We start from the raw sequence: 72,089 nt of genomic DNA, 5'->3' as shown, positions 1-72,089 counted from the left end.
CAGCCTCCAGAGTAGCTGGGACTACAGGCATGTGCCACCATGCCTGGCTAATTTTTTCTGCCTGTAATCCTAGCACTCTGGGAAGCCGAGGCGGGTGGATCATTTGACCTCAGGAGTTTGAGACCAACCTGAGCAAAAGTGAGACCCCGTCTCTACTAAAAAAATAAAAAAATAAAAATAGAAATTATCTGTGGCTCCCTTAAGTGTGTTTGTAGGGCGGCCTCTCAGCTCCGAGGCACATGTATGTAGCAGGTTGGTACAATTGGCTCGTCCCTAGTTATCATCTGCCCATGCTAGTATCTGCTAACCTCTATGTCTTTGAGCATCAGCATCTGTCTGTCTCCTCAGTCTCTCCATGGTTGCCTATGTTCCCACCAGGTGTTCAGTCAGAGGTCGACAACCCTCCTCCATCCACCCCACTTAGAATCTGAGGCTTCCTCAGGTTTCTAGCCTGCTCTGCGTCCCTCTGGAGGGAGCAGAGTTCTGTTATTAATCACATCAATAGCTGAATACAAATAACTACAATTTAAGTTAAATACACAAATGTGTATGTATTTTGTCAATGACAATTTGAATAAATATTCCCAGGATAGATTACAAGGAAAGAAACAATATTTTCTGTGCGTCGGTGATATTTTCAGTGTCTAAGCTATGCTACAGAAGAAAGCTGAAACTTTTCAAGATATTAACTCTTTTACCACCTCCACTGAGCATCCATAACAGTACTTGGGTGCCTTGTCTTGGCATTAATAAAAATGACAAGTAGAAGGAGAAAATAGAATTGGAATGTCCAGCTCTCTAGCATGAGGAATATTTCTTCACCAAAGACATAAAAGATAAAATTGATTTTAAAGAACTATAAATGCTGTTTTTCTCCACTTCATGAAGTACTGATTTTTCAGAATTTACCACATGTCTAAAAGATCATGATTTTAGGAACCTTTGTAGTTTCCTTTGGGGAAAAAAATTTGATTAGTGTAAAGTTTTTTTTTATTATTTCCTGAATATAAAAATGACAAATCAAATTGTTTGGAAATCCCATTCCTTTCAGTCTTTTCAGTTAAAAATATCATGAATTATTAAATATAAATGAAATAATCTGACTCCTTTAAAATAAGCTGCATCCTTGCTTTTGCCCGTAAAGACCAGATATTTATAAGCCTTATTTTAATAAATTTTTTATATCAAGTGATTGAGGGAAATGCTTCTTACTTATAGACTCTTTTATAAATGTGAAAAATAATATCTATAATTTTTACAACCTCTCACTAATAGACTTCAAAGACTTCACAAATATGCAAGTTTCATTTATTTTTCAGTTTTCTGTGCTTTTTTGTAAAATACCCTCTAGGCACAAGTATAATCAAATGCCAGTAGTTCAAAATAGACAATTTGTTTAAAAAAAGTACCAGCAGCAAAAATAAAACCCTAACAAACCAAATAATATAACACAAAATAACAATTATAATTTTGGCACCCCAGGAAGGCATGCTGTTAAATAACTATAACAAAATTTGCTTAGTTGGACAAATAGTACCTTAAGAGACCATGCGACATCTGAATAGCAACTATTAATATTTAAGGGCAGCCCCACATATGACCTTTAATACTTTCTCTGAGGGTCATCTCTGACTCTGTGGCCATTCTAAATAACTTCCGTATAAGACATGTAATTCCTGGTGTTCTGAATCCCCTAAGAGATTCACATACGTTTGTCTGTAATCAAAAGAACACATCAATCTCAAAACACCAAGCACTATGTGTATTTGGAATCCTGGTTTATCTGAGCCATCGTATTTTCCATTCTTTGTGCTGGATATGTTCTGGAGCAACGAGTATAACACCTTCCACTTGCACAGTACCATGAAATTTAATTTCTCTTTATAATCAAGACTACAGACATAATTCAAAGACCAATTGACAGGGCCCAGACCTACAATGAGTGTTTGGTTCTGTAATATATGAGAGATATTAGATAGGACCTTGTTTTCTCTTTGTTGATCTATAACACAAAGCCAGTATGTTTATAAAGACTTAGAGGTCTTAGTTTCATGTCTGCAGTTTTAAAACATAACTCATTAGCATCTTCAAAGTCTTTCTTCTTGCCAACCTGTATCAGAAATGTGAAATGTTGCTAGTCAGGAAAATTGGGAGACATGCAAAGACTAGACAAGGAAATGGATAGGAAGAAGGAATGCAGCATCAAAGCATCGTTACTGGGTAGCATTGTTACTGGGTAGCTCTGCTGTGCTGAGAGGTGGCCATGGCAACAAGGGAACTGAGATGATGAGAGAACAAACATGCTCTGAGAATGTGTGCTCCTTCACCTCTTATCAGAGCATTTGATTGCTTTCAGAGTTGAGACAGCCAAGTTCTGTATGGTGTTTTCTTACTCTAGCAAGCAAATGAAGGTTTTGGCAGGATCACAATAAAAAAAAAGTGCCCAGAAAGTAGGCAACAAAGCGCAGTGCTCTGTACGCCCAGAAAGTAGGCAACAAAGCGCAGTGCTCTGTACAATAGCCTGCTGGACTTTTCTTGGATATTTTATTCACCTGTTTAAAATTACTTTCAAAATGAACATAAATGAACATATCTGGGCAGCTAAGGGGTATCTCAGTGCATCTGAAGCAACGCCACTGGGAAGAGCAGGTGTCTCCATCTGCGTTAGCCTATATGCTGGAATGATTGGAAGCAGTCCTGCACAGCTGTTCTAGGGAATGGCAGACCCATTCCTTATTAATTACTTAGTCATCCTAACTGCCTCACTGGCTAGCCCCCTTCTCTGAAGCACTCTGGAGAGGCAGATGAAAAATCTGGCACACTTCCTACAGAGAGAAAATGCAGTTTGGGCAGCACTGACTTGGTTAAGGCCAATCTCTTTATAACAAAGGGAATGCTTTTACAGAGATAAACTTTTGATATGTCTTAGTGTTGATGATGTTTTAGAAGTAAATGAGAAATACATATACATGCACAAACATGTATATATCCCTTAAGAGTACTACAGAGACTGTATGGTCAAATAACATAATTACACATTTAAATTGTGCTGAGAATTTTGACATTACTTGTTTTCATACAGGTGATGAGAGAGCACATTCTTAACTCCCTGTCACCACTAGGATGTAATTTATTTTTGGTTAGAGGGGATGATAATTTTTCCCTATGTTGATGATTAATATAATTATGTTCCCAGTGCTGTGTTTATTATTTCAAAAATGTAATTTCTAGGTTGGCAAATATTATCATAAGTATATTGATACTACAAGGAACACTTGCAAAGTGGAAAAGCATTGAGATTACAACTAAGTTATCAAAAAGTTATTTTTTTGTTAGTTTATTTAGTAAACTTGCTAATTACTTTTGGTTTTCTGTTTCTAAAATTTCGTACTTCTTACCAAGTCACTGTGTATCCCACCTGCATTGTTTGTGAAAAGATACTCATCCCTGACCTTCAGATTTCAAAAACAGTGCAAAACATTACTTACATTCCTATTTGTTTATCTTCTTGTCTGTCCATATCACAATTTTTATTGTCTTTTTATATGATCTACTTTTTCATAACCCATAATTTTTCTGGAAATATAGTTTGTGACAGACACTAAATGAGACACAGGGAAAAAATGAGCTCTAGGAAGCCTGCATTCCTCAGAAGTTTCTGCCTCTGAGAGTGGATACCTGGTGTCAGTTATGCAGCCCGTAATCACCTTTTAGGGGAGACTTTTCATTCCTCCTCAAATATAAGAGCTATGACCTTCAGGTGCTAGCCACCTTTTCCATCCCGACTTTTTTTCTGTTCTGGTTTTAAACATGATTACACAATACTAGGTGTTTATGTAACATTGTTCTTCTGAAACTCAAAATATTTCCCCATCCTTCACATCTGTTACTGTCTATGAAGTAGTAACAGCTATGTACTCTTTCTGTGTCACAGATGGAGAAACTTGGAGACAAATAATAAAGCAATCTATCTGTCATTAAGTGACCTTTGAGCTTTAAGCCTTGTTCTGAATCCCATACTCTTCCTTCTATTAAGAAATTCCTTTTTTAAGAGAGCAAATAAAAGGGGCTGGAAAGAAAGCAGGGCCAGAGAAGTAGCTGTGATGGGATAGATTGGATGATGATCTGACAGGCCTTCCTGATGCCTCCGTAGACTTCTACCCAGATTTAATGGATGCTGTTAGTCTGAAAGGATAACATATCTGTACTCACTATGAAGTCAACGCACCATTACCATTGTGAACCCACATGCTGGAACATCAAAAAGCATGCCTGTGCATGTCTTTAAAAAATTGTTTGGAAACTGATAACCCTGATTTCCTCCGGGAAGGGAACTCAGTGAGAGGGAGAATTTCCACACCACGTTGTTTTGTACTTTTTGAATCTAGAACTCTGTGATTGTGTTTTCTATTTAAAGAAGTCATTAGAAGTTTTTTTAATTGTGTTTCAGCTAGGGCCCTTTTTAGCTTCCCATAAAATCAATATCTGTTCTGAATCACTGAAGAGAATCTCAAAATCTGGGATCGTGGTTCCCTAAGTTTGTCTTTTAGCGCCTATCTCCTAACCTTTATTTTACTGAGGGACAGAAAAAAGTTCTATGAATGTGGCAACTCAATTTATGGGACTTGTTGAAGTTGTCAATAAAACTCCGTCTCCACCAGTGAAACTCTCTGTGTTCTCTAGCTCCCTCGTTTCTCCTAGCCCTTTTGGCCTTCATGCCACAATGCAGGGAAGAGGTTTTTTAAAGTAATGTTCTGAGGGAGGTCACTACTGGTAGTGGAGACTTATGAGTGTTTTACCTGGAATAATGTGAAGATCTAGGCACAAGAGGACTTTCTAATGTGGATAAAAGAGTCACACAGGAGCAGAATAAAAATATCAAAGAAGAAGGGATGGATACCAAGGGAACAGGGAAATCTGAATGCCCATGCAAGACAAACTCAGCAGTGACTGAAAAGCAATCTGTGGGCAACAGTAAAGACATTTTAGCCAATTCTCTATACTCAGAGTACATTCTCCTTGCTAAAAGTTACACTGGCTCATGTCAGACCCTACTGCTGCTGTGGGATGAAATGTCAGGATTATGCATGTATTTTATTAACACTAGATTCTTTTTTAAATTAATTGGTGTATAGACAATAGGAATTTATGCCTCTGGTCTAATAGGTGAAATATTTGTCAGAAGCCATATAGAAGATTTTTATTTATGTGGGTTAATTTTTTAAGCTTAGATTGGATTTTTCAATGTTCATTTAATTTCAAGTTCTGTTTCTAACCAGAACCTCTCTTAATATTTATTGGCAAACCCACGACTCCATTAATAGGAGCCATAAAATTCTGCTCTTGTTATATTTTTGTTTTGCTTTGTTTTGTCTTGCAAATTCTTTTATAAATATATTTTCCCCATGTTTACTGCCTGAGAAACAATCTGCCAAGGTGTAAATAGATTCACATCCTATGTTGACAGAACTTAGTTTGTCAGCAGAAAATTAATAGGTGTTTTGTTTTTATTGCTAATACAATTGATCTGATGAAACTAGTTAATTGTTTTTTGTTTATCACAAAGTTTTGCCACATTATTAACACCTGGGACTTCTTTGCTTTTAATTACAAAACAGATGAAATCTATAATAACTATCTGTGTGGAATACTGTTTAATATTGTATGGATCGTACTGAGGTATTATTTGTGTCTCCCTCATGTCCACACCATAAAAATTTCTTTTATTACATTTTCATTTTTTGGTCACAGAATTCGATACATAAAGTGCATAAGGTGACACATGGGAAGGATTAGGTTTATGAAGAGACGATATCAATGAAATTTTAGCACATTCAAAATACTGTTCAAATTGTCCTTTACAACTTAGTGGACATTACTCTTTGAGAGAAGAAAGCGATTCTGTCCAGAGGACAAATTATGTAGTAAGCAAAGCTGGTAAAAATAATAGTTGAAAAAATTTTCAGTACTTTTTTTAGTGGACATTTTTAGCCTAGAGAGAATTTTAGTACTCACTTTCTACTGCCTCTCTTCTAATTTAAGGTTATTTCTTAGCTCTGCCATTCTAGAAAAATTTGACAGGGGCAGGACCACATGGTAATTGAAATGATCTCCTCTCAATCCTTAAAGAAATATTAGCAGTGTGGTCCTTTTTTTCCCAGTGGCTAACATTATTTGGTAGAGAGTTATCTAAAGATAATGATATTTTTCTCTGACTGTCCATATGACATTAAAAATTATTCAATTCTTTAACCTTCCAAAATAATGAGTTTTTCTAGAGCTCTCAAGCAACTTCTGATTAAAGATAATTAAGAACACTGTTAGTCTTCTATTTCCATGAAGTCTACAGGATGGTCTTAAACAAAAGCTAAAAAAAAAAGAAGATATATTACAAGAGGACTTACACAATGCAGTAGATTAAGAATTAAAAAATACAGTTCCTTGGACATAGAGTGTGGACTGATGGAAACTGGAGACTTGAAAGGGTGGAGGGTTTAGAAGGGGGTGGATGATGACAAATTACTTAATGGGCACAATATACATTATTTGTGTGACGAATACCCTAAAATCCCAGAATTCACCATTATGCACTATATCCATGTAACAAAATTGCACTTAAAATTTATGCAAAGAAATACTTTTTAAAAATATAATTCTATTTTAAAAGAATTAACAGTTGATATAATCTCTTATTAAAAAATGGTGAAATAGTTGATAAAAACATTTAAGGAAGAGATTATGAGAAGAAGCCTATGTCTCCACAGGAGTAAAAGTTTCCAATAATTTTTGCTTGTATAAAAGGCCAGATGAACACTGACCAACAGAAGGCATGTGGTAAAGGCAGAATATTCAACTAGAAAGTGGGCTATGCATCTGAACATTCAAATGCTGCTTGTGTTTATGTTTGTAATTAAAGCAATTAGATTGGAATAAATAAGTCCAGTGGATTGGTAAATGCATAGAGAATATCTGTTTTTGCAAAATGACAAAATACTTGAAGCCTTAAATTGAGCGGCTAAGATATCTTACAATATACAAAAATATGTAAATTTTCCACAGTCAAAACACGTTCTTAAATTTATGATTTATTTTCCATATGTATTAACTAAAGATTGTTTAGATTAATGTCATGACTTAACTCATAGTGCACTTTTCATAAAATAAACCTAGTTATTTTATATAACCTGTACATTTGTAACAATGTAGTTAATATATGTCTTCTCATTATATTCTCAAATGAAATGAGAGAAAATTGCTGTGTATATATGTATTTCTTTTCCCAAGACAGCATCAGTTAACTACAAACCTGACATTGTCAAAACAGAATTCACATTTTACAAGATTAAACTTTAGCAAGATTCTGCATATGGAATAATAAAGTATATCAAATTCTTTTCAATACAAATACTGTACTTTAGTCTTGCTAGTAAAGTATCTTATTTAAATTATAGAAGGTAAAGATATAAATGGTATTATTTTATTTAATTAATGAAAGACAGCCATCTAATTTTAGTATAAAAAATTGCATTCAAGTTTATTTAGAGACTTAACCTTATTTAATTATGAGGAAAGGAGGTGGGAAAAAGGAAGAGTATGTATTTCCCATAACAACAGCTCCAATATATTATATATTTGTTAACATTTTCTAAACTATTAGTTTAAATAAAACAATTACAAAGAAAACATCTGCATAAATGTGTGGTGATATTTGAATTAAAGAAAAAATATTCAAAGATAACTAAAATGTGGAAAATTTTACTGAGAACAAAGAGGAGATGCTTCAGGGACTCCTATGAGTCTGAGGTTTTACCCTACTTGAAATCTCCAAAGCCAGCCTTCCATAGTTTCATGGCAGAAAACATGAGACTCCTGGGTCAGAGACCAAGGGATTTATTACTACTCACAGCAATAGCAGAAGCCAAAGTATCAGCTTTTCCTGGAGTGACCTCTCAAAGCCCAGTTTCCACAGAGCGACACAAAGAGGGCCAGGTGACACCTGTACATACAGTGGATTGCATTAAAGGAAAGAAACTCTTACTTTAATGAACATAAATCTTTTCATAATGGGAAATAAGAAGCATATCTTGTGTCTTCTCCAGAGGGAGACACTATCTTTTCCAGGACTCTAAGCAAACCTGCCTTTTACTCTGGAGGTAAACACTGTCTCTATCTTTCTACTTGTTTGCTACCCACATACGTGAAAGAATAGTGTGGGGAAAAGGACAATCAGTGGCTTGCTCATAAGACATGGAAAAAAGCAAGACACACATAGAGAAAGGATCCCATCAATTACTTACCACTTGTTTCTACACCACTTGGCTTCTAGTGAAATTTACCCTGAGTATACCACTCTGTCAGATACTCTGATTATTCTAATAGATGTGGGCCAAATTTTTAATTTGTCATTTAGAATTTGTTGTAAGTGGGACCTGTATCAGTCAAGGGGCTCAGTTTGACAGTTTTTTCCTGTGTGGTTTCTTGGCTTACTGTTTAGCCTTCGGATTCCTAGCTCAGTTCAAATCATTGTATCTAGGCCTTGTTTTTTGAGGAACCATTTGAGGGTTTCCATGTCACCAGCCAGGTTGAGTTCATCTGTGCCATGGAATGACTGAGCAACTGTTAGAGGAATGGAGGATGGAAAAGATATCCAGGTACTTTCCATGGGAGGTGCAGAAACTGGGGATACCCCCTGCTGTTTGTGGGAGATTTCTTTGTAAGGTTAAGGGGATTGGCAATCAAATTTTGGCCATAGCTGTTTGGCAGCGAATGACGTACCCAACAGTCAGATAAATTTAACATGCTTGCAATAGTTTGAGAAAGCTATACTAGGCATTTCTTTTGTGGGAATAATTCTAGGGAGCAATTCTGAAAGATAAATTTCATTAATGTTCTTCCCTCCCTTCACATGTGCCAGGGTCTTGTTGCTTCTTCACTGCCACAAAATGGGTGTGTCCTATTCCCGTAGCTGTAACTTCACTTCTTTTGCAATTATCCCCTGCTTATATCTTTTGACTGGAAGGGTCAGATGTAAAAGAGACAAAGGAACTTTTATAAAAATTATAGATGTCCATTGTTTTCTTCACTCCAGCCTATATAGGCCACTGTGGAGAGGACTCCATGCTCAATGAGCAGTGAAAGAAGCTGAGTGGTCATTATCCTTATGCACAAGGACTGTGTCAATCTAACAAGACAATCCAGGTGGTTGAACCAGAATTAAGCTTGAATCCTCCAGGTGCCTTTTTGAAGACTATTAAAAGACTAACCTAAGGTTGCCATTAAGGGAAAGAAAAAACATTATGGCAGGAATCATCAGGGCTCTCATTTTAAAAATAAGCCTATATAATTCCCCCACCTCTATCATTCTAATCAAATCTCACTCAGGGAGTGGCTAGGAGATAATACCTTCCTAGGAACAGCCACATTTAGTGACCAAACTGCCTTACTAAGGTATGTAGACCAGAAAGAGTTTAGGAAGGCAGAGTGATCTTTTTGAGTCGATTTTTTAACCAGGCAGTTCCAACACTCAGCAATACCAACTGTCTGTGTATTGCAAGGAGGCACGAGAGGTTCATCTAATATCTCAACTATCAATATGGGATTGAGGAATATTTGCAGTAAAGGGGGCATCATTGTTAGAATCCAAATTGTCTGGAAAACTGAGGAGCTGAAGACGTGACACACGGTGGTTTCAAGGTGAGATATAAATGGGCCTGAGATGACTCCCATACATTGGCCCCTCTATTGTTAACTCCTTCAGAGAAGGCAGGACCAGTTAGTGCCAAACTCAAATTCTTAAACATCTAATTCCTTTAACTATAGCCCCAATAAGCATATTTTTAGTCATTTATTTGGGCTTCTTGCTTTGCTATCTCATGAAAATGCACCCAACATCTGCTAATCATAGATAAGACAAACCTTATAGCTATAAAAAAACCTATGATGGTTAATTTTATATGTTAACCTGACTGGGCCACTAAGTGGCCAGATATTTGGTCAAACTTTATTCTGGGTGTTTCTGCAAGAGTGTTTGGGCGAGATTATCATTTTAATCAGTAGAATAAAGCAATAACGCAGATTGCCCGCCCTAATGTGAATGGACCTCATCCAATCAGTTGAAGGAAGACCCGAACAGAACAAAAAGTCTGACCCTCCCCTAAATAAGAAAAAATTATCCAATGGGTTGTCTTTTGACTGAAACTGCACCATCTGCTTTTCTGGGTTTCAAGCTTGGCAGCTCACACTGCTGAGCTAGGAGTTGAATCTAGGTTTCCTAGCTCAGCTGAGTTTAACCAATAATTTGGTTACCCAATGAATTTTACAAATATTTCTCATATCACAGGCTTTGAGTCAGTCTCATCCAGTTGAGATATTCAATCCTAGAAGTCAGAGAAATAAACTAAATACACTTTTAAGCTGAATCTACTCTAAACATATGAAAGGAAAATTTACACTAAAGAAATTGAGTTATTTAAGCAAATTATTTGGCCTAAAACTTCCATAAATTTAACAATTTACTTGGATCATATAAGCAAAAACTTGATTAGCTGATATATTATTGCCTCCAAACAACTTGTCAGTCCTAACTTTTCAATAACAGTCTTTGTTCTGTAATTCCCAGTTCCAGAATATATTTGACTACAGTTCAGTTTGTCTCATTTGTGGCTAGGACATGCTTTGTGAGCAGAAACCTGACCCTAATGGAGCTTTCGGAAAACTTATAATGTACAATGATGACAAAAATTCATTTATTAAAAATTCTTTTAATAAGTGGAACTCAATATAATTCAATTATTTACAACAAATGTCTATTCTCCCATATATGGCATGATGAAATTTTATGTAAAAGAGGGAATGAAAATCAAACACACCATATATTCTCATTTTTATTCTATATCTATTTAACCATTCCATTTCTATTAAGTGTTCCCCTGCATTGTCATTTCAATTTAATTAAATTAGTTTAATTTAATTAAAACATAATTCTTAGACTCAGGCATTAGACTTAGAAACATAAAACACTATTGCAAAGACTTTTTGTTAATTTAACTTGAAATTATCTAAATTTTTACTCTGTTGCTATCTTTGGGGCAGCAGGAAAAGAGACTCACCTATTTGAGTCACAGACATTTTGAATATTTCATAAATGGAGCTTGGGTTATCACTGTGCATAGAGTTGAACCATTCTTTCAGCATGAACTTGAAGTAGGAATATGGGCTTGAGGTCAAAAAGGGCCTGAATTAAACTTAACTCCAGTGTTTTCAGTGTTTATTGTCGTTTGGCTATGTTAGTCTTTTAGGGATGCCATAACAAAATCCTAGTAGATTGGTCTAGATGGCCATCTACTCACCATGTCTTCAAATGGCCTTTCCTCTGTGTTTGCTGCACACCTCTGGCATCTCTTTCTCTCCTTATAAGGATGCCAGTCCTATCAGATTAGAGCCCTACCCTTATCACCTCATTTAATGTTACTTATTTTATTTTAAACCCTGTTTGCAGATGCAGTCACATTGGGGGTTAAAGCGTCAACATATAAATTTGAGGAGGACACAGTTCAGTCTACAACAGTGGCCTTATGCAAATAATTTACCTGTAAGCCTCTGTTTCCCTGTGTGCAAAATGAAGATGCTAAAATTACCTTGAAGAACTATTCTGATTATTAAATGAGATACTATGAATCAAGTTCCCAACACAGTATTAAGCATAATAAACTATACATATAAAATGAACAGTTATTCTAATTGTAAATTTGCCACCCCCACCCCCTTTTTATCTCCCATTGGTTGTTGCATCAGTATCAAAGAAGCAAGGGTAGGATGCATCAACCAAAAATTAATCACAGCGTTACATTTAAAGTCAATAAATCTCCATTAAGAATTAACCAAGCTGAGTTTGTTTGTGGGTTAGGTTCCTTTTTTGTGATTGTCTATATTTTGCCTAAGTGTTTGTGCTTTTGAAAGATGGAAATGTTATTCAGGGTATCCTTTGCAAATAAATGTAATGGGAATAGTCCCAGAAAGAAGAATAATAGTTTGATATAGTTTATTTTGGCTTAAATCACCATGTAGTGATGCTAGCCTCAACATATCGATAAGCCAAACAAGGTACATATAGGTTAACTGAGTTGTACAAAATTGCACAGCCAATTTGTAACAATGATGAGACTACCACTTAGGTTTCTTAACTCTTATCCAATATATTTTTTAGTTATTTTGTTTGTCTTACTTACTGGTTAAGTGACTTAGGGTCTCTAAGCCTACAGTTTGTTTTCTCATTTGTAAAATAGTGGTAATTATAGGATTTTATCCACAGAACTTTTATGAGGATTAAATGATTTTTTTTTCTTGTAAAGCACTGAGTGCCCAACACATTGTAATGATCAATAAATTAAATTTTTATGATAATTTCTAACAGTACAATTAAGCTACCATTATCTCCTGGTCAATTCCTTTTTCTAGAGGTGCAATTTTTCACATTTAATTCCTTGAGGTAATTAACTGCTGTTTTCCTCAGCCTTACTTTCAAAACTCTCCAAAACATGGCCTTATTTTACCCACTTGACATGAGTTCATACTATACACCAACTTGAACCCTGACTCCAGTCCTCCTCTGGTCACCAGTATTATCATTGATTTTGTGTAATTCTCACTCTTAGAAACAACCTTCTCTGGCAATGTTCCATCAAATACTGATCATTTGGAAAAGTGAAAATATAGTTTACTTTCTCATTGCTCCCTTTATCAACCATTGCTACACACATTATTTCTCTCTTTTTTTTGAACTACTTCTATTCTGCTTATATTTTAGTTCACTTTAATTGGACTTTAGACAAACCATTCATCCTATATTCTCAAAGAGAAACAAAGTCTCACTAAGACTTTAAACACATCTTTTTGAAAAAATATTGGCTGGGGGTAAGAGTCTGGGATTGAATGATGTTCCCGCTAATAGAAGTAACATTTACAACCAGATGTAATTTTTCTTTGTGCCAAGACATTTTGGCCATAGGGGACACAATTTATTAATAGGAGGAGTATAGGTTATATTATTGCAGGGAAGCTTCAGGGCTTAGAATTCCTCAGCTTAAATACTGTGTTAGTTGCTTAGAACTAGGAGGTACCAGATATGGTTTTGATCTTGAAAATATGTAACCAATGATGTGTGATTTAAGACACAGTGGGATTTATGATTCAAGGGAGATGAAATACAGTGAGTATACAGATGAGATTTACATTTATTAGAGTAATGATAGTTGAGGAGGCTATAGCATTTGAGCTAAAAATTAAAGAATGGATAGTATTTTTATATAGAGAGATATGGGAAAGGGGGGAGGTATTGGGACAGTGCAAGGGTATTCCAGAAATAGCTTTATCAAAGGAACAACTACATTAAAAAGGAAAACATACTGGGAATAAGACAGGTATTGTGGGCCTGAAGCACATAAATTATGGCCATTTAAGAATAAAAATTATATATAAAAGCAAATACTAATTTAGAATAAAAGATGAAATCCCAGCAAATTACTGGAAGATTGGAGATTCAAGACTCTTCCTTCTGAGATACCTTTAGGCAATTTCTCAAAAATGCTTGCATAGTAATGTTTCCTGATTGCAACCTGACTTTTCAGGACTTTACTCAGAACTCTTTAAACTCCTAGCAACTTCTAACATTCAAGGGCCTGTGCAAGTAAGTGTCCCTGGCATATCAAGTTCATCAGGCTCATGGTAAATCTGTGATTAGGAAAGGTAAGATTATAAGTGCAGAGGAAGAGGGGGAAGCAAAAGGAGGTGTTGGGAGAGTGGGGTTATGAAAGATCAAATTGAAATAGGGAAAAATGAGGTCAATCATGAGATACCTTAAAAGCCATTTAAGCTCCTTTGGCTTTATTCATTGAAAGAGTCTACAAGGAGTTTGGAGAAGTAATTTTTGTAATTCAGGACTTATTTTCTTAGAAAGCACATAGAAAATGATTTGCACAGATGCATCATTTTTCCTAGAGTAAAAGTGGAATATGCATTCATATAGGAATTGATTTGACCTTTATTCCAATCTAATGTGTGCTATATATAGTGAGATGACTTATGACAGGTTTTCAAAGGCTACCTCCAGTGCTCATAAAAATATATTTTCTATTTTCATGCCCTTAAAAATCCAAATTTACTCATCAAAAAGAAATTTCATAGCTTTTTTATTATGTCCCTATCTTTTTTATAAAGTATTTTTATTTTTATGACATATTTGCAAAAATAATGGGATAGACAAGGGAATTTCATGATATGCCACTTTGATGGGGACAATTGCTTTTGCAATAAGCTGCTAAGGCAGAGTAACAAAAGAAAGATGAAAAATTGATAATAATGGTTTCCTTAATTAGGAATAAGAGTACAATTGAGATTTGGGGCAAATAAAAATTAAAGGGAAAGCTCAGCAAGCCGCATTTTGTCTTTTCCTTCTCCTGTTGGATACCCCATTCCTGCTGTAGGGGGCATTGGTTATAAGCCACTATGGAATGACTCTAAAATACTTATATAGGTTGGAAATTATTCTTCCATGTGCCCACTTAGAGGGGAACTGTATCAGGGTAGAGTTGGCTTCTGCCAGGTGAGGATTAGACACGTGTGTTCTGTGTTCATATGCTCTACAAATCTAAGTACCCTTCTATACAAGGAGCATGGGATGTTCTGAAAAATATACTGAGATGGTTTCCTGCCTCCACAATAACTATCTGTTTGGAACAGATAGTTGGACGGCAAATAGGCACCCAACTTATTCCCTCTATCTCAGTTCCTCTTAGGTGCCATAGCTTGCCCTTGTATTCAGGTAGATCTCTGCTTCTCCTGTATGAGGCTTCCCTAGCACTTGATTTTATCTGCCCCGATTCTTAAAGTGTTGTCCTTACACTCTGTATCTGAGTGACCAAGAGAATTTATTAAAATGCAGATTGTCTGGGCTCTGAGTCCAGAATGGGATCTAAGAATCTGTACTTTTCATAAGCTTCTTAACTAGTTATTATGCACCTTGAGTTTGAAAGATTGTATTCATCACAAAAATACAAAACTGAGTCAGAAAATTCTCATAATAGCTCACCAATATTCAGAAATGGGGTACACCACTTTGAGTTTGTATGCCTTATTTTTCTTAACTGTAAGAAGAGATAGGCTTAGATGATGATTGCTATGAATCTAACATGAATACTCTATTATGTTGGGTTAGATTAGGCTGCAATATACCCTTTCCCTTTTACCACTTCTCTATTTCCCTAGCTCAGTAGTTCTCAAAATGTTGCCCTGGGACTGGCAACATCATCATCATCTGTGAACTTAGCTAGAAATGCAAATTCTTAGCCTCCCCACCACAAGTTCTATTGAGCCAGGAACTCTGGGAGTGTAGCACAGTCTTCCAGATGATCCAGATGCATGCTGAAGTTGGAGAATCACTTATCTCTTCAATTTCTTTCCTTTCCATCTTAGTTACCTACTCATAGGAAATAATGAAATCTGTTAAATTAAGTCACATTGAGTTTGTTAGGGACATTTGTATTTCAGTACAAAGTTTTGGTAAACAAGTAAATGCTAAACCATATAAATTAAGGAGTATTGGAAAATTTTATGTTATGATAGTTCCTTGAAAGAAAGTATTTTGATGAAAAGATTGGTCGAGCATGTTATTTTATACTTGATCTACACCTGAAGGTATCCCATTTTCAATATCTATTCCTATATAGTAGATCCATGAGAACATACCTGTCCTATATCATCCCCTCCTAGGTCTTTTCTCCATAGGGTAACAACTAATGGATAAACCAATCCATGATGATGTACAATTATTTTACCCAGCATAAGTACCATATGGTCTAACTAGGGACTTCTGGAGATGACTCCTTAATCCTACACGTTGGAAAAATTTAGGTAACATGGTAGATTGATGAGGTAGAAAGAGAGATTTCATGAAGCTTGCTCTACCTCCTCATGACTCTATAACCTATTTTTTTCCCTTCAAAAATAAGTTTAGATTTTTACCTGAAATATTTACTCAAAAAAAAAAAAGACTAAAAGGAAATCTGATTGCTGTTTTACCTTATTTAAAAGACAGGTAAAGAAATACTAAGTTTATTCTGAAATTTACAGGAATGTATACTTCAGCTCAATGCAAGAAAACTTTTCTAAGAACTAAAGCTGTCTCTCCACAAAGCTCAAGTAGCATAACATAGGTATTAAGAGCACACACTTTGGAAACAAATGGATCTGAGCTCATATTTTGTAATACCTCTTATTAGTTGTTTGACCTTGAAAAAAATAGTAAATGCTCTAAATCTCAGTTTTCTCAAAAAAATGACAATAATAATGTCTTCTTCATGAGATTATTGTGATGATTAAGTGGGATAATTGTGAGGTACTTAGCACAGTACCCAGCACAAATGAGCACTTAGTAAATAGTAGCTGTCATTTTCATAGTTTCTAGCAAAGGTTAAATCACTGCCTGGCAGGGATGCTATAGAAAGTGGGATGAAATAACTGCTAATGTCTATTTCAAATCTATGAATCTTAGACCCTGGAAAACCATATATCCTATTTTACACTTAGGTAGAAACTACTTATAGGAATTAACTACATAAATAAAAAATCTCACCCAAAGAAATTTTAAGATGTATTTTGGTTAGCTTATTTTTTTAGGAATCCATAAAACAACTAAATACTCTCTTCAGTGATAACTTGTTTTCCACTGTGAAAGTCTTCCACATTTATACTACAATTTCTTTGATGATATCTTCATCCCTCACACTAAAAATAAGCTACATGCATCCTCAGTCACACAAAATGTATCTGCATCACTTATGTTGAATCCCATGAAGTTTACAGAACACTGTCTGGGCTGGCCTCAAAGGCTACTTGGTCTCTGAAAAAGGGTGGCCTTTTTTTCCCCCAGTTTGTTTCAATATAGTTTTCAGGATATAGATTTCTACTTCCCCTGAGTTAGAAGATGGATAAAAGTTTTTATCAATCTGACAAGTTATTTCCTGCCTTTATTTAAGGCATTTGACATTTAGAGGGTTTTGCTGTGTACATTCTTTGACGAAGTTTGAAAACATCCAGTAAGAATCAGCAATGTTCTGAAAACTCTTAAAGAAGAGCTTTTCTCATCAAGTAGGTATACACCCATCTCTTCCCCCCGATGCGCACTGTCTAGGGAATGGACACGCTTGAAGCTCAGACTCGGGGGGAGGGGGGGGAATGGGCAATATATATAACCTGAACTTTTGCACCCCCATAATGAGCTGAAAAAAGAAACAAACAAACAAATAAACAAATAAATAAATAAATAAATAAAAAAGAAGAGCTTTTCTCTGCTGTCCTCAGCAAATGTGATTTTAAATGCAGAGTGAACGGGTAAAAGTCTTTTTAAAATGTGGGAAAAACATTTTCCTTTTATCTCATAAACAAAGTTTGTACTTTCCAAGTGAAACCAAATCTGAAACATTAATACAATTTTAAAATATTTGATTATAAACTTTGATTATAAATCTCATATCTTGATTAGCATTCCTGTGGACTTTTTGGCAAAACTGGTGTTGAAATAAAAGCAGAAATGCAATTCCAAAAAGTGAATCCTTTATATTTATCACTTGTTACAATCCTTCTTGATTTAATTCCTGGCCAAGTAGATGTATCATTAATAATTTATTTATGTTTATAAATGTAACCGCATTTGCTTTCACACTGGGTGAGCCCTCTTTGGGAACCTAGAATACCAATAAAGTGGATTTCAGCCAGAGATTTACGGAGTCAATGATCCTGGGTCCACAGCAACAGTCTAATAAATGAATCAGGCAGGGGTTAGTGGGCATTCAGTGTCAGTGACTTTGGAGGCAATACCTTTATGAGAATCAATAATCATAACTCAGGCTGGGACTCTGGTTTGAAATCTGCATAGTTTGTTTATTATCAACCCACTCTGGTAAGGAAAATAGAGCTACTGCATGTTCTGTTTCATGTAATTATGTATCAGTATTAGAAAATCCTTACTATATTTACATAAAATTCCAGGTATTATGGAGTCAGGGGGGAAAAATAACTTGAACTTAAAACCAAAAAGCTTGGGCAGAAATATTCTTCTTCCACTTATTAGCTGTATGATTTTAGACAACATTCTAAGATTAGTAGCTATCACTTATATTGGACTTACTTTGTAGCAGTGACTCCCACGAGGTTGTTATGTGCAATAGTTTTATGATGCTTTCATTGTACCAATTTTACAGAAAATGGGAGCAAAACACATAGAATTGAAGTAACTTATCCAAGGTCACATGGCTTGTGTGAGAGGCAGCTGAGATTCAAATCATGACAATCAGGTTCCAAAGTTCATGTTCTTAACAATCACATGTATTGTTTTAACTTTCTCATTTATATATTTCACAAAGAAGATAATAACACTTTTGATATCAACAGCCTATGATTATTGTTAGACCAAACATACTGGTGTGATGATTGTTAATATATAATAATATTAACTCATAGTAAATATAAAATAACATATATAATTATGTAAAAGATGGAGAATAAATGGCTATTTGTTATCATTAATATCAGGTGTTCCAAATGTAATTATTCTATCATCTCTGAAAGTTAGGATTTATACATAGCATCAATCCCATTTTACAGATGAGGGAAATAAAATTCAAAGAGGTAAATTCATTTGCCAAATATTCTGTAGTTAGGAAGTGGTAGAGCTGAGATTCAACTTTACATCTTCCTGAGTCTAAAATTCAAATTATTTTTATTCTATCATATTGATTTTCATAATCATAAATAACATTTTAGCCTTTAGAAGTTTAAATTCTAAAATTGCCCTTTACTCAATTATAAGAAATGACGGTGATCTAGCACCTCTTACAAATGTAAGAGCTTGAGCCCATCCTCTGAAGTGAGGTATCACAAGAATGGAAGAATAGGCTCCACATGTACTCGCCATCAAATTGGCACTAACTGATCAACATTATGGTGCTCACACAGTAGTAATATTCTCCAGAGATTAGGGGGTTGCGGGAGGTAAACTCACAACTAATGGACACAGTGAGCATTATAGAGGGGAAGGACATGCCTCTAATCCTCACTTGGGTGAAGCAAAGACATAAAATCTAACCAAAATATTTGTACCCTCATAATATCCTGAAATAAAAATTAAAAAAAAATAAAATTACCCTTTAGAACTTTTATTTGTTGAATGTGTATACATATGGCTTTGGAAAAAATATATGGTAAATACCTAAAATATATTGATATAATTAGGAGTAATGGAAACATCCATTTTCTCTCTCTGTAGTGTCTGAAACCTCTTCAGAAATAATAGAATGATTTTCAATTTTATAACATTATAAAATATATAGCTTAATTCAACTGAAAGCTCAAATTAGTTTTTTGGCAATTATTGAAAATAATATAATGTACACATGAAGTGTCCTCTCCATAAAGTAAATAATTGATTTCTGCAATTATGTATAAATAATGGTTGGATTACAAAACCTTTATCAGCTACATTAAGTCATTTTGGAAAAATCTTTACACTGTTGATGCTCCATGCACAAGACAGGACTCACTTGGTAACTGCAAATATGTGTGTAGGTAAAAACTCTAGTATATTATAGGCAGAGAGAAAAAAATCCAGATTTGCTATAGAATTAAAATCCAACATAAAATCTTAAATCAATTGAAATCTGGTTCTTCATGGGGCCATAGTTTCAAATGATATCGAGAGTTAGAGGTAATGGATATTTGATATGCGTATACTGCAACAATTATATTTTCATAAGGTCAATTGGAGTCATATGGCCAGTTTAACACAGGATGGCTCTTTTAATACCACTGAATATCCCATTTGACTTAAAAGTCCTCAAATCAAGTCTTAAGTCAGAGAACCATTTAAAAAACACAGATATCTAAGGCCACAGGGTCATGAGAATCTGCTCTATTTTACTTACCAGGTTAATGATAACAAACTGGGACTTTGATTGAAGTAGAAATAACAGGATAAGACCAGCCAAGGTAGACAAGACCAATAGTTACATATATTTTTATATATAACGTATAAAGGCATGGCAGTAACTGTCAATTAAATCTAGGAACATCAAGGTGGGGCATATTAAAGTAAGTTTAAAATGACATTAAAATCTACATGTAAAAATAGCCCAGGACTTACCAATTTTTTTCATTGGGTTTCTGAAGGAAAAACATGCCCAGAAAAAGGAAAATTAGCATTTTACTGTGAGTGAACTTTTGCCTTGAATCATCTGTAATTCTCTAATGAACTAGCCAGAGAGAATGAAGAAGATTACTAAGCAAAGTAAGTCCAAATAATCCAAAACAAAGGAGACTGAAAGATCCCAAAAGTGATTTCAAACTCCAGTTTGAAATAGTGCCAAATCATATGTATCTGCTTCAAGAACATGTACAAAAAGTAAGTTTGCTCCATGCCAAAGGCTGAGATGTACTGGATTCTAGGCCTTACACCTTTTTCAAGTGTCTCCTGAAGGGTTTCCCTTAGCTTTGTGGAAGAAGAGAGAATTTAAAGAAAGATGCCACCGTGAGCTCTAAACTTTTTGAAATACCTTCCTGTTGAACTTTAGCTCGTTACAATATCTTCAACTTGAAAAGATACGATTGAAACCCTTCTCCTTGGGGATGAAGTTGGAACTGAGTTGTATTATAGAAGCAGGGAGCAAAGAAAGCACCTTGACTTTCTCCTAAATAGCAACATACCCTTGACTTTTCCTTATACCTTTTATTTAAAAGCTGAGGATTATAGCAAACACCATAATCAACCAAGAGTGTGAAAATTTCCTTTGTGGAAGATGATCACAAATATTGGAGAATTTCTGCTCATAACTTCCCTTAGCCTTGCACTACATTTCTTTCTTAGATCAATAAATCAGGAACTTTATTTCTTCGATATCCCTTTGATTTTACTTCTAGAGTATTTGAAATAGTTCAGCAAAGTGCACTAGGTTTATTCAAAATTCATCTTAAACAGAAAACAAGAAAGCCATTCTGAATCTCACCTGGAAAGTTTCTGTTATCCAACTAAGCTGGAAAAACAAGGTTTTCTAGTGTACACCAGGTGACATCTAGCTTGAAAACACCATCATGCCGGTTATGTAAATACAGCAGCAGTATGCTAATGCCTTCTAACAGATAGCAACAGACAACCTTCTGCAGGTAATTTATTGTTTCCAAAGAAAATTTAAAGTCTCTGCTGTGGTTTGAATGTATCCCCCAAAAGCTCACGTGTTGAAAACTTGACCTCTAATGCAGCGGTGTAAGAAGACAGAGCCTGGGGAGGGGGTGTTTGGGTCGTGGGAGTGCCCTCATGAATAGACTAATGCAATTATCACAAGAGTAGGTTCCTCATAGAAACATGAGTTTGGCTCCCTCTTGCCCTTGCACCCTCTCTTTGCCCTTGCACCATGTTATGGCACAGCGAGAAGGCCTTTGGCAGATGTGGGCCCCTTGTTCTTAGACTTCTCATCCTACAGAACTAGGAGCCAATTCATTTCTGTTCACTATAAATTACCCAGACTGTGGCATTCTGTTATAGCAGCACAAAATAGACTAAGACAGTCCCAATTTGAAACTTCTCCCTTTTTTTTTTCCCAGAAAAGTTGAAGTTGGAAATGTGCCCTTCCTCCATTACTTCTTCTACCTAGTCCCAGCCAGGTGGTTTTTATCTGCAGCAGCAGCCGGAATCATCTGTCACTGAAACAGCTGGAACTCCTTCTGTGCTTCTGAAGCTGTGAGCCACCACCAAAATGGTAATGGATTTAGTATTTCTAAAGATTTACTTGGTCGATAAAGCCAATAAGATATCCAAACACCAACCCTACATCTACAAAATTTGGAAAACAAAAGCATCACCAGGTTATTATAGCAGTTTCAACTCAAGGTACCAATCTCACTCTGCAATATTATTTCTCAACCAAAAGTAATGTTCTCAGAACTGTAAGATATAGCTTTATATTGATTTTCTGGCCATAACCCATAGCAAAGAATTAACATTATGTATAAAAGGGATTAGAAAGAAAAGGAAAACAAAATTATAGAGAAGAAATATTTTTTTTTTGGTTTTGTTTTCTAGTTTGTGTTAATCAATGCCAGTGGTCCACAAACCATGACTAGTTATCTTAAGTTTCAATTGATTATGACAATATGATTCCCATATTTTGGAGGAAACAGCTTTCATTTAAAATGCCTTTCTCTATCAGAAATTGGAAACTAAAACATCTCTGGATATTTGGGTATTGAGATATTTGTACTGTCAGCACCTAGACTTTGCCTCTTAGTTTCACCCCAACCTTGGCAATTTGAGTAGGGCTTTCACTGTGAAGAAGCTGAGCAGAGCTCTGTTGTCAGAATATCTTAGATTCTCACAGTGTGTGAACTGAGACAAATTATGAAAACTTTCTTAACTCCTGTTCACTCATCTATTAAAAGGACATAATAATAATATTGTACCTCATATGGCAATGTTAAGGACTTAATGAGATAATGGCAGCAACGTGCTTAGTGCAGTGCCTGGCACACAACGGGTAAAGAGTATGTTTTCAATGGCTGCCCTCCAAACAAATTTCCTGACCTTGAGAGTCCCCTGCGGTTCTCTGTTGTGCTGCTTCATCTTCAGCAGAAGGTGATGGGGCCCTGGGGCAGGAGGGATAGTATAGATGACAAAAAGTGGAAGAAAGATAGGGTGAATTTAGGGTTTATGAAAATACCAAATGTGTGGCACCATAAAGGGGCATCAACAAAGCTATTTCATAGGTTCGTACATTATGCAATAGTTTCCTTTTATTGAAGGTTCACACAATTTCATGTGGCACACCAAGGTCTGCCGTTTCATTACACACTGTCCTGGTAATTTTTGCACTTCTCTCTGTTTTGTTTACCCTAATAAAGTTAGAAGCTATTTGAAATAAGGATCCTAGTATGTTTGACTTCTTTTATAATTTGTACTTTTGCTATGTACTATAGTATAGAACACTTAATGTTCATTTTCCTGTTGGTTAACTAATAAAGAAATCAGATATGATTGTGTTGTGACTCTGTGAACTATGAAGTGTTAGGTAAAATTTTGTGGGAAGAAGGCAGGCAGAAAAATATGACACGGAAACGGTAAATTAAATGAAAGATGTATAATTATAGATGTAGAATAACACTGACATTATAATCCTCTTTTTTCATCATTTCAACCTAGTATGGGGTTGTTCTTTCAATATTGTCATAGTGTCATTATTTTACCTAAATTAAAACATCAAGAAACAGTTGGACATAGAATGTTTATGAACATTCTATGAATGACATATTATATTTTCAATGTCTTGATCACAGGTAAGACAAACATTGAAATCTATTGTCATTTAAGGAAATATTTATGGTTTCTGTATCTATTCTATTACAGTTCACAGTGTAAACTACCTCTTGGTGATGCAAGTATGTTGTAATGTTTAAAAATTCTATGTTCTTTTGTTTGTGACTCTGTGATTCTCTCAATCATTTACAAATGATATTTACTCCTTATCATGTAAAATTCTTCCATTTTGATATTGTCTCTCATTAATCATAAAGAAGGGAAAAATCAGTGTTTATATGGTATAGCTGAAGTTCAAAATGTTAGTTTTGTTTCAGTTAAACAGTTTCTTTTATAAAGATTCTTTAGTTCACCTTTAATGACTTCTTCTCCCTTAGCAGAGTGCCAGTGTCACACTATTTCCACATGTCCTCAGGCAAAGAGGACACAGTTCAGCTCCCGTGCCAGTGGGTCACTGGTTTGGGAGAAAAGTCAACATATATTAGGTGAACTCTGCACACCCTCTCTGCCCTGGAGACCTGAGTGAACCACAGCATGGTCTCTTTCTGGGAAGCAGTCGAGGAGATGGAGGGGGAATCAGACTTGTAAATGTCTGACTGACCTAGTACTTACTTATTTTGATAATCATGCATAAAATATTTATTAATTAGAGAAAGGAGATCATTATAAAAAAGATTTAGACATAAGAAGCATTCCCCTTAAAATCTTACTGATTGTCAAAGTAATTTAATATGGGGTCTTAGGGTTAAATGCATTTTTCCTGTCACTGTTATCGAACTTATTTCATTAAAATACCACTTTACTTCATAGTTAATAAGTTATAGTTATTTCTTTAACTAATATAAAATATTTTATTAAACATTGTCATAAATTGATAATTAGAAAAATTATAATATCTGACCTTTACAAAGTACTTTCTATCATTGTGTTAAGAACTTTATAGTATTTTTTTACTTATTTACATATAAAATTATAACAACTGAATATGATGAAAAACAGGGCAGAAAATATTGTGAACAGAGTCAGCAGAGAAGTCTTTAGAGAATTTTACATGGAGAAAAGAAGCAACAGGAGAGAAAGTGATTTTGGGGGGACTATCCCTAAAGAAGAAAACCAATAGTAACCTCCAATGTAGTAAATGTATCCCCCCTCTCTCAAGGGTCTGAAGAAGTGGGGTACTGTGTGGCTTTACTGGACAGTGACTCCTTGCTCCCAGGAAGGTGAGGGTTAGGGTGGGCTGCTTTGATAATAGCTCATGTAATGTATGGAAGAATGAAGGCCCATCATAAAGGACAAATAATTGTTGGACCATAGGTAGAGCTGAGATGGTTTTTCCAGTTGTCTCTAAGACTTTGCATACCCAGAGAGTATGGATAAACCCAAGAAACTGAACAAAAACAAGTTCCTACCACGTCCCTCCTGCTATCCCAGAAAAGGGAATAAATGTCAATGGTTGCAAATGAGGTGAGTACACTTTTCAGGCTAAGGTCACTCAGGAATCTTCAGTATTTGTATACATTCTAACACATTTAATGTTTAATATGTACAACTAATCTATATTTTGTCAACTAAATTTCTTAATATTGTATCATTATAAGAGTACTTGCAACATATTTTAGATAGTCTTGTGAGTGCTAAGAAAAGAAAAGTATATCTCCAGAAAGATACCATAAAACAAATTATGAGGCAGATTCATGAAAAATTGCCCAGGTTAAGATGCTATTCATGTAATATAAACATATATTAGATGACACTTGCGTATAATCTACTTCTAGATAATTCAACTGATGACATAAGTTTACAAAGAAATTTCCATGGAATCTATGAAAAACTCCTAAAATAAGTGAGTATGGTAAGGTCACAGGACATAAGTTTAATATACAAAAAACAATTGTATTTCTATATAAGAGCAATGAACACATATACATTTAAATTAGAAATGTAGTATGATTCACAATCACTTAAAAATGAAATAGTTAGATATAAATCTAACAAAACATGTACAGGACCCATATGTTAACAACTGCAAAACACTGATGAAAGCCATAAAAAAAAGATTCTAAATAAATGAAGAAAAATGCCACGTCCATGGATTGGAAGACTTAATATAACCCAAGTGCCCATCAATACATGAATGGATTAACAAAATGTGGTATATGTATACCATGGAGTTCTACTCAGCCACAAAAAACAACGGTAATCTAGTACCTCTTGTATTATCCTGAATGGAGCTGGGACCCATTCTACTAAGTGAAGTATCACAAGAACGGAAAAACAAGCACTGCATGTACTCACCATCAAATTGGTATCAACTGATCAACACTTATGTGCATATATAGTAGTAACATTCATCAGGTGTTGGGCAGATGGGAGGAGGGAGGAGGGGTGCACACCATCTGTGGGATGAACATGCTTGAAGCTCTGACTCTGGTGGGGCAAAGGCAATATATGTAACCTAAACGTTTGTACCCCCATAATATTCCAAAATTTAAAAAAAAGGAAAAAATTCTGATTAGAAAATGGGCAGAATACATGAAGATTTCACCAAAGAGAATATGTGGCTAGCAAATAAGCACATGAAAATATGATCAATACCACTAGCCATTAGGAAAATGAAAATTAATACCATAAGATTATCTCATTATACACTTATTAAAACAGCTAAAATAAGAGTAACAATACCAAATGTTGGTAAGGATATGGAGAAACTGGATCTCTCACACATTCCTGTGGGAATGTAAAATGCTACAAACACTCTGGACAGTAGTTTGGCAGTTTTCAAAAGAGTAAACATACTCTTACCATAAGATTCAGCAATAGTACTCATAGGATTTTTTTCAAGAGAAATCAAATATTATCTCCACATAAAAATCTGTACACAAATGTTCCTTGAAGATTTATTTGTGTTAACCTCAAAATAGAAACAACTAAAATGTTCCTCTACAGGTAATTGGTTAAACAAACTGTGTTACGTGGAATACTACTCAGCAATAAAAAGTACAAACTATTCATAAATTCAATAGCTTGGATGAATCTCCAGAAAATTATGCTGAGTTTAAAATGTCAGTACCAAAATGTTACCCGTTGTATGATTTCATTTATGTAACATTCTTTAAATGACAAAATTTTAAAGATGGATAACTGATTAATTGCTTGGGATTAGGGACAGTAGGGGTGGGGAAGGTAGATGTGATCATAAAGGGAAATCTTTGTGGTGATGGAATAGCTCTACATCTTGATTGTGATGGTGGTTACACAAACCTACACGTGTAATAAAATGATGCAGAAGTAGATGCAAACATTGTATCATTGTCTGATTTTAATATTGTATTATAGTTATGTAAGATATAATCATTTGGAGGAATTGGGTGATGGATACTTTGACTGTATTGTTTGACTGTATTATAATTTTTCTAACTTCCTGATTAAGCTGTTAGAAATGGAACTGTAACTATTAACATAACAATTGCTTTCATCAAATTGCTTGTAAGATCAATGTCAATGGATGAAGGCAGTTTCTTTTATTTTTTTCTTAATATAGAGTTAAAGTTTGTTAAATTAAAATATTAATTACAGCAGCAGTCATTGAAAGTTTAAATTGTCACATGACAAGATTTCCTTATTTTTATGGCTGAATTCTATTTCATTTTATGTATATACCACATTTTCTTTGCCCCTTCTTCCATCAGTGGACTTTTCGGTTGTCACACAACACGGATGAACCCTGAAGACATTATGCTAAGTGAAATAAGCCAGTCACAGAAGCACAAATACTGCATGATTTCACTTATATGAGGAATCTAACCTAGTCAAACATAGAAGCAGAAAGTATAATGGTGGTTGCCAGGATGTGGGGAGAGGAGAAAATGGGGAGTTATTGTTTAATAAATACAGAGCTTCAGTTGTGAAAGATGAAAAAGGTTCTAGAGACCTTGGTACAACACTGCGCTTATGGATAACAATACTGTACTGTACACTTAAAAATTTGTGAAGAGGCTAGATTTTATAGTATGTTTTTTTTAATACAACAAATAAAGTTAAATTGTCACAGAAAGTATTTTTCCACATCAGCGCTACTCAAGTTGTGATCCACAAATTGTGCTAACTATAAACTCTCTGTTATTAGGTTTGTGTCAAGATAAAGAGATTGGCCACAATCAACCCTGGCACTAAGCATTCTGTTTCAGACACCTGACAGCTTCTTAGCAGCAAGACATTATTGATAAAGAAAGCAATGCATTGAATTATTAATACAATTTGGATCAAGCTTCTTACCTCTTAGTATATGGGTAACAAAGTTTGGGAACTGGCTACTTTGAGTAGGATGATTATTTTTATTCTTTGTGAGTCATTTCAAGAATAGATGATCAAATACAGAAATTCCAACCAGAAAGGCAGAATGACTTCCTCATCCTTGTGCACGTGCCCATGTGCACACCCACATGCACACACACGACCCTAGGAAGCTCTGCCTTCTAGTGGGTACTTTGATTGCTGAGATACGGACAGTGATGGCATCTTCAAAGGAGTTCAAAGAGAAATTTCAATATCAAGAGGTTAGTGTTGTTTTGTTTTGTTTTGTTTTGTTTGATACCCAGAAAAAAATATTGTCAAATTTGTTTGCTGACATCAAATAAACAGCCCATTATTATCCATTTCCAGTGTTCTGTTCTGTGAAAACTATGGCCAAGCCTGGTCTTACCATTCAATGGCCAAGTTAATGCACTAACTAATAACCCAATGTGGCTTAGAAATTGAGTATATATTTTTTGAAAAGTGTTTTGATTGACAGGTAATACAGCCATATACATTTAAGTCACTGGAAATGGAGTCACTTGCAGTAATTAACTCTTTCCAAATTTGTGAAATAATATCTTGTGACACCATCAAATACTCCAAGTTGAAAGCATAAGCCATGGCATTTTTACAACTCAGGTCTTCTCTTTATATGGCCTGAGGCAACTATAGGAATGCCTCATAGTATATGTTCAATATTGAACATACTGTTGAACTGAGATAGCTTGGTGTTAAGGAAACAGCATTGGCCTGGGAACATGAATATTGGGCTCTAGGCCTATATCTAATAGAACTTATGGTATGACCTGCGTAAATCATTAGTTGACTTTACACTTTGATTTCCTTTCACATAAAATTCAGGGTGGGAGAAAGACCATAACAAATTATCTTGAAAAGGCTTCTACTTATCTTGCTGTGTAACCCCATAAATACCGTTAATGTATTTTCAAACTCTTACAATAACTTTCTGACTGGTCTCTAGTCAGAAAATTTCAGATTTACAAATTTCACATCTACTAATTGCTCCAGGTAAATCTACTTAAAAGGTTTATTTGATCATTTCACGTACTATTATTAAAACCAAATAAGAAAATAAACAAATAAAAGCTTTCTACCACCCACTGAATAAAACTCAAAACTCAGACTTTCAGTTTGGCTTTACAAAGTCCCCATGAGCCATCAGCAGTTATTCTCAATTTTTTCCTCTATTCTGCTGTGAAATCAGTATTTATTCTAGCTCAGCAACACCTTGCCCTTCACCATGCATGGCTAAGCTCTGCCTCTGTGTTTTTGGCTTGTAACATTCCTACCATCTGGAAGGATTCTCCTTTTCTTTTTTTTCCCCTCATTTTCCTGCCAAGAATATCTCACATTTATTTAATGCTCACTAATACCAGCACATACACCAAAAGTTTTACAGCATTTTCTCATTTTGATTCTCAGAACAACCCTCTCAAACAGAGACCCTTATCAGGCTCATTTTACTAATAAGAAAACTGAGACACAAAGAGGTTAAATACATGTTCCCAGTTCAGACAGACAGTACAGTAGCAAAATGGGGAATAAGATAAAAATTCATTTTATAGGTGGAGTGAAGGCCTAGACTTCTCAACAAGAGATCCAGGAAAAATCCTTATGTAGGGTGGTTTCTAAGATAATGATACTAATCTCTACTTTAAAAATCATTTAGATTTTTAAAATAATGTTCTCTGTTCTGTTTCATTTTACTTTTTCATAATTCAATATCAGCAGGATCTTAAGATTGGCAAAAAATGTATAATGAAATTAAGGCAACATTTTAATATGATTATTTCATATTACTTTTTGTTGTAATAAAAATAGTAAAGGCAATTTTTAAAAAACTAAAAAGAATTTTACTAGAACATTGATTTCCTTAAAAACAGTATAGAAATCTTAATATTTTAAACATGAAACATAACATCATAAGTTTAATTGAATATACATCTTCCAATCCCAACACCAGGCCTACCTAATTGGAGGGTGAGTTTGATATTATTAAAGCTTATCAATATATATATACACACACACATATAAATAGATATATTATTATAGTTTCAGCATTCAATCAGTTGACTAGGGAAGGCTTTCAAAAGATTTAAGAGGCCTTTGTTTGTTGAACAAGTGCTTTATATTCACTATTGGGGAATAGGTTAAACCTGCTGTGTCAATTAGCTTAATTGATGAGAACTTCAATTGGTCCTGGGGTGTGTTAATTTCCTGAGGCGAACCCATTGAGAGAATTACTTAGAGAAACTTTCACAGGTGGGAAAGCTTTCAAATGTACTTGACTTAATCTGAGATCCAGTTACCGTACTTTCACACATATTAAACGCCTCAAATCATCCTGACTTCAGTACCTTTGATGTCAAGACAATCTTTGGTTCTCTCTTCCTGTATTTTCTTTGTCTTCCTTTCACTTGAACAAGAAGGACAAATCTTTGTCCTTGATTGTTCCAAGAGGTAAAATTAAGAACAGTGCTTAAAAATTACTATTCAGTGTAAGAAAGAGCATTCTCAAAGTTGTCTCAAGATGATAGCATATGTAGTTTGGAGATGGGTTATGAATATGTCTCTGTGTATTCTAGGGTGAGTGCATTCGCATACCTGTATAGATCCTTTACATATGTAATAATGTTATCCTAGTAGACTTAGGAATTACCTTGTTCCCATCTTACAAATGCAACAAACCATGCTCATAGAGGTTAAATATCTATCCAAGGTTGCCCAGCAGACCCAGGATTTAAATCAAACTTCAAAAACTGTGCTCTTTTCTTTACATTACACTGTTCCATTAAAGACAAACTGGACAGCAGCTTTGGGACAGACATATGCTAAAGGAATTAAACATTTGTTGGAAGGTGGGGGAGGGGGTGAACTAAGATCTTGAACATGTCTTAGAGTGACTTGAGGTACAGTCTCTTTCCAAAGTGTTTGAAAATTAATGAGATCTATGAATATTTGTAGGGATTCTCTCTCTCTCTTTCTCTCTCTCTCTCTCTCTCTCTCTCTCTCTCTCTCTCTCTCTCTCTCTCTCAGCATGTTACTGGCCTAATTTCATCTAGGTTTTGCAGCTTATGGACATGTCTCCTCCCAATAACCTTTATCTTCTACACAAGGTGCTGGTAGCTGGTCTAACTCCTCACATTAGCCTCTTTGTTCATTGATGTTCACTCCCACAGGACTTTTCCATTAATTTTACTTTCATAAGTCACCTCCTAATTATGCTTTTAACTTTTCATCTCTTAAATGCTTGAAAATCTATGACTTTTAAATCTCTACCTTCAGCATGGCCTTTTGAAATGTCTGTGCTCTGAATGGACCCCATTACCTGGATTTTGTACAGCTCTACCAAACTAAAATGCCACAATATCAACAAATTGGATAACCCAGCAGAAATTGATGACTTCTTATAAACATACAACTTACCAAGACTAAATCAAAAAGACATAGTCTACATAGAGCAGTAATTTTTAATGATTAAATCAATAATTAAAAAAAAATCTCCCATCAAAGAAAATTCCAGGACCAGATGGCTTAACAGTGGAATTCTACCAAACATTTAATAATACCAATCCTTTTCAAACTCTTCCAAAAAATTAAAGAAGAAGGAATACTTCCAAATTACAAGACAAGCGTTAAGCTGATATAAAAGCCAGAGACATTATAAGAAAAGAAAATTAAAGGCCAATATTCCTGATGAACACAGATGTAAAAATCTTCAACAAAATACTAGCAAACCAAATTCTGCAACATATTAAAAGTATATTTCACCATGATCAAGTAGTAGTATTATTTTAGGGATGCAAGGATGATTCAACATATGCAAACCAGTAAATGTGATACACCATATTAACAGAATGAAGGACAAAAACCATATGACCATTTCAATAGAAGCCCAAAAAGCATTTAACAGAATTCAACGTTCTTTTATGATAAAAACTCTCAAAAAATTAGGCATAGAAAAAACATACATCCATACAATAAAGGCCATGTACTAATATCATACTCAACAGTCAAAAGTTGCAAGTTTTTCCTCTAAGATCAGGAACGAAAAAAGGATGTCCACTCTCACCACTTCTATTCAACATAGTACTGGAAGTTCTAGCCAGAGCAATTAGACAATAAAAATAAATAAAAGGCATCAAAAAAGGAAAGGAAGAAGTAAAATTGTCTCTGTTTGCAGATGACAGGATCTTGTATGAAGAAAAAAACTGTTAGAACTGATCAATTCAGTAAAGTAGCAGAATACAAAATCAACACACAAAAATCAGTAGCATTTTTTTTACATTAACAACAATCTATCAGAGAAAACTAAGAAACCAATCCCATTTACAAGAATATACATACACAAAAATACTTAGAAGTAAATTTAACCAAGGAGGTGAAAGATCCATATACTGAAAACTACAAAACATTGATGAAAGAAATTATAGATAACACAAATAAATGGAAAGGTATCCTGTGTTAGCAGATTGGAAGAGTTAATACTGTTAAAATTTCCATACTGCCCAAAGTGATCTACAGATTCAATGCAATCTCTGTTAACATTCTAATGTCATTTTTTACAGAAATAGAAAAAATTCTAAAATTTATATGGAACCGCAAATGAGCCCAAATAGCCAAAGCAATCTTGAGCAAAAAGAACAAAGCTGGAGGCATAACACTACCTGACTGAAAAATCTATTATGAAATGATTGTAATCAAAACAGCACAGTACTGACATAAAAACAGACATTTCAACTCATGGAACAGGATAGAGAGCTCAGAAATAAACCCACACATTTTTGGTCAATTTATCTTCAGCAAAGGTACCAAGAACACACTTAGAGAAAGGACAGTCTCTTTAATGCTGTGAGGAAAACTGGACATCCACAGCAGAAGAATGAAACTGGACTCTTATCTCATACCATATTCAAAAATCAACTCAAAATGAGATACAGACTTAAATGTAAGACCTGAGCCTCTAAAACTACTTAAAGAAAACATAGGGAAAATTTTCCAGCACATTGATCTGGGCAAACATTTCTTGGACATGACTCTAAAAGCACAGGCAATAAAAGCAAAAATAAACAAATAGGATTACATCAAACTTAAAAGCTTCTACATAGCAAAGATAATGATTAATAGAATGAAAAGATAGGCTACAAATTGGAAGAAAGTACTTGCAAACCATACATCTAATAAGCACCTAATATCCAAAACATGTTAAAAAAAAAACCCTTTAAACTCAATAGCAAGAAACCAATGCAATCCAAAAACAGGAAAATGATATAAATAGAAACTTCTTAAAACAATACATACAAATGACCAATAAATATATTAAAAAATGGTCATCATTAATCATCAAGGAAATGCAAACTAAAACCACAGTGAGAGATCACCTCATACCTGTTAGAATGGCTATTATCAAAAAGACAAGAGATAACAAGTGTTGGCAAGGGTATGCAGAGAAGGGACTCCTTGTATACTGTTGGGAATGTAAATTAATACAGTTGTTATGGAAAATAATGTAAAGGTTCCTCATTAAACTGAAAACAGATTTACCATAGGACCCAGCAATCTCACTTCTGGGTTTATATCCTAAGGAATTGAGATCAGTATGCCAAAGAAATAATCTGCATTCCCACTATCATTGCAGCATTATTCACAATAGCTCACGATATGGAAACCAACTAAGTGTCCATTATCAGATGAATGGATAAAGAAAATATGGTATATATACAAAATTGAATACTATTCAGTCTTTAAAAAGGAGGAAATCCTGTCAATCCTGTCATTTGTGACAACGTGGTTGAATCTGCAGGATATTTACTAAATAAAATAAGGCAGGCACAAAAAGACAAATATTGCACAACCGTCTTTATGTGGAATGTAAAAAAGTTGTACTCATAATAGTAGAGAGTAGAATGACGGTTACCAGAAGCTGGGGGAGGGGAGTATATGGGAGTATATGATCAAAGGGAGTAAAGTTTCAATTAGGCAGAAGGAATAAGTTGTACTGGTCTACTAACATAATAGTGATTATAATAAATAATTTTTTGTATATTTCAAAATTGCTAAAAGTATAGATTTTGAATGTTTTCACCAAAAAATGATAAATATGTAAGAATGTATTAATATTTGCTAACTAGCCTGATTTGATCACTCTACATTGTAAGCATATATCAAAACATCACACTGTACCCCATAAATATACACAATTATTATTTGTCAATTAAAAATAAAATTTTTTAAATTAGAAAATAAAGTGCCCCAAATCACATCATAATTTTTATATTTTCATCTATCACCCCTTTGATTCTACAAAACCATAGGCCCAACTAGAGCTTTTGAATTCACCCTTATCTCCTACTCTTTAGTCAACTCTAGAGCCAACTGGCCACAGTTAGATTAAGTTAATGGAACTTTACCTCCTAAATATCTTTTGTCTCACCAACCTTTTATTTTTTTTTTTCTCTCTTTGAATATATTCTCTTATTGTCTGGCCTGGTCTAGAGTAGTCACCTTCTTTAAGAGTTACTATTATAAAGTAGATCTGATAATGTTTCTGCCAAGCTAAATAAATACAAAATTTAAAAAAGTATATTTTATGTAATATCATTAGAGTCTATGAAATAGTAGACCAGGGACAATTATTACTTTTTCAAGATGTGAAAATTAAAGCTGAAAATATACCAGTGTCTGGCCAAAGGCCACACAGTTAGTAAATTGCAGAACCGGGTATCAATCCTTTCTTACCACAACCTCTTTCTATTATCCCAGACTAGGTCCACCAAAGATTTCTCTACATATATTCCTTTAAAATGTGGCTTCATCCTCAAAATTTTAACTTCTTTTACTTCCACACATTTTGTTAATGCTTGTTTTACAAAACTATGTGTCATTTTCCTCAATGAGCAGATCTTCATAAATTCACACATGCTCCAATTGTCATTACAGATGAAACCAGTATTGAGACTTCTCCATAGAACTTGAAGTCTCTGTAATTTGTGTGGTTACATACTGTAAGAAGTTCTATTCCCACATAATCTCTTGTCCTTTAGAAACTTGATTGCTTTAGATTCTGTACATTACCTTCTCTGATCTCAGCACCCATCCCTCCTCATCTTCTGAAATCTTTTCGTTGGACTCTCTGAAATTCCAAGTCAATTATCAAGAGAAACCTTTATATTGCCACCTTTTTCAGCAAACAACTTTCTACCTTTTTGCTCTAAACAAAACCCAGATTTCTACCATGACTCTGTTTCTACATGATCTTATCAAATGCTGGTGGGTTTTTATCTACCACACAGTGTAGAGGTGAATTTGTTTGCTCCTCATTGTTATTTTGAGATATTTCTCGTTCCCTTCTCTCTAATCGGAATCTTATGTTCTCATGTCACTCATATACCACCACTTCTCCTTGTTGCAGACATATACCACTTCCTAGGGTCACTATTCCTCCCTCTTTGATATTAGGGCTGGGTTTACTATTATTCTGTCCAATATCATTCCCATCAATTCTTTGAGATTTCACTATCCATAAAAATGTTTCCCATATTTAAATCTCTCAGAAAATTGATCTCCTCTACATTATCATAGCCATACATCCTTATGATTATACCCTAGTGCTTGTTGTAACCAATGACTACTATAATCTTCCTCCATAATTTCAGCATCATACCTCCTACTTCCTCTCTTTCTGGCTCACTCCCTCTAGTACTCCAAATCCAACGATCCTTCAAAAGTCAGGACATATCTGATTCTATGACTTGATAATGTTCTTTAGCCCCCTAAAGTACTCACTTTCCTCCTTAATCATATTAAATTCCACAGTCCATTATTATAATAATTGTTTTCCCTTTCATACATACTAAGCATCCTTGCCCTCTGCTTGCAGCCACACAAATGAATATGTCTGGGAAAAGTATAAAATTGTGCTGAATAGTCACTCTTTATAATCATTATCATTAACCTCAAATGGTTCCTTAATGCTTCCAGTAATCATATTTTATTTTGCTACTGCAGTTCATGCTTCCATTTCACTAAAATGCTGCTTCTTAGTTGCTCTTTTCTTAAACTTCCAAAATCTCCTCCTTCATCCTCATTCTCAGCTGATAATTTCCTTGCTATTTTAGGGGCTGGCAACATAATTTTCAAGACTAGGTGTAGAAAGAAAATGCAGGGCCTCTTGTTTAGAAAGCAGAAAAAATTACCACCAAAGGCACTCAAATATAAAGCTTTTCCTTTTAAAGTCTCTCCCTCTCAAAATATCATGTCCTTTTTAAATTTAGTACTTAATGTTATTCTAAGCAAAGAGAAATACAAAATTTAAGTTACTAGCATGGATTCTACCATTCATTTTTATATTGTGGAATGCTAGTTTTAAGTGTAAATATAAAACATTTAACCCATATACATAGTAACCAAAATCACACAATTCATATTTTGTAGCACATGCATGCATATGTATTTTGTTCTTACCAAAATAGTAGCAATGCTGCACACAACTAACTCAACTGTTTCTTTTTTACTTCTTGATGTGTGCACATTCTACTTAAACTCTGCCCTTGGCTTACCATGAGTAAGGAAGGACTGAAAGGAAATGGAACTGTGTAGGTTGCCCTGTCTTTCCCCTAATTTTTATGTCCTCATTTTCACTGTAAATAATCAGTTGAGACAGGAAAGTCACATGAATAAGAAAAGTTATAGTAGGGTTTCTTGATCATGTGTGATTCCTGGAACATTATTGACTTTTTTCTGAGTTGGAAGCAAGTTCTTATTTGTACAAACCCAAAGTGTGGCTTCTTGGGCTTTCAGAGTCACAGATTCGCTCACCTTGCCATTGCTTTGGGTCCTGCTGAACTCCCGTGCATTGTGGGTCCGCTGGAATTCTGTGTTCAAGGGCATCACAAATGCTGCATGTGAATGAGGAGGCAATATACAGTGAATACATATATTGTACAGTGAATACATCTCCTCTGCTGACAACTCATACCCTTGTCTAATCAGATTTTGCAAAACAAGTTCAAAGATAAAATTGTTAAGGATTTCATAACATTGGTACTGGCGAATTAAAATAAGTAGGAGGCCTTTCTGAGCATGGGGCCCTGTGTAATTGCATGATTTGAACACCCATGAAGCTGTCCCTGTCCTATTGCATGAAAAATATAAATAATCAGAAGAGAACTTTCATAATCTCCTACCACCACACCATCACTCCAACCTGCCTCTACACCATACCCCCAACTTCCTTCCTATTTTGATGAACAGTCTATACTGCTCTGTAAGTTTTAGCCATTCACATTTATATTGAACCTCTCCCCTTACAACTATTGAAGATACTATATTTTTCTCTTCTCTCTCCTACATCCTCTTTGCTAGATCATTCTTATTAGCAAATAAACATATTGTTATTTAAGTTAAAAAAAAAACCCTTTTTTGATGTTGGCACTGAGTCAGGCTATCATGCCATTTATCTTCCTATCTTTAAGGCAAAACTCCTTGAAAGAACAGTTTATTCTTGCTGAGTCTAACAGCTCTCCCCCCTTTCTCCTTGAATTCACCACAATTAGGCACAACCATCCAAGCCACCTGTGATCGCTAGTGGCATTATTTCACTAATATCTGTGGTCAGGTTATGGTTAAATTCTCATCTTATTTTATGTATTGCAGCATTTGACAAAATTGATCTGTCTAATCTTTCAAATCCTCTCCTTACCTGGCTTCTTTTGTAGTTAAGTTTCTGTGTCAACTTGACTAGGCCGTGGAACCCAGATATTTGGTTGAACACCAGACTGGATGTTGCTGTAAAAAAAATTGTTTAGATGAAACCAACATTTAAACCAGGAGACCTTGAGTAAAACGGATTACCTTCCATCATGTAGGTGGGCCTCATCCAATCTGTTGAAGGCCTTAAGAGAGAGGAAAGAAACAAAAACAAAAACAACTACAGTCCCCGAAGAAGAGGAAATTCTGCCTCTAGACTGTCATTGAACTTGAGCTGCAACATCAACTCTTCCCTGGTTCTACAACCTGCCAACCTACCCTGCAGATTTTTGACTTGTCAGCCTCTACAATTGTATGAGTCAATTTCTTAAAATCAATTCTCTCTCTCTCTCTCTCTCTCACACACACACACACACACACACACACACACACACACACACACACACACACCCTTTTGGTTGTGGTTCTGTAGAGAACCCTGAATAATACAGCTTCCAAGACTGTAGTCAACCACCTATTTTTGCTGTTACCACTTATGTACTCCAAATGAGTCTCTCTTGCAATTTCTTCCCCATTTCCCCAATGCCTAAACTCTGGAGTACTGAAGGGTTTGCCTTTAATTGCCTTATTATTTCTAGTCATTCTCTTGGTTATTTCATCCAAACATATGGCTTAAATACCATCTAAATGCTGATAACTCTCAGATTTTTTCTCTAGCACAAAAGGCTCCACTGAACTTCAAATTCATAAAGTCTGCTTATTTTGCATTCCCCCTTGGATGTCCAGTGGGTACCTCAAATATAACATGTCTGAAAATAAGCTCCTAACATGTAACCTCCCCTCAAAAAATCACTCCATTTCTCTTTTTGACTTTCCCAACCCAGTAAATGAGAACTCCATTACTTTAGTTGCTCAGCCAAACACTTTGGAGTTATCTTCAACTCCTCTCTTCCTTTAATACTTCACATTAAATCAGCAAATATTGTTGGATATATTTTCAAAATACGTCTAACTTCTAATCATTTCTTAATATGTTCACTTCAATCTCTTCTGGCCCATGCCACCATCCTCCTGCTACTTGATTGTTGTAGGAACTTACTAATTGGTGTTCCCTTTCCTGTCATCATCTTCTACTTACTACCTCCTGTCCTCCTTCCTATCAATTTCAATTCAACAGCAAGAGGTATCCTGTTGGTATTAAATCAGATCATATCATTTTTCTGCTCTAAATGCTCCTCTCTTACCCAGAGTCAACTTCAAAGTCTTTATAAGGCCCTGTGTCATATGAGATCCTGTGACCTCTATGACTTCATTCACCTTGGTTATTTTGTTTCTCTGTTTTCTTCAAACACATGAGTTGTATTGTCTCTTAAGGGACTTTGTGCTCACTGTTCTTTTGTGAAGGTTGTAAGATTTGTGTCTAGATTCTTTTGTTTGCATGTGGATATCCAGTTTTCCAGCATCATTTGTTGAAAACAGTATCCTTTCTGCATTGTATTGCCTTTGCTCTCTTTGCTCCTTTGTCAAAAATCAGTTGAATATATTTATGTGGGTCTATTTCTGGGCTCTCTTTTCTGTGCATGGAGCTATTTGTCTAATCTTTCACCAATACCGCATTGATTAATAGTAAGCCTTGATGAACATGTTTCCTTTAATGCTTTACCTTCTCCTTTGCCTTCCCATCTGCTGAAACACTATGCACATTCAGGACATGACTGACATGCTACTCAGGGTCCAGCTGCCCCACCTGACAAGGCGAGTTAGACTCTCTGCCTCTGTATTTCCACAAGGAAATATGCATTTCTTTCTACTATGCTGCAGAACTGCTCCCAATGTATTTATTTAGTTATTTTAAATTTATATTTATAGCTCCCTTTCAAAATAAATTAAAAAACAAATCTTATTTATCTTTATATTCCAAACATCTAAAACACTGTCTGATGCACAGTAGAGGCCATGATACATGTCTCTAGTCAAGAGGGACCATAAAGATGGGAAGACCACCAGGAAATGAAAGCGTGTTTCTTATGCCTGCCCTTGTTCAGGGTGAGTGGTATCAACAGGACTTATAGGAATTTTTGGGGAAATCTGGGAGATGAGGATAGTACTGTAAGTTCCTTAAAGTGAAGTGACCATGTAATTTATCATCGAAACTGGGAAGCTTTGAAAGTGAAAGGGGATGCAATTTACAATTAACCTGGGACACCAGGTATAAACTAAGACTTTTCCTGGCACATTTGGGCTTATGTATCATGATCCCTCTTACAGCAGAGGAAGAGGTATTGGGGATAATATTTGTAGGTAGACACTTGGAAAGCAAGCTGAAAAAGCATGTGATCTTTATTTGAAGTAATTTTAAATGCTTTACAAAATGTGGATAATGTTAACATGAGCATATATTTAAAAGATTTTGTTCAGTTTTGGATCAATATTCCTGACCATTAAAATGATAATAGCAGAATCAAAAATGAAAGTAACAGTACATGAGGGCTGTTAATGCATTTCTAGAAAATAGAGACAAAGAGTGTTAACAGGAAAGAAGGACAGAGAAAAGTCTCCGTCCAGAGTGAGAACTGCAGCAGGAAAATAAGGCAACCCAAACTCAGTGTTGTCATTATGATGAAGGGTTAACATATAAAGTATGGATGGGAAGAGGGATTGATTGAGTCTGTAAATTAAATTGTCACTCTCTTCCTTACATCAAAATACAAAATAGAAAGCAGCCTGATGTTATTCTCATGGAAAAAATAAGCAACAGTCATTCAAGCATTAAAGAAGGTGCTCTTCTCTCAAGAATTTGTCCCACTTATGTGGAGAGGGCTAAGGATTTTGGTATCTGTATCAGTTTTCAGGGTAATCTCTTCTCATTTTAGCATTTGTAGACTGTGCACCTTGATGACCAGCTACCTGATCACTCACTCACAAAGTCTGTCTCTCAACGTTTCCCAATTCCTATTTACAAAGCTCATAATATGACCTCCCAGAAATTTTCATGATATCAAGCAAGACCCACATAAGCTATCTAAAAGAGCAAACTAATGTATTTGTTTTATTATTATTATTAAAAATTTTATTATAAATTTAATATATACAGCATGATGTGTTGATATGCTTATCTTAATATGCATATACATAGTAAAGTGATTATTATAGTCAAGCAAACTATCATACCAGTTATCTCATATGGTTATCTTTATTGGGTGGTAAAAGAGTATATAAAATCAACCTTCTTGGCAAATTATCAGTATACAATATAATATAATTAACTAACTATAATCCTTATGTTATATGTGAGATCTCTGGACTTAGTCATTCTATATAACTCCAACTTTATACCTTTTTTACCTACACCATGAATTTATTTCTAAATATGAATGATTAGTCAAAACTATCTGGCATTTGAGGAACACAAATAACATAAAATGGAAAGTCCAAGTAAACAAAACATTGATCATAGGCGAAACTGTTACTCAGGAACAGAAGAAAATATTTTAAAAGCTCTAAATTCAGTCATGTGAACACACAGTGACACAGTGGTTGCTTACAAGCCCAGAGAAGAGTCCTGAGATTGGCACCTTGATCTTCCAGCCTCCAGAACTAGGAGAAAATAAATGTCTGTTGTTTAAGCCAAAAAATAAAAATAAAAAAAGCTCTAATTTGCATAGTGGGATAACACATTTTAAACCATACTCTGATGTGTAGAGAAACTGTGACTTCGTTATCTTGTATACCTGAGATAATATTCTTCAGATGTTTCCCACTCACTGGGAAGGGAAAACCTTTGCTTGGTAATAATAACTTAGAATTTGTCATGTCAATAGCCTTTTTTTAGTTCAAAACGATCACCTTCAAGTTCATATTAAGTCTATTTCAGTGTTACCTTTTCTCCTTTCTAGTCTCCAAGATAGTATCTGAGGAATTTACAGGACAACAGAAGGAAGCATGCACTTATTAACTAGTGGGATCTTCTGCTCTATCTAGGCTTTTCCGGAACTGTGAAGAGGGTGGCCCCACCCATTTGGTCATGGCTCACTCACCCACTCCCTTCTGAAGCGGTGGTTGGTGAATTTGTGGTCTGTTCTAGCTTGGCTCAGTCAAGTTGTGTGGTCTCCTCTACTCATTTGGTTTTGGCAGTCTTTATAGATTTTCCTGACACCAATCATTATATAGGTTCCCTTTTGACTTTTTGTTTTGAAATAATTTCAGACTTACAGAAAAGTCACAAAACTGCACAAAAGTCCTCATATATTTATACTCAGATTCCCCAGATGTTAATATTTTACCAATTTTCTTCATCATTTCCTCTCTGGTGTGTAGGGGGGTGTCACTAATTTTTTTGAACTATTTTACTTTAAGTTACATACATTATGCCCCCTTTACCCAAAATGTTTTAGTGTGCATTTCTTAAAATTAAGGATATTCTCTCAGATACCCATAAAATAATTAAATCAATTAATTAAGATTGACATAATACTATTATTTAATATAATGGCTGTATTATAATTTCATCAAATGTCCCTTAAATGTACTTTATAACAAAAGAAAAAAATCTGGATCAGATCAGAGATCACATTTACTGTTGAGTTTTAGTCTCCTTTAGTATGGGGCAACTCCTCTGTCCTTCCTTGTCTTTTGTGACATTGATATTTGAAAAGTGCAGAGCATTTATTTCATAAAATGCCTCTCAGTTTGGGTTTGTCTGATGTTTCCACATGATTACACTCAGATTATGTATTTTTGATAGAAACATCTTGAATGACTACCTTCTGATTTATAGCCTAAACTGTTTGCCCTACAGTAAGTGACTACAAAGTCACATTGTGCCTAGCAAGGAATATTTTTTGACTTTCTAGTTAACACCACTGGCAACTTTTTCTGTTTCTTCACCAGGCACAAATGAATTCAGGAGACCTTCCATACTATCTATAAATATTGTGAGTCTTGGTGGAGTGAAAATCAGTGTCTTCCACTGCCTAAGCATGTAAAACACTAAATTTTATCCTAAAATAGCCTTCCTTATATTTGGAAAATGGGGATAATGATTCTTTTGCTCTTAACTTTCTCTTCAATCTAAAACGCTGCCTCAGAGAAAAACAAGAGAAACATCAACAAGGAAGAATAAAATTTGGTGATTTTTGAAAAAGAGAACATAAAGGAATTCTTAGAATTCAAAAACATTATGGCAGAATTCACAAAAAAAGACTAAAAGAAGAGTTCAAAGGTAAAGTCCAAGAAATATTTCAGAAGACAGAACAAGACAGAAACACATAAAGTTAAAGGTAATATAAAGAACAAATCCAATTAATTAGTAAGGATCCAAAAGAGAGAACAGAAAATTCTATTACTATCCAGAATAATAGATGGATATTATTATTTAGTTCCAAACGATCACCTTCAAGTTCATATTAAGTCTGTTTCAGTGTTACCTTTTCTCCTTTCTAGTCTCCAAGATAGTATCTGAGAAATTTATAGGACAACAGAAGGAAGCATGCTTGGATGAAAATCAAGCATGAGGGCAACATAAAAACATTCTTAGGCATGAAAGAAATCAGTTAATTGCTTTCACACTATCTAAAGAAGTTACTTGAATATCTACAAGTTTTGTACTAGTGACATCCTTGGTAAATTGCCCAGTTTGTAATCAGACACCCCAGAACTATAAGAAATGGTATGAAAGTGAAAGAGTGGATGTAAGTGTCTTGTGTCTGACCTAATTTGGATAGTGGTATTAATCACAGTTTTGTATGACTTCACAGGGAAAGTTCAGAGCTTTAAAAATAGAGTGATTTTTTATGTTCTTTTATTTGTAAAAATCTGACAGTCCTTATTGTTGGCATTTTTCTGTCACTTCACTGTCTTGTGTTGAAGCCCACAGAAAGGCATATGTGTCTTCTCTCAACAGAAAAACACAAAGGCAAACAAAAACTTTTTGCAAAATATATTTTTTAAAGTGTCTAAAAAAATCATTTTTTCAAATATGAAGCAAGATATCATATGATTTTTAGAAATTGGTAGAATGAAAGAGATGATTTGGATTGCCCTTGCTGCTGTGAACCGTCATCATTGTATAGAACAGTAGTTCTAATAATAATTCATAAAGAAGGGTATATAATGTCAACAAAATATTTTACCTGACACTGGTAAATATTTGCATGATCATACACGTTGGGAGAAAATTATTCATGAGTGCCTTATTTCTACACATCTTCAATGTCATTAACTGCTAATTTAATCTAAAATGTCTTTTTCAAGTATATTTGTATATCAGGCAGTCTTGGAAAATAAAAATGTCTCTCCATGGTACAGATTTCCTTACATTCCAAGGTGACAAACATAACATCTTTCTCTGAAAGAGAAGATGGAAGGTGAGAATTGGGGCTCAGGGAACCAGTGTAATGATGTTGTTCTGGCCACTGCTATTACTGTAATAAATGATATTTTATCTCTAACCCAAGAGCCTCATGTCTCTGCCAGTGTCTATGAAAATGTAGCAGGTTAATTTGTTAGCTTGAAAGCAGAGTAAAATCTCAAAGCTTTTGCAGTTTCCATTAAAAACAATGCAAATGCTTTTTATTGAATTTCAATTTTAGAAAAAAGATATTGAAAAAGTTAGCGTCTTTGTGTTACTGTAAAGGAATACCTGAGGCTGAGTAATTTATAAAGAAAAGAGGTTTATTTGGCTCATGGTTCTGCAGGCTGTACAAGAAGCATAACACTGGCATCTGCTTGGTTTCTGCTAAGATCCTCAGGCTCCTTCTACTCATGGCAGAAGGTGAAGGGGAGCCAGGGCAGGTGCAAAGATCACATGAGAAGAGAGGGAGCAGAAAGAGAGAGGTGGGAGGTGCCACACTGTTTTTCACAACCAGTACTCTTGGGAACTAATAGAGTGAGAACTCATTCACTACAGTGAGGACAGCACCAAGCCATTCATGAGGGATCCACCCCGATGACCCAAACACCTCCCATTAGGCCCCATCTCCAACACTGGGGATAAAATTTCAACATGAGACTTCAAGGTTTCAAACAAACCAAACTATGTCATGTGACATCAAAAATGTAAAATAATTTGGTATGCATTTAACAAAATATGTATGAGACATATACACTGAAAACTACAAAACATTGCTAAATAAATTTAAGGAAGCCTTAAGCAAATGGAGAGATATTCTATGTTCATGAATCAGCCGGGACTTAATAGTTTCAAGGTGCTAATTTTCCCCCAAATGACTCACGGTCTATTAAATATCAACCAAATTTCAGCAGGCTCTTTTTTTGTAGAAATTAATAAGCTGATTTGAAAAATTATATAGAATTACAAAGAACCTAAAATAATTAAAATAATTGTGAAAAAGCTATACTTGAAGAATAGATACTTTCAACTTGTTTTAAAGCTACAATAATCAGTGTCATATGGACATGAAGATAAACACATATATCAATGGAAATGAATATAGTAAATTGATTTTCAACAAAGTTGTTAAAGTACTTCATTGGGGAAATGATTTTCCTTTCAAAAAGTGTGCAGTGGAGAACGAAGAGGAAAAAAATACAAATGTGTTTATTACCACTGATCTGTACACTTAAAAACAAAAAAGGTGGCAAATTGTATGTATATTTTACCTCAGTTAAAAAAAAGGGAAAAAAGGGTACAGGACCAAGTAAAAATCAAATATAGGAAAGAAAAAAAACACATTGATCTCTATCTGATATTATATGCAAACTTTAATGTAAAATGGCTCATGGATCTGAATATAAATAACTTCAGATAAAAAAATTCTAGAAGGAAAGAGAACAAAATATTCATGAACTTGAGCTAGACAGATAATTCTTGTATAAGACACAAACACGTATGTACCATAAAAAGAAACTTTGATAATTTGGATTTCATTTGAAAAAAAACAAAAAACTCTTGTTCTCCCAAATACATCATAAGCAAAATGAAAAGTCAAAAGTGAAGCTCGACTGGGAGAAAATATTCTCATTCTCTCTCTCTCTCATATATACACACACACACACACACACATAATATATGTATATGTTCATGTATCAAAATATAAAAATATAAATAATTATATAATATTTAAAAAATATATACAAATATATAAAAACATAAAATGGAAACAGTATGGAAACAATGGTAATTGCTTATTTTGTTTTAATTCTTAACATTCATATTGTTCATTTTCTTAGAGAACATAATAAAACTTCTAATTATACAAAGTCACTCTAATGGGCATACTGAGAATCTCTGGCACTGTTATGAAGCTGTACTTAGAGAAGGTTGTTGGGCATTTTGGAACTAAACTAAAAAAAACTGTGAAATACGTTGGAAATAAAATCAAATAAAATTAAAAAAATACGTTTACTTTAGAGATTAAGATTGCTGATAGAAAGGGGTTGCTTTGCACTTATAATTTGTTAGCAATAATCAGCATTTGTTATTTTCATACAATACGTTGCCTGCATAAATTTATACTTGAAATGGTATATTTAGGTGTGGACTTTTATTTTCAAGATTCTTGTCACTTAGCTATATTTAATTATTTATCTTTAGAGATGGTTGTGGTAGAGAAACTCTCTGACCACCAGAGGCACCTGACAGACTTAGAAATCATCAAAACTTAGTTGAACCTATATTCAAGGGCTCTCTATTAGTACCTAAGTTAGTATTTCTAAAACTTGAATGCACATGTAATCGCCTCAAAAATACTTACACCTAGAGCCATTTTCATTCTTTTTTTATCGTCTGGGGAAATGTGATTTTAAAAATAGTCCTGTTGATTAAAATGTGCAACCAACATTGACAAATGCCTCAAGTAATTCAGCATTACTGTATGGCTAATCACCTGTAGTGAATTAGTAGCAGCTCAGTGTTTCATGACTGGACTTCATATACGAGCCAGTTGATTTCTGTGGATGAAAAGCATCTTAAAGCATCTTAATGAGTTTTTTGCTATTCAAATTACCACTTTTGCAAATATTTATGTGAAGCTTCTATTCTGTAGATTTGAGGAACTGGTTGCTTTAGAGACAGAAAATTATCAGTTCAGTATAAAAAAAGAATAGAGAGTATGCCAGTGCTAAGAATTTCTAAACCATATTCTTGTACATTACAAACTCCTCTGGTTCAACTTATCATAGAGGATTCAGAAATATCAGGGCATAGTTATTCATTGTGTTGTTTTCCATAATTTAAATAAAATCTTTATTAATTAATTAATAGAAAAAACTTGCAGTTTTAAAAGTTTTTGTTGTATATTATTTCTTGCCAACGGATCACTTTCTAAATCAGTGGTTGTTATTAGATAAAGTATCCACCTCCCAAATCCATACATTGAAGTCCTATACCCAGTTCCTCAGAATGTGACTGTATTTGGACATGGGGGTCTTCAAAGAGGTTAAATGAGGTAAGTAGGGTGGGTCCTAATCCAATATGACTGGTCTCCTTGTAAGAAAAGAAGATTAGGACACAGACACATGGAGGGAAAACCACGTGAAGATACAGGTGGAAGGTGGGTCATCTACAAGCCAAGGAAAGGCTTCAGAAGAAACCATTCTTGCTGACACACCTCTGACTCCTAGCCTCAGGAATTTTGAGAATTATAAATTTCTGTTATATAAGCTACTTGTCCTGTGGTACTTTGATATGGTAGCCCCAGCAAACGAATACAGTGGTTCTCAACATTGACAACCCAATATAATTGCCTGTAGCTACAAATAAATAAAACAATGAAATGAAATAAAGTAAAATAAAAATAAAATGATGTCCACAGCAATTAAATCATAATGAGATGGGGGATGTAGAAGGGAGCATAGGGTGAGTGGGCTCTGGTTTTTTAAGATAATGTCTCCACGTGATTTTTAGAGTTTTAAGGACAGGCTTACATTTAACTGACTTCTTTCTATAACAGTCTCCTGCAAAGCTGCCTAAAGAAAATGACTTGAAAACTGATAAACACATCACAAACTCGTTATAATCTATTCAGGTTCTATTTGTTATTTCTGCAATTATATTCCTTAAATTATTTAGTATCTATTTCTCCTGTGATAGAAAACAAAAGTTACTTGGCTTAAATTTTTGTTATCCACTACTGAAATAAATTTCTTCTTGTGTGGTTTAGCAGAAGAGGCATTATTTATTCTGTGGTAGTATTTCCCTTAGAGTCAGATACTGATATGTTCCTATGTTCTCAATGTGATAGCACAGCCCCATATAGAATATAAATGTCAGGAATTTAAGCAATTTCGTAGTTATTTTGAAGATTAACACCAATGATTAGCTAAAATTTTCTACAATTCTTTGATTTATTTAGCGAGAAAATACTTTATCAAATGTAAAGAGAAACACCTTTCCTGAAATAGGAAAGAATACAAATAAAAAAGCTGCAGCTGCAGCAACTAACCACAGCAGGAACTAACTGTCCAGAAATGCTATTTAAAATTTAGTTCTTTCCATACTGTTGTTTCCAAATGAGTTCTGCTGCTTGCTAGGCTAAAAATAGGTAATACACATGCTACATATTGATCATCCCATGCACAGGGAGGGAGTCTCCAGGAACTGACCTCTGTAACTCAGGATAAAAATTACCTGGAGACCTCTGGTTTTTCTGCAAATAAGTCCTGAGACAAAAGAGGGCATGAGGTTTAAGACCAGAAAATCAGATGCTAGAATAGGTGGGCTGAATGCAAATCTGCTTTTATTCTTCTTGGTTTTATGAACTTGTGAAAATTATTATTTTATATTATTGTTTGTTTGTTTGTTTGTTTTTGAGACAGAGTCTCGCTCTGTTGCCTAGGCTAGAGTGCCGTGGCATCAGCCTAGCTCACAGCAACCTCAAACTCCCGGGCTCAAGCAATCCTTCTGCCTCAGCCTCCCAAATAGCTGGGACTACAGGCATGCACCACCATGCCCAGCTAATTTTTTTCTCTATATATTTTTAGCTGTCCAAATCATTTCTTTCTATTTTTAGTGGAGACGGGGTCTTGCTTTTGTTCAGGCTGGTCTGGAACTCCTGACCTCAAGTGATCCTCCCACCTCAGCCTCCCAGAGTGCTAGGATTACAGGCGTGAGCCACCACGCCCAGCCTATTAGTATTATGTTAACCTCTGTGTTGCTTTTTGTCGCTAAAATTTGTTATGGTAATTTATTTATGGCAATTGTAAACATTCAATGTTAATTTATTAACATGTCTGATGTCATCTATTACAACTGTCTAGGAACCCTTACATCTTTTTCTCCCTTCCTATATCACTTTGATATGAGAACCATACTTTTCTTTTCTATTTGATTCCATTTATTTTTCTCTTTTCACTGCCTTTTATACTGATATCAGAAATAAATATTCCATTTTTTCATTTCAGCATATTATGGGGGTACAAAAGTTTATGTTATGTATATTGCCCTTGCCCCACCCCCTGAGTCAGAGCTTCAAGCGTGTACATATTCCATTTTTTATTGTGTACCAGCCACACCCCACTATGGTTCCATCTTAATCTTCACTAGAAATTACCCAACTGGTAATATACTGAAAGAGAAGCTCCTGCTCTCATCAATTGTCTCACTTGTTATTCCTCATTTCACTTTAAAAGAGGACGGTAGCTCTGAGATGGTTGGGTTAGGGTAAAGGAAAACAAATTGAAGAAGGTAGTGTACAGATACCACGGTAAGTCAGAGCAAAACTTCTCCATTTATTAAAGAAATGGCTCCATTTTACCAACTTTACCCACTTAGCCAGCTTATTCTAATAATCCTTTAGTCCTTTTTACTGGATCATAATTTTATCCATCATTTTATAATCTAGCCAAACTAAAACCCCACCCTAAGATACCATCAGAGATAGCTGCTTAATTACTATGAATTCTAATACCTTTCAATATTTTACTCCTCTGAATCTCTTGTTATTCCTAATAGCTTCTGGACTTTAATATTTCTCACTTCCAATAACCCTCTTATCTGCAACATATTGAATACTTGAGGATGTAACATATTGAACATGACATTATATAATCTTTCTGTTTTACATACAACTGTTATAGGCATATGTCTTTTCTTCTACAAATGGTTGTATCACCCATGAGGAAAGATACTATGCCCTATATTTCTTCTTGTCCTCTATAGAGCCCAGAACAGTGACAGGAACGTAGAAGGTATATATTAAATGTGATTACATAAGCAATTATTCCTTTAAAATGAAACACTGGTGTCATTCCTTAGTATTTCACTTAGTAAGGTATTGTATGCATGTCTCTCTTATTTGGCATCGTTTTCCTTGAGATATTTGCTACTATCTTGATTTGGTCATAGTCATGAGTAGGGATGAAGTTAATTCCATAGAAGCAAAAGCTCCAGACATACTACAAAATTGTGAGAAAAATTATATATTGTTCTTCAGACAGTGTTTTTATTTTATGTACATTAATATATTGCTAGAATGTACCGTGCTATTAATTTGGCTGCCCACTAATTACATGTGCAAAGAAATATTCCTTGTTGTGCTTGATCTCATTAAATGATATAATGTAATAGGAACATGTTTCTTACATAGTTAGTAATTTCATATTTGCTTTTTAAATTTCTTTTTGTTCCATTGCCTGCTTGTCTTGAATAATAAGTGTAGACATGTATGAAAATATGACTGCATAGGTAAAAGGATTGCCTGTTTACTATAAGCTCCACTGGGTGATTCATTACTTACTTTACATTCTTTTCATAAAACTGGAGGGATGTCATAATACGTGATTTCTTAAAAGTAATAAAATATCATGATATGGAAAGAAAATAAATTTTTTATTTGGGAAAGTTAGATTGACATTTTCTGATAACAAGACACAATTATTGTATTAACTATTCCAGTGTGTTAATTAATAATTTCTATTCTAATTTTCACTGGGATTGTGATATTGTGTTTGTTTCCCCAAACACAATAATGACTTGTAAATCAGGAGACCATGGAAATAATCCCTGTCAGAATACACACACACACACACACACACACACACGCACATTCTCACACACATAAATATACACACATCCATACATTCACATATATACATATTATATAATATATGCATGCAATAATATGTTATAAAAATTTGCTATCTCTCAAATTGTAAGAAAACGTTTAATAAATAAAAAGTGGGCTTATTATAGCAGACAATACTTGAAAGGTAGAGCATTTCTTACCAAATTCAATTAAATCCTAAAGCTATAGTTAAAATTGTCTTTACATATACAGAGATTTTCCGTAAGTGGTGTTTTCTGAAGCAACATTGGTACTTCCAAACTAGCTAATAGACTAGAAGTAAAATGACCATTTCAACAAAGTTTTTTTTTAAAACTTTCTGTTCATGTCCTTTTCCCACTTTTTGATAGGGTTGTTTTATTTTTTCCTTGCTGAATTTCCTGAGTTGTATATAAATTCTAGTTGTCAGCTCTTTATCAGATGTGTAGCATGCAAATATTTTCTCCCATTCTGTAGGTTGTCTGTTTGCTCTCGTGACAGTTTCCTTGACTGCACAGAAGCTTTTTAATTTGATCAGGTCCCATTTATTTATTTTTGCTGTTGCTGTGATTTATTTTTGATGTGCCATTGAATTTGATCTGCTAGTATTTTCTTGAGGATTTTTGCATCTCTGTTGATAGAAGTACTACTTAGCCACGAAAATGAATGAAATGATGTTTTTTGTAGCAACCTGTATGTAACTGGAGACCATTATCCTAAATGAAGTACCTTAGTAATGGAATGGAAAAACAAACACCACATGTTCTCACTAATAACTGGGAGCTAAATAATGGGTACACATGGGCACAAAGAGATTAAAGAACACTGGAAGCCAAAAAGGGGGAGGGTTGGAGGATGGTGAATGATAAATCTTACCTATCAGTACAATGAATATTCTGGTGACAGGCACACTAAAAATCCCTGACTTAAGAGTTCTACATGCTATCCATGTAACAAAAACATCTATACATTTGTTTATTTTGAAACAAAAATAAAACATTAAAAATTAAAACAGACCACATAGTGGAAAACACAATAAGTAGAACAGAAAATAATATGAATGGACTGAAACTGAGCAAATCAAATATATTACTAAATTCAAATAGGCTTAACTTTATTTCACTTTTTTAAACAAAAAATGTTTTCATATTGGTTCAGAAAGAAAAAATCTTGTGTTCTCTATAAAAAAGGTCCCCTGAGGCCAGGTGCGGTGGCTGACACCTGTAATACTAACACTCTGGGAGGCCAAGGTGGGAGGATCACTAGAGGTCAGGAGTTCGAGACCAGCCTGAGCAAGAGTGAGACCCCGTCTCTACTAAAAATAGAAAGAAATTATATGGACAGCTAAAAATTTATATATAGAAAAATTAGCTGGGCATGGTGGCACATGCCTGCAGTCCCAGCTACTTGGGAGGCTGAGGCAGTAGGATGGCTTGAGCCCAGGAGTTTGAGGTTGCTGTGAGCTAGGCTGATGCCATGGCACTCACTGTAGCCCGGGCAACAGAGCGAGACTCTGTCTCAAAAAAAAGATCCCCTGAGAACAAAAAGATTCAGAAAATCTAAAAATATAAGATAGGTAAATAGATAGCAGGTAAATACAAAAAAAAAATAAAAGTAGACAATTGGATCTCAATATCTGACAAGGTAGAATTAACAATAAAGAGATTAAAAGGAAAAAGAATGACACATATCTATGCATTAAATAACATAGTAACAACTTCAATAAAATAGAAAATGCAAACAAAAACAGGATAATGTTGAGCAATTTGATATACCTTTTTAGTCTAAAAAAGTTCACATAGATACATAAAAATTAAGTTATAGCACAAAGAATATTTTAGGTGCATGTAGAACATCAACAAAAATGATGATATGTTAATTCACAAAATAGAACTTCAAGTTGCATGAATAGAAATAATACATTAGTCAAAATGCACTAAAACTATAAATAGATAGAAATTAAAGTGACAACAATAAAAATCATTCCATAGACAAATTTTTAAAATCCTCTATTAAACAACTCTAGTAAACACAAGGAACATGGAATGATATAACATAGTAAAAAGCAGAAATTTATGAGTTAGAAAAAATACAGGAATAATGATTTTAAAAATCTGGATCTTGGGGGACAAAAGCAAAATAAAAAAACCATTAGATTCTTAATAATAAAAAGATAGCACAAATATGTAAGATGAGTAAAAAGGGTGAACCAGAACAAAATGAAAGCAATTGCATAAGAGATGACTTTTCACATCAAGATTACATATTTTAGTAACCACTACACATCTATTAGAATGGCCCAAATCCAGGACATTGACAACACCAAATGCTGAAGATGAGGTGAAGCAACAGAAATTTTCATTCATTGCATTGGGAATGCAATTATATAGCAATTAGCCAAAGCAGGAATGTGGTACATTCTATGAAACAGTGGGCTTGATGACTTCAAAAATGTAGTATCATGAGGCAAAAATAAGTGGAAGAACTGTCCAAGACCAAAAAATATGAAAGATACATATTTTAAAGCAATGCATAAATTTTTATTGCTTTCTTGTCTTAAAAGATAGTAAATTGGTATTTGGGGAAAATTGGGGTGATTTGAATATGACTTGGAGGATGGATGATATTAAAATTATTTTCAATTTTATTAGATGTGAGAGTGATATTCTTTCTATATATTTAAATGCTTTTATTCTAAAGATATGTATTCTAAAGGATTTAGGAATGAAGTATCATGCTTTCTGAAACTTATATTTTAAATAGCTCACAAAAAAGATTTTTTATTTAAGTCTGTACATGTGTAGAGAGAAAGAGCAAATATATTTGGAAAAATGTTAATAATAGTTGACAAGATTCATGGCTGTATCTTTATTGTATTATATTTTTACTTTTTTGTTTGTAATTTTTCAAAAAAATTGTAGGAAATTTCTACTTGTGGAAAAAGTAATTGCAGTTGTGAAGATGGTACAGTCTTTCATTTCAATCTTTATTCACTAAATACCTATAAGCATACCTATTTTCATAAATATATTATAAAAATTAGAGAAATGGATCAGACAGATTACAGAATTTAAAGTGTAGTCAAATGTTAAACATTAAAACAAACTATATTATTATATCTCAGAAGAAAAAAATATAGGACATAAAGAAATAAAAGTATACATAGGTAAAATAACATGGATTTTGAAGGAATAAATGATCATTTACCTATAAGAATCAAGTTCAAGGAATGCTTCTTTAGGTTTAACTAAACTTACCTAAATATAAGAAAAATTTGAAAGTATATCTTTCAATGTCACTAAAAATCTCATTTTAATGATAAAGAATATTTGATAATTAAATTAAGCAACTCTTAGAAGTGATTCTTGTTTAGATGTTGTTTGAGTCAGCCGGTACACTTTGTGGTTTTCATACTTTATACAATGTTATGGTCTTGTTAAGTGAAAAAAGGTAACTCAAGAAAATAAATTTGGAACGAGAAGGATTTAAACCATTTAACTTTCAAAAATGGCAATTCTTTTCATTTTTATAGTACTTTAATATTTTCAAGGGACTTTGATATTTTCTCCAGTATTTCAACATTCCTGTGGGGTTAACTGGTGTAGAAATTATGATTCCTTATATGCAAATTCAAACAAATTAGATATTTTTAGATTGTGGCTTGCTGAAAGCTGCTACCTTCTTTTCTGTAATGAGAGTAATAAAAATAGTGCCTATTACATAGTTCCCACTCAATACATTTCTAAATAAATGAACGAAGCCAAGAGTGAATGAATGAATGTGTGAATGTGTAAACTAGTTGGTGTAAAAAATGCAGGACAGCTGTCCCTCAAATTCTCTCTTTACCTCTGTCCTTAAGGAGTGATTCACTCTCTGTACAGCCCTAGAAAATTCTATAAATGGATGAAATATTTTTGTTCCTGAAAGACAAAGGGTCATTTAAGATGTTTTCAACTTATTCTATGGGGAAGGACAATTTCAGATTTAATCTTAAATTCCTGGCAAGATTCTTGGACCAAAGTACAATACAGTAGTTCTCCTTTATTCTTTGTCTTGCTTTTTTCAATTTCAATTATTCTATGTCAACTGTGGTCTGAAAATATTAAATGGACCATGTCAGAAATAAAGAATTCATAAGTCTTAAATTGTGAGCCTTTCTAAGTAGTGTGATGAAATCTCTTGCTACCCTACTTCATCTCACTCAGGATGTGAACCATCCCTTTGTCCAAGATATTCACATTATATCCTCTTCCCACCCATTAGTCATCAGCATTGTCTACTCCTGACATCTAACCACTGAAATTATCATAACTCGATGATCCAGGATCACCCAAAACCATTGATCCTTCTTCTGACGTATCATCAGGAGGTCAACAGTAGCCTAATGCTACGTCACAATGCTCAGGTCACTGACCCCATTTCGTCTCATCATGTAAGTATTTTATCATCTCACATCAGCATAAGAAGAGGAAGGGTGAGTACAGTACAATAAGATATTAAATAGTTTGAGAGAGAGGGAGCCACCACATTCACGATTTTATTACATAATTGTGTAGTCAATTATTATATTAGTATAATTATTCTATTTTATTATTAGTTATTGTTAATCTCTTACTGTGTCTAATTTATAATTTATTAAACTTTATCATAGGAAAAAACATAGTACATATAAGGTTTGGTTCTATCCATTGTTTCAGACATCCACTAGATATGTTGGAATATATCCCCTGTAGATAAGGGGGTAAATACTGTAACCTAAGATAGTGGTGAAAGATTCTAAAATTTAAATTGTATAAGGTTGGCACTTAAAAACTAAGGAATAAATTAACACAGATAAGCTTTTGTTTATGCAGGAAATCATTCCAGTATAACTGTCTTAGAAAACTTCCTAATTCATCAAAAGTTATGTTTGCATACATATTTTAATGCAAATGGCTACATCTATTTTTTAGTGGGGCTCAGAATTAATTTTGCTTCTTTACTATGTAATGGCTCATTTCCTACCTTGTTTATTAAAGTGTGGGTCTAGGTAAGCGTAAATGCAACGGTATTATTGTTATAGAAGCTCCATAACTCATGTCACTAAGTAAAAGGTACATTGAAGGATCATTGCTGTATTTTTTTATTGTCTTTTTCATCAACAACCTACTAAAATTTTATGGCACCTTGAATTCTGCTAACCTTGAAAAAAATTTTTTAAGACCCATAACTGCATTACTTTCAACTCAGTCATTCTGGTAACTCATGTCATATAATAATTACTCAGCCCTGAAAGTTTCCTTTTGTAATTTGCTTCTGTCCATGTCATAGGGCATGGATAAGCTTATGAAAATATTTTAAAATTAAAGACACAAATGAAGAACATGCAAATATGTATTATGCACTAACTTAGTCCTGCCCTACACTAGGTTCTGTGAAAAACACAAAAGTAGATTTTACTGTTTACCTTTAGAAGTTACAGTCTGCTGACAGTTAAATTGCCAATATTCTTTAGCCCAGAATACATGTGCCAAAGCCTTTGCTAACCTAATGTAGCTTCTACTAGTGTCTTCTTGACACTGTAAGTAAACATTTGTAGTGTTTACTACAAATCAGAGCTTCTTCACTTTTTTCTTTTGAGAGCTGATTCACCAGTACACTGAATGTCAAGCTGCTCTTGCTGAAATCTGTTTCCGAAATCAATTTTGAAGTAATTATAGCAGCGAATATTTATTGAGTTTCTATTTATGTGCCAGCATTGTGCTAAGCATGTTATATGCATTTGCTCATTTAATTCTCACAAATCCATTTCTTTTCAGCATAAAGAGAGTTGACATGTAACAGATGCTTAGACAAAATATCAACATTTTAAATAAAGACAAAATCTAACTTTGTACTTGTATGACTTAACCTCACTTTTCTCACCATAATCCTGGCCCTGTTGCATCCTGCCTTTTAAAAAACATTGATATTTTGTTCACTATGTATATTGTAAAATTAATTTTGGCTTTTAAAAAATACTGAATTAAAATATCTTATTTGATTAAATACTGAGTTGTCTTGGTCAATTCAGACTGCTATAACAAAAATATCATAATCTGAGTGGCTTAAAAAACAAATATTTATTTCTCATAATTTTAGAATCTGGGAAATTCAAGATCAAGGCACTAGAAGATTCAGTGTTTTGTGAGAGCCCACTTCCTGGTTCATAGATGGCCCTCTTTTCTTTGTGTCCTAACATGGCAGAAGAGGTAACACTGTTTTCTGGGCCTCTTTTATAAGGCCACTAATCCCATTCATGAGGGCTCCACCCTGAAGACCTAATCACCTCCCAAAGGCCCCACCCCCAATACCATCACCTTGTGGGATAGGATTTCAATGTATGAATTTCAGGGTGACAAAAACATTCAGTCCATAACATGGGTTTTTGATTACTTGATTATGGGTTTTTTTGGCATCCTCTTGTCCCCTTAAATTTTACATTCAAAGTGAAGACTTAGCTCATCTCACTCTAATCTGGCCCTGAGACATGTCAGAAGAGATTGTCTTTTTCCTGAGATGATTTTCCTTTGCTTTTGTCGAGGTCTATGGGTATAAGCACTCTGGAATTTCTGATGGATTGAGACATTAACTCGATTTCAGGGATTTACACAGTAGTACCCTGAGCAGCAGCCACAGGAGAGCCTATCTACTTACAGTTCTTCCTTGCTGCTAGAGCGCAGCCCCCTGAGGTCCTTTTTTGTCCTTAATGCCTTTCCTCCTACCCTTGTGCAACATAAGTTCTATTTAGTAGCTCAGACTCCTGGGCTTCTCCCCTCTTCCAGATCCTGGTTGGGAATATATTAACTATCTCATCATCAACTTATTTTTTCCTTCAAATTTACTACTTGTCCGTAATGAAAGTTTTGATCTGAATAACCTAATAAACCATTAATGGCAGTAGAAATCCTGAATCATTTTGTAAAACCTAAATTATTTGGCTTAGATATCCTGGCTATCTAAAGTCCCCAAATAAATCATGTAACTTCACCATTCTTCTGCTGTACAGATATAGATTAAACTATTTTATTTGTTAAGAAAAGATTTTGCCCCCATAAAAGTGCCTAAAGGTTATTTAGTCAAATCTCTGAGTCTAAAATGTGAGAAGTTTTAAAAACCGTATCATCGATTATCGTGGGATAATTTGCTCATGAAAGGAATTGTACTTTTGTAATGACTTTATTCCTTACAAACTATCACTTGGATATCATCTATCACTTTTCTTCTTTACTAATTTGCTAGAAAGGTTATTCAGCAGTCCTTAAATTATTTTGGAATCAAAAAATACTTTGAGAATCTAAGAAAAGCTGTGTAAAATTTTTTCCACAGAAAATTTGCCTATGTTAAAATATTTGCATATATAAATTCAAGAGTTTTTTTGTACCTCAGGTATATGTAAACAAAGTAATATTATACATGTACAATTATTTGAACATTATTCGGTGTTAGTGAATAATAGAGGTTTATTTGCTATTAGTGATACCAAACACATTCCTGTGCGTTTTTGGCAAACTCCACCATAGCCTGGAATGTCCCATTTTTCCTGTGGATTATGTGGCTAGGAACATGACAATAACAGAGAAAAGGATGCAATATAATGACAACAGTGGAAGAAAACTTCAAAAGAGCTTCATGTTAAATAGTAAATAAGAATTACAGAGGAAGAAAAAGAAGAAGGGTGGGGTGCCATACCTGGGAAGATTGGATGTGCTTGGTAACAGATTCAAGGACTGAGCATTCTACCACAGTATTAGTAAATACCTAGTAAAGACTCTGCCTGCTCCACTGATACAATTCCACTGTCCAGCAACTGAGGGGTGTGTGATACCTGTGTTAGAAAACTCCCCAAAGGAGCATTGGAGTGAGTGCAATGAACAATGCCTGTGTAGAGGGATGGGACAAGGAAGCTGACTGTGGAAGGAAAAAAGCAAAAACAAAAAGAAAACAGGCCAACCTGAGGCAATTTATAGAGGCCTGATCCAGTGAAGAGTGGGGATCTTCTTTTGAGCTAAAATTTTTGACTAAAATTTTAACCTACGGGTTAAAACCAATTCATGCATGCAAAAGGGTGCTCCAAAGTATCTATAAAAGAGAAGGCTCCATCTCCACAGTTACCTAATAATCCTTGCAAAGTTCCCAGGTTACACAGGCAGTTGTGAGTGCAACACATACCATCTAAGAAATTAAACCATTGGTGTAGGTGTGGGCGGTCATTGAAGTTTAAACATAATTGACATAGGTTATTTCATTTCGATTTTACATTGCTCTCTGAACACTCATTTTACAAATTCATAAAAAGGTAGGAAATTCTATTCCCAGGAGGTTCATATGTAGTTGCTATAACAACTACCTTGAACCTAAAGGATGAAGGTAATTCAAAGTATATTAATCCCTCCTGAGCCACACAAAGATTTGTTTGATTTATCCCAGAGCTATCAGACTTTCTTCACATTTGGAGAATATGCAACGGTAGTAGAATTTAGCACCTCAGCTTTCTTGTCTCAACATTTCATAGGATATTGAAATTAAAATATCACCATCAACATTCACCATTTATTCTGTAACTCTAAAGTACAGTCATGTGTTGCTTAATGAAAGGAATGTGCTCTGAGAAATATATGGCTAGGAGATTCATCATTGTGTGGACATCATTGGGTGTACTTACACAAGCCTAGGTGGTATAGCCTATGCACACCTAGGCTGTAAGGTATAGACTATCACTCCTACTCTACAAAACTGTATAAGCAATTGTAACATGACGGTAAGTATTTGTGTATCCAACATATAAAAGATAGAGGAAAAAATATGATATAAAAGATTTTTAAAAAATGATACACCTATATAAGGCAGTTACCATGAATGGGGCTTGCAGGATTGGAAGTTGCTCTGGGTGAGTCAGTGAGTGAGTGGTGAGTGAATGTGAAGGCCTAGGGCATTACTGTACACTACTGTAGACTTTATAAACATTGTACACTTAGGCTATACAAAATTTATAAAAAATATTTTTTCTTCTTCAATAATAAATTAACTTTAGCTTACTGAACTTTTTTACTTTATCAACTTTTTAAATTGTTTTTAACTTTTAGACACCTTTGTAATAACACTTAGCTCAAAACATACATTGTACAGCTGTATAAAAATATTTTCTTTCTTTATGTTTTTATTCTATACAATTTTTTCTACATAATATTGTTTTCTTTTTAAACTTTTTTGTCAAAAAGAGACAAACACACACATTAGCCTAGGCCTACGCTGAGTCAGGATTGTCAAGATCACTGTCTTCCACCTCCACATACTGTTCCACTGGAAGGTTGTCAGGGTCAATAACACCCATGAAGTGTTATTGTCTTCTGCAGTATCTTCTGCAATACCTTCTGAAGGACCTAGCTGAGGCTGTTTAAGAGTTAGTTTTTTCTAATAACTAGAAGGAGTACACTCTAAAATAACGATAAAAAGTACAGTAAATATAAACTCAGTAATATAGTCATTTATAATAAAGTATTATGTACTGAACATACTTATCTGTGCTAAACTTTCATATGATTGGCAGCACAGTAGGTTTGTTTACACTAGCATCACCACAAACACATGAGTAATGTGTTGTGCTATGACATTACGTTGACTGTGACGTCACCAGATGTTAGGAATTTTTCAGCTTCATTATAATCTTGTGGGACCACTGTCATATATGCAGTCTGTGGTTGACCAAAATGTCATTGTGTGACATATAACTGAATGTTAATTTTCCATCTGAGATTAGTAATTCCACTAGAAATAATCCTCCCTCACCCACCCCTCTGCCCCCTTCCACCTTCCACTTTGTGTACCAGATAACTTCAAAGGAATGAGGGATATGTCTCCAAGCAGAAACAAATCTCTTAACAGGTATAATGAGAAATGTGCAAAGTAAATCATTTCATAAACATCAGAACTACATGTCCTGAGCTCGGGTGTGAAAATGTTTTCTTTTTTTTAAATGAAAACTGATAGTCTTTGTATATGATTGAATAGTAAAACTGAGAAGAAAATTGACTCCGTGTGTGTGTGTGTGTGTGTGTGTGTGTGTGTGTGTGTGTCTATAGTCATAAAATGAGATGAGACTGGGCAATATTGGGTCTGGGAGCTTAATTTATTAATATAAAAATAAATGTCACTTAAGTCAATGAGCTTCTGGATGCCAACTAGCAAAGGTGATGTTGGCAACCATGATGCTATAGTAATGGACCAAACACCTACATTAAAAACAAAATGCATTTATTTCAGTAATTTTTGCTTTCTGGACCCATAGCTATACTGTTACTTATTTAACTTTGCAGAAAAATAAAAGATCTCTCTTATTGATAATTTATAATTTTTCTGAACTTGTCTATCTTGTAAAAAACCATCATAAACCTCTATTCATAATCTGAGTAAAGAGAATGTTGTTGCTGTATCAAGTTGTAACTTGATCCAACAGATCAAGAGATGACCACCATTGAAAAGACAGTTTGTTATATACTCTTTGATCCCTCAAGAAAGGAAGAGCGCATGGAGCCGTGGGGGTGGGGGGTCTCACTGGGAGTCACGGGGCTTGTTCATGAGGCAGCAGGAAAGAAAGAATCGTGGGCAAGAGCTTTTATCATGATTTCCATGGAGGAATGAGCAAAGCAGGGTAAGCAGGCTTAAAATTGAAGCTTGGAACAATATCAGTGTGCTCTGGGACATAAGAGCTGTCCCTGGTTACCTGGTACCTGGTCCTAAGGTGATTAGGGTGTATAGTGCCCCAGAGCATGAAGTCCAATAGGGCAGGTTGTTGGGGAAGAGGACTTAACAGGCTGCCTGAGAAGGGGAACTGAGCAGCCTCTACCCAGGGCCTCAAAGCTGGATCAAGATGGCATTTGAAACACTACATAACAATTGACCCCTTGATGTTTTGGCATCAGTTTTGATCTTGATTATTTGAGGTATATGAGTGGCCTGAAATGTAGAGGAGACCTTTGGAGAGTAGGTCATAAGTGCCCTAAAGCATATCGAAAATACTTTATTATGAAAGTAAAAAGGAGGAATACAAGTAAAAGTACACAGAGTTCTTATAGGCTGGCTTGTAACTAAGTTTCTTATTTACAGGACAATAACCAAGGAAAAATATCTTGGCAGTACTATAATGTGTGTTAAAAGTATGTGTGTGTGTGTGTGTCTGTGTGTGTGTCTGTGTGTGTGTATTTGTCGGGTCTAAGTGGTAGGTCCAGTAGTTATATTGTTGGAGGGTATAAACTTCCAGTTTAGTAAAGCATATGTTAAAATTAGTGGTATGTGTGTCACCAACGGGAAAGGGTGGTTGTGGTAGTCATGAATGGAGACGCAGGGCGGAAGGTCATAATAGAAAGCTGAGGGGATATTAGCAAAGGTACTGGGGAGTGAGTAGTCCTCTCCTCAAAGGGTTGAGGAAGTAACTGGTATGAAGAGGTTACCTCCAGGGTGTAGCAATCATGTCCATTCATTTTTATTAATAGAATGGCACAGATTTTAGTTCCCTCTACCAGATTTCTTTTTAGGTGTGGGAATATAGGGGTGTATGTTTTGGGAGAGAGCAAGGAGTATATGAGGATCATAGGCTAAGCAGATAGCAAGCTGCAGAAACATAATAGAATCCTTAATATCAAAGAAAGAAAAGTAATAAATATCTCAAGTCCACTTTGTCAGCCTCTTAGGATAGGCAGCCCATGGAGCTGCTGGGGCAGGGGTTTTGGTGTCTGGGGTGGAGTCACAGGGGACAACGTCATCTCCATTGATGAGCTCCTGGGCCACTAATATTTAGGATTCCCCAAAGAAAATATTAACAGGCCTAAACATTCACACAGTCATTTCAATTTGCTTTTTAGGCTATCACTCTTAAATTACATATCAAGAGAAAAGCAAAAACATTTTGAAAAAGGGGAGTGCTTGGAGGCAACAGATAAATGCAGCAGAAAAGAACAACTAAAAACAACAAAACCTATAATTCTTATTTATTCTGAGATAAAGGAAGGTATTGCATGCAAAATATGAAAATAGAATGCTATGAGAAAGTTAAAAGCAAACAAAACTATTAGAAATAAAAACACAATAACCAAAGCTTTTAAAAACTAATTTGAGCATTCTTGAAATGTTATAAGTAAGGACAGCAGATTAGGGTTACCATGGGTTAGGGATGAGGAAACAGAGAAGAAAGGGTGGCCACAGAGGGGAAGCATGAGGCATATCTTTGTAGTGGATGGAACAGGCTTGAAACTTGATTGTGGTTACATGAGCCTACACATGGGATAAAAGTGTGCAGAACTATGCACACACATGCACAAATGAGTACATATAAAACTTGTGAAATATGAATACAGTCTGTGGATTATACCAATGCCAATTTCCTGCTTTGGGTCTACTACTATAGTATAGTTATATAAGGTCTTACCAAGGAAAATGAATGTCAGTTATTAAATTCCAGGTAAAAACAAGTGGAACAAGGAAGATAAGTTATACAAATTGGTTCAAAAGTTAATAATATTTATGTAGTTATCATACATAAAACAGTTATTAAATTTAAAATTGTGATATGACTATATTGGAAAAAATGAATAGAAGGTAAGTGTGGGATGGTTTTGAAAAGCTAATTCTTTAAACACTATAAAATAGGAAGTTAATAAATGTTTAAAATTGATAAATCAAGAAATAACTGACTGTCCAAAGGTAGTGAGTCATCTCAATTGATTGCTCACAGTCACTTTTAGATCAAACTCCTTGTACTACTTTTTCTCCATTTCGCACTACTGCACTTCACTACCCTAAAAAAAAAAAGAAAGAAAAACTAACTTTAAAATGTAGTACTAAATATAAGAAGATATATTTTTGAGAGTTAAAAGAAGGATTGGTCCAGGAAACTACTATTTTTTAGTATAATCCTATTTGATTATTTTGACTGTGAATATGTATTACTCTGGCAACAATAAAATTTAATAAAAAATAATATGTAATATATTAAAGAAAACTTATGAAAAAGAATTCTATCATGTTATTTTAAAGAATAAAAGGTAAAAACTATATCCCCTCAAAAGAAAACTGGATAAAATGTGAATAAAATATAATTTTCAGCTCACCTAATCATTTTATACCCACACCATTTTCATTGTTACCTAGTTATTGTCTGTTTAGCATCATCTCAGAACATGTTAGGAGTTATATAGTTCCTTTAAGCAATATGCGAGATATTGACATAGAGATTTCTTAGTTTAGCAGCCAACAAACTGGATTATAGACCCCTGATGGGTAGAAACACTGTTTTATTTGTTTTGTTAATTCAGCACAAGAGCTATTTCTCAGTGTTTATTTGTTTAATTGAATCAGAAGACAAGCAAATACATAAAAAAATAGGAGAAACACAGAAGACTAATGGCATCTATTTTTATTTCCTAGGGAACCAGGAGATCAGATGCATTCAGTTTCGTCTAAAGGAGTGAAAGAAGATGTATGAAAGAATAAGAAAATGAAAAAATAAGGATGTGTATCTTGATGCATTTTAGATAGAATACTTTTTTATTATTAAGACAGTGAAACCAATATTTTTACAACAGCAGATAAATCACACAGACTAGAAATTGATAAAAAGCTAGTGCACATTTTCCTAAAGGAGATTTAAAAGGAGATGTTAGTAAATTGTAAAGATAAAAAAGTTTTGGTTTTGGATAGCATTTTTTTAACATTTCTCTTTGCCATTCAGGGTGCCAAATTTGTACTTTTAAGGGATGGATTATAATTTATGAAGATATGAAAAAGAAAAAGTATTGTAAAAAATGTTCTAATAGGACTATATTTGCAATCATATACTTGGATCTAATGTTCTGAGGCAATCAAAATCATAGAATATATAGCTTTGTATTGCAATAAGTTTACCATTTTGTTGATGAAGGTGGGTTATCTTTATTAATAAAAATGTTAAACAATAATTTCAAGCAAAAAAACAAATGTATGATAGAATAGTAGACAGTGCCTAATACTTAGAATAGTTAAAGAAAAATGCAATAGCAATTTCAGGGAGAGGTTAAGTAGGAAAAACTTGATGGAGATGACGATGCTTGCCCATGACAAACTATAAGGAAAGAAACTAGGGTAGGTGGGGAGATAGGTATCTGTTTTCTTCTGGTTGAAGCTGAGCTTTTGTAGTGATATTGCAATGAGGTCAGGCACATAGAATGAGAGACCATATGTTCCAGGCTGCTCAGATTTCCAGGATAATAGCACCAAATGAAAAGTCTTTGGGTCACTAAGGCATCAAATAGAGAGTGAAGAAAACCACTCAGAATTTGTCCACCAACCCTTTGGTTCATGTACAGCTTGCAAATGTGAGCTTGCAGAATATTTTCTAGGTACCTACTGTGCACTTTACTTACCATGTGCCCACATGTGCTTTATTAATAATGCTCTTATGGTTGAACGTGTTATTGTGGCTTAGATTGCTGGGTACTGAAGATAATGTCCCATCTCTACCCAAGTCTTAACCTACAAAGCAAGCTGCTGGGCTCCATCCAGAGCTCTCTCACCTAAAGATCCTAAACTTTTCATCCAGCTCTTTATCTTTGTAACCATCTGGACAAACACAAAATACAAGTCAGATCAGAAAGACATGTAAAGTGATGCAATATTGTTACTTTAAGAGAAACTGAGAACATCTACACTGACTTATTTGTTTTATAAATGAGTTAAGTGGACCTGAGAGGCGTAGGATGAGCATGTTCAAAGTTATGCAACTTGATAGTGGGGACCAAGCAGAGATTTGGAGTCCAATTCTCCGAATTTCTAATTTATCCTTTCTAACCTGAACATTTATCAACCAGTATAGCAGAAATAGAGTGGCTATGTGTCTACTACTTGATTTTACAAGTGTATGTGCCCCTGTAAATGAAACCATTCAATATTTTATTTCAGACCTGAAAAGCTACAAATAAAATAAGAGAATAAAACAGAGTTAGTGCATTTACCTAGCTGCAGCTGAATCTGATGGAGAATGGAAAACCAATTCATTGTCATAGCCAGAGCTTGTAATTGACAAGAGAATGATCCTGGTCCTTCAGTGTCTGTCGTGCCCATAGGAGAAGTAATAGGGAATGCTGACTAGTCACACATTCCACGATGGTACCATTCAGTCTATAGAACTAGTTATTATTGCCACATCCCAACAATTGGTCTCATCATCCTAAATTAATTACAAATACAAATTAAGCAGTTAACATTGCCACATCCCTGCCGAGAAGAAATTTTGTGAAAAATGCTTTAGTAGTGGAACATCAAGATTCAGATACAGATAGAACTAGATAGAACTTCTCTGTTTATTAATGAACGGAAGACATTCCAGGATCATGACTGATCATGACAGAGTCTAGTAAATTTATTCTCTCTAATCAACTCTTAAGCATGCATAACTTTCCACCTGAACCCTAATAACTCAATCTAAATGCTCCAGTCTTTTCCAATCATATTTAGAAAATCTTTGGACATTAGAAACATTAATGAAATTTCTCTTCCTTTCCACAAATATAGGCAATTTAGGGTAGAATGAAAATAATCTATTGCCATATTTAATAAAAGTCTATATGTGAAGTATAATTCTGATTTTGCTTTGGTTAAGTTGATCTCTGCATCTATCCTGCCATCTCCTCAGTCTCCTAAATCTAGACTGCTTATTGAAATAGAAATGGTTTTTAAGTGCAACCTACTTGAAAATATCTGAGTGTATACACAGGTATAAAGTTTACAAATTCAGCATGCAGTCCTGATAGCCACATTGGAAAATTTTGCTTTTTAATTTCTTGAAGTTTGTTTTCCAACTACTCCTTATGTTATTGTAGGTCTTATCATCCTTGGCCAGATGCTAATTTTCCAGATCAGTGGTCCTGAGGTCAAAACCTGAAATACAAGTAGACTTATTAGTTTTCAATTTTTTTTTCATAGTTTCTGAAATAGTTTCTCAAAGAATGTCAAATTTTACATTGAATGTTTCACTTTGTGTCAGTTAACAAGTGCTTAAGCTCCTTCCTGTATTCAGGACCTAACTCTTTTAAAGTCGGAAAGTCAGAGACAAGGAACACAAGGAAAAAATCTCTTCATTGACATCCTGCCCTAGTTAAATCATTATAATTGAAAGTTGAAAGCATAGTACTAACTTTCTTTATGTCAGATATTTAAAAAGTTGCTGATGAGTCAAATGAAAAAAATACAAGGAAACCTAGTCTTCTGAATAAAACTTTAATGAAAAAGCATATTATATATGAACATATGTGTAGAACATATGCATATATATATATTTTCAAAGTTTATATCTACTTCTAAATATTGAACCTTGGAAAGTATGCCCTCCAATATTGCAGATTATTTGCTGAATATGATTTTTAGTAAAGTTAAATTAGATAGTAGACAGTAAAGTTAGTAGAAAAATGAATGAATCTTATCTTAGGAATTCTGGCAGCTTAATATGAGTGCAGATGTGTATAATTTTCAAGAAAGTTTATTACCTAAGAAGAAAGAGCTTAAATTGGGTATGAGCTTCAGAAAGCATCATATCCAATTCCTTCATTCTTGAATCCATAGAGATTCTGACTAAGGAAAAATATACTGTGATTGACATGAGGATAAAATAAGCTTGATAAATTCATTGTTTTCCATATGAATACTCCATGGCTTTGAAATTGAGAAGTCTTTTAAATTTCACTCATTCATTTCGAGTATAATTTAGGTAAACTTCAGAACTGTAAGCCTATTTTTATAGATAATATGCTCTATAAAATATGTATTTAATCTGATTTATATATTTGGTCCCACTTAGTGAAAATGCACACACATGTAGACATGCACAAACGTACACACAATTTTCAAAAGAACATTACCTTTTGTTGATGATGCAGGAAGAAATAAATTCTTATACCCTATTTAACATAGAGTGGGCACCACACTTAATGTTTTTTAATCACCCAATCCATTCATGATGGTGCAAATCAGCTTGGAGAAATGCACAATGAGTTCTAATCTTCTGAGATTTATGTGTGTGTGTATGTATGTATATATGTATTTATGTATATTTATATATTCTTTTTAAAGGACACATTCTACTAATTTATACATATTAGAATAATTACTAGTATAAGAAACCAGAGAAGAATGTGGGAGAACAGGAACTGCGGGCTGCTGATTCCTAAAGTAACAAGTCATATCCATTTCCTTCCTTGAGCCTTACAAATAGTGGCATTTTCTATTACAGCCATACTGTAAAAAGGTTGGGAAGTATTTCCCTTAGCTATTTGCTACTTCCAAGCCTTCTACCACACAGCCAACATCAGGCCCACCTTTGTCTTAGTTGTCAGGAGGCTTCTTCTCTTGCCTTGTTCACCTGATTTAGATACTTTCGCCTTGAGCCTCATTCACTTTTTCCTTTAGGGAAGTCTAAATCTGTTGTAAGTTTTGCATAAAGCTACTTTTTAGAAATTTAGCCACTCAACTCAGTTAAACAAACAAACAAAAAATAATAAGTTCTCATAGATAAATCTATGAAAGGCTTATAAGCCACTAATAATTCATAATTAAGTAGATGCTATCTATGAATCAATTAGTGTTTTGTTGAAAGTTTCCCTGAATCAATCTAGTACATTCTGACTTTAAAAAATGGAGAAAGTTAGAGGGCTAAAGCAGGACCTACAACACTAATTATTTGTTGAGTAAATAGACTGCTGTTTGAATGAAGTCACTTCATGCATATACTGGCCCATGTTTTGTAAAGCACAAAATCTTCATGTGTACATGAATAAGTTGTATAGCTCAGATGACAATATAGTCCACAGTCTGAATGTGTGACTAGTCCAAGTTAAAAATGTGGCTCATGTATTCTATCTGATGTTTGGAGCTCAAAAGAGAAATTTCAAACAAAAATCAATAAGAGTGCATACTTTTATTTTTAAGCAAAATTCTCATGAAATTAACCAAATACAGTTATATAAAACAAACTTGTATTTCAGTGGCAGTAAGTTTATAAAAGAAAAGTAAAATCTTAGATGGTCTCAGTTTTATTAAAATATATGGCCTGGATGTGGCTGCCTTCCCCTGTAATCCCCGTGAGTCAGAGGCTGAGGCGGGAAGATTGCTTGAGCCCAGAAGTTTGAGACCAGCCTGGACAACACAGGGTAATTGTTTTTTATAAATAAGTAAGTGAACAAATAAATGAGAAATAAGAAATAAATAAGAAAACCAGGCTGATTAAAATTTTTCTGTGGAGAGATCACACTGTGATTTTTTTAATCCAGATGATGATGGATCACTTTGGAGACACTGAGTTGATGGCTGTAGTGTATAAATCTTGGTTCTGATGGATCCCTTAGTGTCTCTATCACATTTGTCTCCTTTTAAACGATGGGTTTGGGTCTCTAATATTCTATTGCACATTTTGAGATTCTGTGGATGAATTAACATCTTTGCTATCCTATCACACACAAAAAAATATGTCATTAAAAAGTAAGTGAGTTGTTTTAACTCTCATTCTTATCAAAGTATATGTTGTCAAGTGAAAGGTGGCCTTACTAATAACCTGTCTAACACAGGAAAATAAACTGTCAAACAGAACGTAAGGGAAATAAACTCCCAGCACATAATTGGCCCTTTGATGAAAAGCTCACTCACAACACAACTACCCTGTGTTTAATTAAAACGTCTGTGGTCTAACTCGTTATCTCTAAGAGTTTCATTTTCATAGTGTTGAAGAGCCGCAAGCAGACAGTAGGGGTGTGAACTCCCCACTTCAGTTCTCACCAGCACCAGATTCCAAGGACTCAGGGAAAGTCAGCTTCACAGAGGGGAAAAAAAAAAAAAGTAAAGAGCATCTGCAACAACTTTGCCACTTCTGTTATCTGTCTAATGAAGCAGTGGGGAACAAAAAAAAAAAAAAAGCATTTTTACCCTTTAAAATTCCAAGCAGCTTTTTCTTAGCTGCCTGGCACTGTCTTCCTTCCTCTGTGTGCTGTGGTCATTCCCTCCTTCTCTCTCTCTCTTTCTTTCTTTCTTGGGAAAATAAATAAACTTTGTGCTTCTTTCTATCCTAAACTCGGTGTGAGAATTCTTTCTCCAACTTGTTCTGTGAGCTCCTCTTGAGGTCCCCACCCTAACATCAATGGAATGAATTATTTGAATTCATTGAGCTTCATAACCAGGATTACAATGTATCAACCTTAGATTGGATTAATCTTATAATTTACCTAGGAAAAGTATTTTAGTATATTGTCTTTACTTTCTAAAGTTGAGATGGTTCTATAGGAAAACCTATTGTATTTAATTATGCAAAAAGTCGTTCTTCCCTTTGAAAAAGGCCAGCAAGTCAATCATTTCTGGTTCCTGTATTATGTAAATGAAAGATGATAATTTGGAGACGATTTGTTACATAGGATATCTGGTAGTGTTTAGGGTCCAAAGCATTATTTTATGTATCTTTAAAATATCTCAAGCTGCTAACACAAATGGAAAGCATAAGAGATAATTAAAATTTATAAATCTCTTCAACCTTCTATAGAATGTGAATTTATATATTTTCTAGTCTCATTTGGGTGAGTGATCTTTCCTAGTGGAATGAAATCCACAAGGGTGCATCTACACAGTTTAGATTCAGACAAGAATTTAAAGCACTTCCTGACAATGAACTGAGTGCAGATTTTGTAATTTCTTTGTGTGACATAATATAACATAATCCACGTACTTGTTAATGTCTCTATCCACTACATTTATTTAAAAACAAATCATTCAAATAAATGTGTGACTGCTTACATTGTTGCTATAATATTTTCCCTTTTTAATTTTAATATTTATAAATTGCTAACCACAATTAAGACTTCTCAATATGTATTATGCCTACTCAATTTCCTCCTCAGTATTTCATCTAACAAATATGTGCACATTTAAAGCAAAATCTATTGAAACAACTAAAATAGGCCGGGCGTGGTGGCTCACGCCTATAATCCTAGCACTCATGCCTATAATCCTAGGATCCAATCCTAGCGGGTGGATCGCTCGAGGTCAGGAGTTTGAGACCAGCCTGAGCAAGAGTGAGACCCCATCTCTACTAAAAAAAAATAAAAAGAAATTATCTGGCCAACTAAAAATATATATAGAAAAAATTAGCCGGACATGGTGGTGCATGCCTGTAGTCCTCGCTACTCAGGAGCCTGAGGCAGGAGGATCGCTTAAGCCCAGGAGTTTGAGGTTGCTGTGAGCTAGGCTGACGCCACGGCACTCGCCCCAACCCAGGTAACAGAGCAAGACTCTGTCTCAAAAAAAAAAAAAAAAAAAGAAAGAAAGAAACAACTGCAATATTTATATTTGAAAATGAAAGGTGACGGTACTAATTTCTTTACAGATTTTATATCATTTTGCAATAATGCTCATCACTGTTCATTGAAGTTCTGCTAAAAAATTATACTGAATTATACAGCATCATGTCAGTTGAAAAAAGAAACCCAACTTTAGAGATTATCAGTGTTGAAATGGAAATAAAATTGTGTTAGTTAAAGATATAGAAGACAATGTTGATCCCTGCTGTGGCCTTCTCCTTCCAGTTCTACTCCACAACTTCTTCCCCTGAAGTCTCCTGTAAGTTCAGGCACCTTCCTTCTGACCCTTAACTTTTGATTGTAAAACAATTATTCTATAGTAAGTTTTGCTTTTCACAGCAATGCAACTGCCAATGTGAATATTTTGGGACCCACAGCACTGTTCTTTTATAGTTGTTTAGACTTTTGGAAAGAGAGACAGCGGAGCTGATGAATTACTTCAATGGTTTCATCAAAATTACCTTACACTTGAAACCAAAATGATCTAAGACTTCATTGCTTTATTTAAGCATTTGACTCAAATGTAAAGATTATATCTTGTTTTTCTTTTGTCTCTTTCAAATTGTGTGATGTATCATGTCTTTAAAAAGTTGTGGATTGAGTGAAAGATTGAATTAATGAAATGAATCATAAAAGTAGAAGTTAACTTCTTTTTAATTAAAAAACCCAGGACAAACAATTCAGATATATTACACCTTTAAATTTCTTATTTAATTGTTAGAGAATGATTTCTTCGTCTCCTTTTAAGCCTCTTGAATTAGAGGAGGCAAATATATTTTTATCTCTTCTTCTATTAAAGAAATAAAATCTAAGAGATCATAAAATCCAATTTATATTCATTTGGGGATAGTCAAATCCATTTAAGTACACCTTCTTAATCTCTCTTAAATATGTTCTTTTTTCTCTGCCATACTGTTATCACCATACCTAGCCTAGATCACTTAAACTTCATAATTTCATAGCTGGTTTCCACACACTGTAACCATGGTGATCTTTCTTTGATTTTATAGAATTACCTTACTTGTATAAAAATACATGATAATTTGTTTTAAAAAATCAGTAAATACAAAGAAGCAGAAGTTGTTAAATTAATTTTAAATCTACTCAAATTCAACCCCAAATATAACTGAATATTTTGGTATATATACATTAAGATCTTCCCCCTTTTTAATGTAGTTACATATCCCCACCAACTTGTAAAATATGAAGTCTAATTTTATATTCTGTTCAGTCACTTGCTTTTTTCATTAAGAAATGTATCATAAAAAAGTTTTCTTTATTATTAAATAGGAATTTAAATAATCATTTTAAAGAATAATTAATAATTAAATA

The sequence above is a fragment of the Lemur catta genome, chromosome 2 (assembly GCF_020740605.2).
Source record: "Lemur catta isolate mLemCat1 chromosome 2, mLemCat1.pri, whole genome shotgun sequence".
NCBI lineage: Eukaryota > Metazoa > Chordata > Mammalia > Primates > Lemuridae > Lemur > Lemur catta.
This window is presented reverse-complemented; position numbering follows the sequence as displayed.